Below are 72089 nucleotides of genomic sequence, written 5' to 3'. Positions count from 1 at the left end.
CAGTCTGCCGTCTGCTAGCAGGAGAGCAGGTTCCTGTGCCTGGCGGGTCAATGTTCTGCTAAAAACTGCCGGTGGCTCCTCCATCCAGGGTTCTCCTGGGGCTTTGCTACCAGGAAGATGCCCTCATGGCCTCCCTCTCTGCCCCGCCTCCTTCAGCGGGCCCACGCCTGAAGGAGAGTGAAGCACGGCCCCTGAGAACCGGAGCCCTGGCCACCAGCTGACCGGCAGAAGGCTCCGGCACGGGGCGGCCGCCCACCCCTGGCACCGCCTGTGCCCACCAGGGGCTGGGGTCTGTGCCCTAACACCGCGGTCTCTGCAGGAGGCCCGGCGGGACACCAGCGAGCAGCTGAACCAGGACAAACTGTTTAGCTGTGTTTTAAAGACTAGTCTCTGGTCACACCCCACAGACTTCGTTCCTCCTCCCAAGCCTTCATTAACTATTGATCCAGCTCACGGGCAGGGGAACGGAAACCCATCTCTTCCGTGTAAAAGGAGGAAGAAAATCATAGCATTGCCGACTTGCGAAACAAGAAATGTTCAGAAGACGTAAATGACAAATCTATTTGGAAGTTCACCAGAACATGTGTGTGTCTATCTGCACAGGTGTGGGTCCTGGAAGGCAGTGCATCCTGGGAAGACTCATGAGCCAAAACACTGACCACTGCTGCTAAGGGCTCCTTTGAGCTGATACTGAGTTACTATCAGATGAGCCTCAGAAGACAGGGAGACTCGCCTGTCAGGTTAACTGGGATTATGTTCAGTCGATAATGGCCGATGTAGCAACTTCCCGCCCCGGTATTTAATGAAAGAAAACACGATTTTCCCAGGAGTTGACGTAACGTGTCCTATTATGTATTGACTAGATCAAATGGGGGAGTGGTGAGTAGGTGCCGATAGCCAAGGTGACACGCGGTACAATGACAGCAAGTGTCTTCAGAATTTAGGTAAATGGAAGGTGTTGATCCAAGCCACAAAGGGCAGATGGTATTCAGGTAAAGGGTCATTAGTATATCCCCTTAATGTAAGAAGCGGGCAGAGCTGAACCCCTGTGTTACCCACATCTCAGCATCTTCAGGGGTGAAAGGCTGCTCGTCTCCTGACCCGTGACGCCTGGAGAGCTGATTGCCCAGTGAGTTTCCCCATCAGCCAGAAGGGATTCCTCCTTTGGAGAACAGAATTCCTGTCCCTTGCAGGATCTATTCCACGGAGCACTGGCAGGGCTAACTCCCAGCAGCACAGGAGTGGCCCCTGGTCCAGGCTCAGACCGTCAGAGCGCCACGGCTCCCAGCTCCATGGCGGGTCCTGTGACCAGCCGTGGCACCAGTCAAGCCTGGCTGGCCAGGGGGTTCTCTAAGCTGTGGGCTCTCTTCTCGCTAAAATGCCCAACCTTTGACCAGGGTGGGAGTGGGCGTATTTTCTGTTAAAAGGAGAGGACGAGAACGAAGCCAAACAGAAGGAAACAGAGCCCAGAGACAACAAAGACAGACAAGCTGGGTCTCCAGTGACACGGCCTCAATGTCTGATTCAGCCAAATTCCTCGGCCAGTCCTGTCGCATTCCTACTTTCCTGGAAGGAGTTACATGGGATTTGGTCACTTGCAACCAAAGGGTCCTGGCAGAACGCCGTCCCTGGTAAGCCTTCGGTCTCTCACTCCAGCTTCCTTCACAAATCCGTGAGCTTCAGTGACCCAGTAGGTAATTCACCTGCTGTTTGAAATCACCCGCTCGCTTTACAGCAATAGCCCCCAAAAAACAAGCACACGTCTTTCTCAAGCAGAGCAGGGAAGAGCCTAGCCATAAATCCGTACGTAGCAAAAGGTGTTGGTGCTCACGGCAGTGTGTCAGGTTTATGTTCATAAGATACTGAAATTACTAGCAATTAAATCTTAATGGAACAAGCACTAGCTGTGAGTCGGGACCGATTTAAGTCGAGAACTTGTGCAAAACTGAATTTCAAGAGGGTGTGTTAGGAAACCAGTATTTGCTCTTTGGTGATGGGACACAACTGAACCAGAGACTCCAAATTTTTGGAACTGACAGGACGTGGTTGGCCGAGTTTGCCCCGCATCCTTGGAGCACAGTTTATTCCCAAAACTATGTCCCAGGGAGCACAGTGAGCAGCAGCAGTGAAAAGTCAGCCCAGACTGAAGACAGAAGACCACGCGCTCCAGCTTGTCTGTCGGCGCTGTCGCAGGAGGAAGGTCGCAGAGAAGGAGAGGCACGGGGGAGGGAAAGTGAAGCAAACCAGAGTGTGGGGGTGAGATGAGGAAGGCAGAGCTGCTAGGTTGGTCCTAAGCCTTCCCCCACTAAAGCTGGAGACTCCTCCAGAACTGCCAGCTAGTTGGGGTTCACCAGCCAAAGGGGACGGAGACATGGAAGGCTGCCAGCCCCGTACCTGGTTCAACAACTGATTTAAAACCAGGAAACCTCAGGCCGAGGCTGCAGGAGGGAATGACGCCTTGTGGATCGAGGTGCTGAGCGAGAGACAGGGACCAGCAGGAGCTTTATGAGGAGCCCGTGTAGGCGACCACATCACTGGTGCCAAACGGGGCTCCTGAACGACGCTAAGAGGTCCGCGGGGGGCTCGTTCCCACCTGGGGGAACGGACTTCTCCTTCGGAGAAAATGGAAGTGGGGAACCTCGGAGGGGCGGGCCGGAGGGTCTGAGGAAGTTCGTGAGTGCGCGGCGTGTCTTGCCGACACGGCTGTGCCCTGTGCGCCGAGCCTGGACTCGTAGGCCAGGGTCTGAGCAGGGAGATCGGTCTACGAGGCGGAGAGGGGACGCGTGCCCAAGTCATTTTTAACAGGCATCTTTTGAGTACGCACTTACTTTAGAAGAAATACATAGACTTCACGGGTTTGAAGAAATTGTAAGAGCAGCAACTAGGTTTTCCTAATAAATCATTCCTATTTCTAGGAAGAAAAAGATTTCCTTAACACACGGACGCACGTGTGCTCACATGCACGCATACAAAGGCGCTCGCACGCACACACACACACATACATTTCATCCTGTTTGTCTCTGAGCCTCTCTCTGCGTTTGCTTTCCTCTTCTTTTTATAAGAAGGTCCGGTTAGACATCCACAGTGGCTTTCGTCGGTCTTCTGGACCCCACTCTCCCTTGCACCCTCCGCATTGCTGTGCCCCGGCACCTGCTGCCCAGAGTCTGTCCCTCCTGCGTGTCCCGATGCTCTGGTCTAAACGTGGTAGCAGCTCAGGGCCTGATCAGCGCCCTGCAGCAGCATGGGGACAAGGTTCCCACTTCCTCAGGCCCAGGTTGTGCCCAGATGTCAGCCGCCCTGCGGCGCCGCTGAAGCGTGGACAGCTGCTGCAGGGACCAGGGTCGTGCTCTGCTCTGCTTGCTCACAGGGCGGGCATCCCTGACGCCACACTCCATGCTAGAGGTCCCGGATGGGGCAGAATCCTGCCCCTGAAATGAGACAGGTCCGCAGTTCCTGCTCTGTCCCTGACCTCCCTGAAAACGGAGCACCAGAAGCGGTCCTTCCTTCACCACCCTGAGTCCAAGTGTGCACACCTCGGATGTCATTGGACGCGTGTGTACTTGGTAGGCAGTGACCTGCAGCCCACCACTCGACCGCCATCCCCATGGCTGCGACACGCCCCCGTGAGTGTCCGGGGACCGCTCCACTTCTAAACATGTGGCACCTTCATGTACCCACAATGCTGCTCAGCCTGCCTCTGAACTTGATTCTTTTTGTTAGGTGATGAGTTCTTAGATTTAGTAAAAGCCCCCAAATTGATGGGAAGTACTCCTGTTGTCTGATAAAAGAGATCAAAAGAGTTCTAAAGAGGTCCTTTTCAACCAACCTGCTTCTGCCACTGTCCTTAAGAAACAAACCAACGTCTGTGGCCGGGACCCAGCCACAATTCCTGCCCAACTTCCTAGAAACCAAGTGCACACAGTTAAGTGGTGAGCCTGATCTGAGAGGTTTAGCTGTGGGGCCCCCCAAGCAGACACAGCGACCCCTTAGTTGACTACGACCGTGCCCCCTGTCGGGTGGAGGTCCTTGCACAGCTCCCTCCGCGTGGCCAGACGCCAGTCCCCCAGGCCCCGGCTGCCAGCCGCAGGGCCACCCAGCCTTAGCGCCGCCCCGCCTCTCCACTGAGCGGGCCCGGGCTCCTCCACTCCGCTTCCTCTGGTCCCGATACGTCAGCCCGAAGGCAAGCTACACAAAGTCAGAGTCCTGAGGAATGAGAAGCGGTGCCAGCGCCCACACAGCTTCAACGCCGGCTTCTCGGGAAGCGTTAAAGGCGCACGGGCAGAGGTATTCCCAGCCCTCCACCGGCCACACAGAAAGCTCTAAAATAAAGTTACAAATGTCTTCGGATGAGAGACCAAGTCCCGTACTGGTTTGAGACATTGTTTTTTTTGAAACTTTAAAAGCTTATCACATTAGCCAAAAAACACAGCCCCTCACTGAGCGCCCTCAGCGGGCAGGACTGAGGGCGTCTGCTGCTGCTCCATACTTCCCTGCACTTTGAGAGCTTTCCCTGAGAAGCATGAATTTTCCTTGTAAACAGGAAAAAAAAAAACGCAAACCTATCATAAATTCTAAAATATTAACGAAGCAAAGACTCACTCCAGCAGTGCTTGGGCGCTGATGAGCACCCAGGACATGAGTCCTAGGTAACAGCTGTTTTACTTGCTTACAAACTGGTAAAGTTCAGGGAAATAACGTTTCTCCCTAAATACCGCGCTTGCCGTAGAAATGCAGCAGCTGTCTCTAGGAAGCGTGTTTCTCGCGCCGTTTCAGTGCGTAATTGCTCCGTATCTAAAATGTTGACTGTGGTCAGAGTGCTGTGTTTAAAATGCATTCAGCTCACACCTCGCCCCTGAGGAAGGAGGCTGTTTGTCTCTGTCCTCTGAGGAAGCACGTGGCGTGGGGCGCAAAACCCGCGGAGTGGGAAAGGATGATGTGTAAATCACAGCAAAATGGATCCTGCTTCATCCCATCAAGTAAACAGACTGGACACTGGATACCTTGTTTGACACAGAAATTTAAAAAGGGTATGTAACTCACAAGGCACGCTGCCCGGGACACAGCTGTATCTTACAAGGCCATGCCTTTATAGGAAAAGTTGATCAAGGTTTCCAACAGTTAAAATCGTGTCTTTTCTAAGCCCTGGAGGCCTGCAGCTGGTAGAATGCTGCAGAGACAAGATCGCCGCCCTCCTAGCTGACGGTTCTCAGGGAGCTTTGGTCGGTTGGCACAAGGGAAATACTATTTCAGATCACCAGTGACATTCTGGTGACATCGCTGGCAACATTCTTCTATGTGGTGATCTTAGCGATTCTCACCCAATTCATGGAGTAAGTCAACGGACCCCATGAAGACATCCAGTCTGGAAATTTCATTGTGACAGTCGCAGGACGCTCCAATACGGTTTGCAATTATGCCTACGGAATATTAATGTCTGAATGAAGAGAACAAAACACACCAGAATTATGCCAATTTCCCAGTTTGAGGAAAATATTTCAGGTGCTGCAACAACCATCTCTCAGACCCGGGCCTCCAGGGGCAGCCGCTAAGGCAGTCTCCCTCCAGGACCCCGTCAGCCTGGGCTCCCAGACTCCCTGCTGGCCCCTGCGCCTGCCCGGAAGAGCCGCGTCCCCGCGGATGCCAGGACCTGAGCCCCAGGGCAGTCAGGGGCACAGGTGGAGGCCAGGGAGGCCAGGAATTGGGGATGAGAGAGGAGGAGGCCCCGGGGCGCTGGCCACATTTGGAGGACTGAGTCCAGGAGGCACTGGGCTTTGGAGAGGGCCTAGTGCTCACAGGAGAACTGTTTGGCTTTTGTCCCTTTCTTTTTTGTTTGCTTCTCCTTTAAATCTTTCATTTAAAAATAATCTTCCAGGGAACCAGCGGGTCAGATCTGAAACATGCCCTTTTCTGTAGGTTGGTAGGAATCTGCCTCAAAGAGACGGAATTTAAATGCATTCATTTCAAACCTGTGCTCTCTTTACAAAGGACAGTCAAGTGCCAATGCCTGAAATCCTCGGTATTTTTTGACGATTAACGGTGCGATGACAGGTGATAATGGCCAGTTAACACGTGGCTTGAATCCGCTAATACATGGTAACGTGGGTTCTGGGGTCCCGAGCCCGAGCAGGTTAGGCTCCCTCGGAAAGCAGTGGCATCAGAAGCAATTGTTTGAGACCATGTGCTCTGTACACAGTTCATACTTGTCACCACCGTGGCCAGTCACACTGACACACAGGCAAGGACTTCTCTTAAGGTCACCTCATTAGACAAAAGGCCACTGGAGCTTCCAGAGGGAGGGGGAGGGGGATGCAGCAAGCTCCCTGGGTGCGCCGTGGGGAGTAGCTATTTATCTGCAGGTAAAAACTTTTTTCAGTTTGGAAGGAAACTAAGAGGCCAGGGAGAATTATTTAAAAGAGCTCAGTGACACAAAATCACCCACAAGGGCAAAGTGGGCCAAGCCACCGGGCGTGAAAGCCGAACCCCAGTGAAGATGCACAACCTCCCTCCCGAATCAAGGACTTCCGGCACAGAAGGGCAGCACGTGCCACCTCCACAAGTTCAAATTCACGTGGCACCATTTCTCAAAACTGAGACCAAATCACTGGCCACGCTCCCACAGACAGCCTCTCCCCAGCCACGAGCGTGTCGCGGACACGAGGCTCACAGGACGGGACGAGCAGCGCTCCCTTCCCTGGAGAAGCCAGCAGCAGAGGGGCGTCCCTTCCACGCCCACCGAAGAACACGTCACGGCGGACCGATTTGATTGCGCTTCCCAGACAGAACTTCAAGAGCCGCCAATGCAGAGTGCAACACACATATTCCAGTAAAAGTCTAACAAGGCGTCTGACCGTAAGACCCGGTGGATGGCAGACAGATGCCCAGAAGTCACTGTGGGAGAGCTCCCTCCAGGGGGCTTTCAAAGAGGACAAGACAACCCTTCAAGGAGGCATACTGCAGGGGAACCTTTTTTTTTCTTTCACTAGCTTCCTTGATTTAACTGGACCACGGGAAGTTCTTGGGTGAAACAGGACAAGCGTCATGGAGACAAGTCCTTTCTCAAAGGACGGCATAATCACACCCACGGGTGTGTTCAAATTCTTCTCTGTTTTTGTCCCTTGCTGAGGTTCTTCTCAGAGGGCCACATGTCTCTGAGATTTGGAGACCCAGAGAGCCACCGGCCTTGCCCAAGGAAGGCAGAGAGGACGCTCACCGATGTCAAGGTCACAGCCCTCTCCTCCAGCAACGCAGGGACCCGGCTGTGCCTCCACCTGCTTCTCCGCGGCCAGCCCAACCGGAACATGAGCATCCAGGGACGCCCTCTCCCAGAAGACAAAAAAGAACGGTCGCCACAGCGCGACAATTCACACAGCAGGCACACAACGTGGTCTGAAGCCCCCAAGCCCCCGTGACACCCTACAGGATAAAATATATAAGTGTGTCATTTTCTACCATTTGTTCCTTTAGGCAGCCGTTCAAATATTTACAAGCCAGGAAACTCCAAAACCGTGTTTGTCTTGAATAGAAATATTAATTGCTTCCCTAGTTGCATTGTACTACTTTTGAGAAGGAAAAATGATTTGATTTAAAAAAAAAACCTTGCTACAAAATATATGCAGAATTTGTTTTCCAATGAACGCCTAATAAGGCTACCTCTTAAGTCGAGATATGTAAAAAATTGCCCTTTTCACAGCTGAAAAAATACAAATTAATCCTTAGAGGATTTAACATGTGCCTATTTATTACTTTCAAATCTGAACGTACCATGGCAATTAACATGGCTTCCATTAGCCTGTGAGAAAATCAGTCACTTCGCCTTTGAAACTAGAAATACATGCGAAGTTGACCCCAGTTTTAAATGCCTCCTACCTGGGTGTGTGCACAAGCCGGAACCTCTGACGTGCTGCTCGAGGTGTGATCTGATGCCCTTCGGAAGATCACACTTGCCACAGCGCCTCTGTAGTGATGGCACTGCTTCCAGAATCCACTTGAGTTCCAAAAGCTTCAAACTGCAGTGTCTTCAGGGTATGAAATAATGTTGTTTGTATGCGACTGCAAGTTGAGTTTATTATGAGAAATGAAAACATTTTAAAAATTAAAGAAACATTTTTCTTTGTGTTCACAGTTCATTGTGTTAGTTTAACCCCCACACTTAACCTCCTCAGTTCATTTTATAAACTCTCCTGTCGTTTGTTTCTGCATGCATGCAGACTTAACCCTTGGTTACCCAGCTCTTTTTTCGAGTCCCCCAGTAAATGCAGGCCTTTGAGAGCAAATGTACGTCTCTCCCGTCTCCCGGAAGTGTGCAGCTGGGAGGCTGCGGAACTACGCAGTTACGTTTGCAGAAATGTGAATCTTCCTCACTTCTTAATCCACCTTTCTAAGAAAGCCACTCATGTCTATCTTTAACCTTCCTTTATTTAACACACATGTATCAGTTTTCTCAACTGGAGTCCAAGCATCTGAAGCCATAACAACTTATAACCCACGCGAGACTGAAGTTGAAATCTGTGATATTTTATCCAATCACCTTTCTCCTTGTTGATTCCAAGCATTTTTCAAAATGAGTTCCCCATTTTTTTTATCTTGGACTCCAAATGTTACCACTAAGGAGGTCCTTTCATTTTCTTCTCATGGTCAGGGTGCTTGTTCTTTTATGTGCCGGGTAGTCGGGCAGGTTCTACTCACATGCTTGAGGCTGGGGTGTCTGTGTGGTGCGTTCATCAGCAAACGTCTATATAATTTCCGGGAACGGTCCCGTTTGTTTACAGTTTCGCGGCCGTGTTTGTTTAGGCTAAGAGAACACCCATGTGGAGTTCAGGCAGGCAGCCCTCTTTGCTCTGAGAATTACATCACCTCTTCTGTCCCATCTCAGCCCGGGAGCTCTTTTGACAGACAGCATGAACGAATCTGCATAAGGAAAAGTAAGTGACAGCTGGGGTCAGACTCTCTCTGTTTAATGACACTGCCAGCTACACATTTTGAATTGTTTAAATATGAGTCTACTGCTTCCACAATCATCATCTCACTGGTTCCACTTTTCATACCCAACAGCCAGGAAACTGACACGTAATTACACACTTGCTGATGGTATCGCCGGTGCCGATAATTAAAACTGCCACCCGAGGGTTGCGATTGCTGGTCTGCAGCTGGGATGTTGTCAGGAGGCAGCGACTCCAGCAGCTTTTAACGCCGGCTCCTTACAGGTGGACCTCTGGTCCCGGCGCCGGAGGAGCCGGCCGGCCTCCGCACATCATTTGCAACGTCTCACACAAATGAAGAAAATCTATTAGCAATGCCGATACGTGGAATACAAACACGACGACCCGAGGGTTAAACTGCCTGCTTGGGCGCGGGAGCTGGATCCATTAGGTAGTGTGCTTTTCGGCCCCCCTGTTGCGGTATTTACCAGAAAGACCACCAAACGGTCTCCCACCTCTGAGGAGAGCTTCGAGTTTTCACCCGTCAAGTTAAGGACACAAAGACAGCAGAGCCCAGCCAACTGCGGGGCTGGGTCTGAATAAAAAGATGGGGAGACTCTGGGAAAAAACAAAACAGAACTTTAAACCCTTCCAAGTTATTGACTAAAAGTAGGTTCGATTTCTTGGGAGGAAATGAGACTGAGGCAGAAAAAGACTGGGGGTGGGGACATTCAAACCTCCTGGGGGGCTAAGTGTCACCCCCTACTTCTGCCCAAGAGTGCGGTGCTGATGGCTTAACAGCTGGTGACTTCTGACACCCAGGTCCCTCCTCTGTCCACGCAAGGACACACAGAGAGGGCAGAAAGGTGAAGAGCTGCTAAATAATCAGAACAGAGCAGGCGGGGAATGGAAAAGAGACAGGAGCCATCATGAGGAGACACGAGCTGTGGGCTTATGAATGCGACACATTAAAATCTTAGAAAAAGGTAACTGGAAAAGTTAAAGCCGCCACAGACAAGTGATAATCCAAATTGTAATAGGTCCCGACAGCACGGCAGAGGCAGCTTTGCCTGGAATGAACTATATTTATTCAATTCAAAAATGAGCAATGTATTGACAGTATTAGGCCCAAACCTGATCATCACCTGGGTCTGTGTGTCTTTCCTGGACGCCTGCCGTTCAAATAACCTCCCAGCACATCTGCCCCACGAAAACAAAGATGGGACCGCGCGCTCCCCGCGCCGAGCTGAGCTCTGGAGGAACAGCCACACGGACGGCAGCATTAAACCTATCTGGTGCAGAGGCGGGTTCTCCTCACTCCCCCTGCTCGGCTGGCCTGCAGTCCTGGTTTGCTGGATTGAGGGGTCCCCAAGACTCAGGACACAGATGCTAAAATGGGAAGGTCCCAGGCCACCCAGGACAGGTCGGTCAGCGGCCACTCCACGCCTGTAATATTAAAGAGAAAGCTGGACTGGCTTTTCTCCTTTTTTTTTCTAATCTTTTAAAATCCTAACGCAGAATCACCAAACTACGTATTTTGGGCTAACAGAGCTATAGCCAGACACCTTTATTCCAGAAGTAACAGACACGGCCAAGTGATCCAGGCCTAAGTTTGGGGAATCTTTTGTTCTTTGATTTTTGAGAGGAAATTGTTGAAGCTATAGAAAAATTGCCTATATGAAAACAAATACAGAGGTATTCTTACTCAAAAAAAAAAAAAGCTCTTGTAATCTGTCGTAATTTAAGATACCTTAACATCAAAGCCACAGGATAAATGATGCGATGGAAAACAAACCTGCATGAACTGTGACGAGCAAACACGTTTTCAGGGAGTGTTTGCTCTTTGGGCTGGATGGACAGCCAGGGTTCAGCTCACACCCGGGGCAGGCTTACGGCTGCATCCGTGCAGGCTGACCCAGGCTGCTGCCCCCGTCCCCCATCGGGCCACAGAGGAGGACGCGCCCAGGGGCACTTCACAGCTTCTCTCCCAGGATCCGCCACTCCTCCCCGCGGCCTCCCCTCCGGAGTCCCAAGTCTGCCGGGGACACGGCTGGAAGGCAGAGGGTGCTTCGCCGGGGGCAAGGCTCAGCCTCTCCCTGCTCTGTGGTCACCAGCAGGCCTGGCGGCTCTTACCTATAAAAGGCTTTCCCAAAGCCTGACACGAGGATCAGTGCGATCTGCAAACGTGAAGTCCGCGGTCCTGCTCCTCAGCTGTATGGCCATCTGCCGCCGGTTTGGCGGTGTCAGAGGAAAAGTGGTGGAGCTGTTTCAGGCACACCGCCTCACAAGTCTGCGATGCTATCTTGATTCCCACTGACTCGGAAATCTCCTTAAGTTCTTACTAACTGGAGTTTCCTTAAAGGGAGGGCACAAGAAGACCCCCACTGGGCAACGCTCAGCCAAGAAGGTCGTCCCCATCTCCGCGTGTCGTTTACTTTCATCACACGCATATTTGTCGCTACAGTTGTGCTGTGTTGTCTCCCTGAGACCCAAAATGTATCAATGGCCCAAAGTTCAAATTATTAAAAAATTTTAATAATGAATCATTACGTTTTAATATCTACTAAATATAAAATTATCATGTTTTTGAAAGAAAGAGTCGTTTTCATATTAATCATTGTTTAAAGTTTCAGTAGGAAAACAGTACCCTAAATACTCCCACACAGCGCTGAGCAGACTCCGATTCCAGCACACATTACGAAGAGTGAGCCTGTGACACACGACGGCGTCCACCAAGCACCCAGAACACTCAGGGCTGTCAGGACTCAAGAGGAGGATTATCTGAAAGCTGACTTTTACTGGCCAGCCCACCTGCGCGCCGCTAGCATCCAGCGTCTTGGATAAAATGTTCTCGGTTAGTGGCACGAAGGCATCAGAGGAGGGAAAGAGACCAAAACCGCAGAAACAGCATTCACGGTCAGAGCTTTCCTTGCTGAAACCGGTCACGTCACACGTGGAGAAACTTGTAAATCTGGCCACTGGTTAGAGGTTGTGGTTGGGGAAGGAGAAGCAACAGGCGAACCTCCTCTGTGACGCCACCTTCGATGTCGCTGATACTAACAGCGGCTCTCCTCACCTGCAGCAGGTGAATGCCGCACAGCGGGGCAAAGCCCTGCACGTGCAGAGCTCAGACCAGGCCTGCATCCGTGTGGGGAGACGTGCAGAGCAACGCGCTGCCAGCAGGACGCCCCTACTCCCCCGAGGACTCCGAGAGGGGAGGTTTGACGTGCATCCAGGCATCACCTGGTGAGCGGTGATACAGACAGAGAAGGCGTGTGGGTCCGCGCTGCTGGGCAAACAGCAGCACGCATCTGAAGCCGGGTTTCTACACCTGCTCCACTCTCGCGGAACGGAGGACCTCTGGTCTTGATTCCGGCTTGAAGAAAAGAATAAAAATCGTGAATATTACCAAGCCTCAGAAGCGAGCGTTGTGCACGGACTCGGACAGCGGGGGCTTCCCCACGCTTTGGGACAGCGAGCTCCTCAGCCGAGTTTTGAAATGAAAGATGAAGTAGACACTTTTCTTTGTGACACTAAAATGGCACTGAAGACCACCATCTGCTCCTAAAGGCTCACTGAAGGGACCTCAGGAATCTGCTTAGTGTTCTGAACAGCTCAAGCCTATCACTTTAGGACTAAAATTCCACATTAGATACTAGAAAAAAAGGGTTGAAATTTCTCAATAAGACCCAACTGCAGGATAAACAGCTTATTCGTCTGAAGTTTGAGACTTTCCAAGCACTTAATGCTTTTTTCTTTTGTACTATGGGCTGAAGTAATTAATGACATATTTTAGGGGGCATATCTTAAAACCACATGTAAATATAGAAACAGTATGATAAAATATTTTTCAGATCCAAAAGCAACCAAATATTGGGTTTCACCACTATGTTTCCCAAACTGGAACATTCCATCTTCTAACAGGAAGACCTCAGAGGCATTGCGGGTTCGGCTCCAAACCACCACAGCAAAGCAAGTATTACAATAAAGCAAGTCCCACGCGATTTTTGGTTTCCCAGTGCATGTAAAAGTTATGTTTACACTACACTGTAGCCTAGTAAGTGTGCAAAAGCATTATGTCTAAAAAAAAGAATGGACACACTTTACTTTAGAATAATGCTGTTGGGAAAACGGCGTTGGTAGACATGCCTGACAGCGGGGCTGCTACAACCCTCAGTGTGAAAAAAACACAGGATCTGCAGAGAAGTGAAGCACAATAAAAGGATGCATGGCTGTGGCTGCGAGCGACCCAGGCTCAGGGACCAGCATCCAGGGGACCGGGAGTCCTCCGTGAGACAGAGGTACCTTGCAGCAACGGTCAGACCCACGCACCGCCCAGTGACCAGACCTGCCATCAGGGTCACGGGAGCTCCTGACGTCACTGGTCCACGTTACAAGAGGAGGCACTAACACAGCCTCATCCTCACCAGGAACAATGCACACAGCCCGCTCCCCACAACCGAAACTGCAGGTTAGGATTTTCTAATTCAGAATTTAAAAGGCTGAGAAGAAACTGTCTGAAAGTGGACCTACCAAAGGCTTAGCTATCTTTGTTACGTATTGGGTACCTTTGTTAATACCTCACTGATGTAGGCAGAGGAGGTGTCCTTCCGAAAAGGAAACATGATGTTTTAAATTAAACTGGGACACATCATGTTCATTAACCGAAATCCCAGCCCCTTTGCTTTAGACATGGAATTGGGACAATCCCGGGCCCTGGAAATCTGGGCCCTTCTGAGCCTTAAACAGTCAAACAGCGAAGACGGGCCCCAGTGCCGCATGTAAGTCACTCTGAGATGCAGCTCAGCAAAAGCCACACCTGTGACCGTGCATCTGTGAATTTAATGGGCCTTTTCGTTTTGAATCTGGCAGTCAGCCCGACCAAAGCTCTACAGGGGAAGGAGGTGCGACGTGCAAGGGCCGAGGTCGGAGTAAAGGCGTGAGCGCCGGGGCCTGACGCGCCGTGGAGCCGCTCTCTAGTACCGCATGTGAGCGCTCCCGTCCCCGAGCTCCACCGGGGACCCACGGCGCCCCAAGGCCGCCACCCACCACCCGCCCGGCTCAGCCATGGGACGTGTCAGCCCCAAGCAGGACCTCATGTGCCAAGACTTAAGGACAACACTAACAAAGAACAAGAGACACACCTGACACAGGACAGCAGGTGGCGGGAGAGGGGGAGGCGTGAGGCCCTTCCACCCCCGACCACCTGCGATCGACCACCTGCGATCGATCGAGAGCGAGTTGTGAATCCAGGGCTTTTGGGGGGGAGGGTGTGTGAAGGGCTGAGAAGTGACCACTGGCCCTGGGCTGTTAGAGGCTTTATTTTTCTTAAATTGTGAGTTGGGGGAGTCCCTGGCCAGGCTGAGGTGGGACCAGCCTGTGTGGCTCCCACCCCAGGCCCACTGGGGGGCCCTCCTGTCGGTGTTCTCACTTCTTTGCACCGCGCTACCCTGGTGCCACCCAGCCTCCCAGCCGGGTGGGGAGTTACCCAGAGGCAGGGACGGGAGAGCCGGGAACAGAAGGAGAAAGACCCATGGACCCGCCCAAATGCACACCTGTTCCCAGCAAGGGACGCAGGTGTGCGACGGCAGGGCTCGGGGCCGTGGGCCTGGGCCAGGCAAGGGCTCAGGCTGCGCAGAGGCAGCTGCAGGCCTGCAGGAGGAGCCGGCTGTGTGCCGCCAGGGACCCCACCGCCCAGGGCCTGCCGGGCCGCCCGGCTGAGGGCAGCAGCTCGGGGTCACTGGAGGAGGAAGGAACCTTCCTTCGAGAGCTGCTGCCCCCCGGGACCCCAGTCCTCTCCGGGGGCCCCAGGCCCGGCCAGCGGGGAGAGAGCAGCTGCCCCACTAGAGGCCCCGCAGCAGACTTCTCCCCAGATGTCCCGCCCCAGCCGCGTTTCAACGCCGTCCAAAACAGCCTCCATGTGAAACCAGAGGTTCCAGAACAGCAGGGCTAGTTCCTCGGAAGTAACTTGTTTTCATCACACTGAGCACAGTGACCGCAGCGGCCAGCGCGAGGCGGCGGGCGAGGCAGTCCATCCCGCTGACCGACGGGGGACCAGGCAGAAGCTGCGGACGTGGCGCGTCACAGGGGTGGGCTCTCTTCACTGGCCTCCCTTCCCCTTCTTCCCCTCGGGTTAACTCTGTCAAAGAGCCTCTTTGAAAATTCAGGGTAAACCTGCGGTCCCGGCCAGCCTGAGCGTGTTCGCGGCACGGCGGCCCCCTGTGGACGACGCGCCTCGCGCACCTGCAAACGGCTCGGGATGGCGGGTCCTGGCCTGACGGTCCGCCTGCCTCTGTTCACCGTCGTCCCAACTTTGCAGAAGGAGAGAGGGAGTCACAGGGCAAAGGCAGGCGGCTCTCAGGGAGGAGTTCAGAAGGGTAAGAACTTCGGACGAGAGAACGAGACCCCCCTCTCCCCGTCCAAGATCTGGGCTTGTTCCCGAAGCAACTGCAACTCTATCCAAGTAGATTAACTGAGTTTCTAAAACAGGAGGCACAGAGACAGAGAAACACAAGCGGGGTTCCTGAGGAGGTGCTCGGAGTGAACCGGGCGGGGCGTGGGGAGAGGGTGCTGTGTTCCTGAGAAACGGCCGGCTCAGCAGGGGTTAGTCGGCCTTTCCGGCCAGGGTTAAACAGAGATCAGGGTTAGAGCAGTCAACGTTTTTCCCCTCCATCGAAAACTGTTTTTAGAAAATCACATGAACAGACAGGCCCTCCATCCCCAAATCCCAGGGCCCCTGCAGGTCTGGGCTTGGGCTGGAGATGAGGGCTGGGCTGGCTCCCCTCAACCTAAGGAAGTCCCCATCTACAGACTCCACGTCCCCCCACTGCCTGTGCCCCAGCCCCAACCCACTGGGAGAAGGCCACCCGCCCCTTCCCGGGTCTCAGGGCCCAGGATCCAGGCCGGGTTGGGGGCTGCTTTGGTGACATGCATCCTTCCCTGAGACCTTCAAGGCAAAGTAGGACTTCCATCCTTTGTGCTTTCTGTAAATTTTTCATCTTCTATCTCCCCCCACTTTTTATGCTGAAAAATTTCAAATATAAAAAACAAAAATGAAAGGATGCTACAATAAACGCCTGCGACTGATACCAGATTTGCCAGCTTTTAATGGTTTGTCACACTTGTTAAATCATTGACAGGCGGTCGCTCCATCCTGAAAACCTTCAGTGTGTCACCTACAAATAAGGAGGCTTAAAAAAAAAAAAGGCATGACTTTGACTGATGTGCACAAATTGGAGCTGAAGTGCTCTGTTCGATGGGGGGCTGGCGAGTGGGGGCCCTGACTTGTGCCTGTCGGTGCCAGGGCCAGCCCGACGTCCTCACCACGCTGGCCGTGCTCACCTTCACGCAGGCCTCAGCCAGCGCCCAGCCCCAGGACTCACGCTCCCACAGCGATGACAACACAGGGACCAAGTGTCCACAGAATTCTGTACTTAGAGCATCCTGTACCAACTTCAGCACCAAATAAACCACAAGTGCAGGTCGATGAGGCTCTGACTGCACCCATGAGCGTTTCTCTTGAGTTATTTCCGTCGTAATTAACACCTTTAGGAACAATAACACATGGACTTGAAGACGTGACACTGAACAGTGTTGTGTGTGAAGAAGAAAACAGGAAAACTAAGACAGGCTGACCACGGGGGACACTTAGACTCAAGGAAAGAGGAAGGACAGCTTCCCCAGACTCAGTGGCACTTGTTTTGCACACTCACCAGGCAGCAGGAGCTGGTGAGCCTGCTCCTCACACACTTCTCCCCAAAAGGGGGTCTTTGTTAGAAGAAACAAGTGAAGGTCCCTCTTGTAAAGACCACTCACAGCCCCAAACACCTGAGTTTCCCCTCCTAGTCCTCTCCGGCTAGCCCACGGCCCCACCAGGACACGGACCAATCGATGAACAGAGAGCTGTGTCCTGAGGTCTCAGACTTCCCCAGCCTCCTCCCACTCCCTGGGCCCAGCTCCCAGCCACCCCCACAGCCTCCGTCCACGGAAAACCTCCTTGGGGACAGTTCTGGTGCTCACTTATACTATGGTGTAAACAGCCTAAATCTCCCCAGATGGATTTACATTTTGGAGGATATCAAAACTTTAAGCTAAAGCAGCATGTCCCTAAACCCACGGGAGTAATCAGACTTTCCTTCGTTTCACCTGCAGGCATAATCAGCCCGAACGCTCCCAAATACCCCCTGAAGTAGTGACACACAGAAGACAGACAGAGGGGGCAACATGACCCCGGTGGGGACAGAAGGAGAAAGGCGTGGGGGGGCCTTCTGCTCTGCCCCAGGGCCCCCTCTGAGCCTCCATCGCCCCCCAGTCTTCCTGCCGGTGGCCTGGCGGCCTCCATTCCCGCAGATCGGCTGCTGACATGGCGAGTCGACACGGCGAGTCCCTGCAGCTGAAAGATGCCATTTCAAATGCAAAAAGGCAGTCACTTCTGCTGTATTGATTGCCAGCTGCCAGAGTCCGCTTCCCTCAGCCAAACACTGAGTGACTCCAGTCACAGGCAGTCACAGCCCAGTGGACAAAGGTGACAGGGCATCCAGCTGCACACAGGATGCCTGACTGGACGGCAGCAAGTGCCCGGCGTAGAAGAGGAGCGGGCGATCACGGCCACATCCTGGCACCGCTACTGCCACCTCACTCCCACAGTCGCCGGAGCCCGGCTCCCTGTGGACCCCTCCCACCCTGGGCTGGGCAAAGCAGAGCCCACTCTGGGGGCTCAGGCACAAAACCCAACCAGGGGACCTCCACCCTGACCTGGTGCGGGCTCAGGGGAGACAAGGCAAACTGCTCCTGCAGCCCGTCCGCCAAGCTGCTCTGAGAGGAAGGCCGGCCGGGCTGCCAGCACAGTGGGCCTGCGGGGCCACTCACAGGGCCAGACCCCACAGCTGCCCCGGAGCCAGCAGCTGATGGATGGATGGGGATGGTCCCCCTCCTCCCCAAACCTCCCTGGGTCTTGCCACTCACAAAAACCAGTCCCAAATATTCCCCAGAGAAGCCTGGTTCAGCGCAGACCCACCCACCCCCACCTGCAATGATTCTCTGACCCTCTCCCTGGCCCTTAGCTGCCCAGGTGCACCACACTTACTCAAGGCCCAGCAACAGAAATACATATTAGTTTCCTTAAAGAAAGTGAGAGGCTGACTATACAGACAATGGCCAGACTGAGGATGACAGTGGACTCTGACCCACAAGCTCAGCACTGCCAGCCCAGGAAGTCAAACCACAGCCCCTGCCATAATCAGCCCAGAGAGGTCAGGACGGGCCAGGAACAGCCAGCTTCCCTCATTTTGCAGGGCCAACTACAGAAAGCCAAATCCACTCTCTAAACACATCGCACCGGATGCTCAGCTTCCAGCGAGCTGCCTCCAGCTTCCCTGGGTCAATGGCCTCCAAACAGGGCACAGCTGGACCCTTCCCCTTTTTCCACCATGAAGCATTCCCGCCCCTCTGCCTGCCTTTGAGTCTCTGCCAAATGCAGGTGATGGAGGCCAAGCCCCTCTGCTGGAGCAGCCTCTGAACCAGGAGCCTCCATGTGCTCTCCTTTGGGTGGTCTCCATTTACTTCCCAAAAGGACATGAAAGGACCTCAAATAACTCACTTTAACTACTCTCTATCTTAAGAGAATGAGAGGACAAACGACCAACTCGGAGAAAATATTTGCCAATTACGTATCTCATAATGAACTTATATCCAGAATACACCAAGAACTCTAAGAACTCAACAGGAAGCAAACAACCAACTCAATAAAAAATCGGCAGAAACAGACACCTCGCCAAAGACGATATCAAATGGCAATAAACACACAAACATATTCGACATCATTAGCCATCAGGGAAAGACAAATTAAAACTACTACACAGCTATTACAATGGCCACAGTAAAAGATCCTGGTAATGACAAGTGCTTGACGAGAACGTGGTCAGCTGCAGCTCTCATCCGTCGCTGGTGGGAACGCAAGATGGCAGTCACTTTGGAGACCAGGTTCATCATTGCTTATAAAGTTAAGTGTGCACTTACTATATGACCCAGCACCCCCCATCCTAGGTTTTCACCCAAGAAAAATGAAAAATTATGTTCACACAAAAAAACTATACCCTGATTAATTAGAGCAATGTTATTTATAGTTGCCAAAAACTGGAAATGACCCAACTGGAAAACAAACTGCAATCCATGCATATAATAAAAATAAGTCAGCTACTGATAAATGCAACAGCAAAGGATCCCCTCAGATGCCAGCAGAAGAAGCCAGACCCAAAGGCCACATCATGTAAGATTCCATGAGTATGACATTCTGGAAAGGGCGGACCTACAGGGACACAGAACAGAACAGTGGCTGCCAGGGGCTGGGACGGAGGAAGCACTTTACTACAAAGACATGGGACAAGGGGTTTGGGGGGTGATGGAAGGGGCCTGTGTCTCAACTGTGGTGGTGGCGTGACTCGCAGCATTTGTCAAAACTCAGAACTGTCCACCACGAGAAGCAATTTTACTTGTGTGTAAGTTTAAAAGGAAATAAGTGACATTTTAAGAAATATTCTCTATCAACATAGCTTTTCGGATGCTCATTTCCAGCAAGGTTTTGAAGGACAATCGTAGTACTCTGAAGTCGCACGTTGCATTTATTATGCTAAAACGCCGTTAGTGACGCAATGCTAACTGCAAAAATGGAATAAACAATAGGCACACGGCTTCCCGCTGGCATCCTCACCCCACCTTCGCCCCCCACCCCCAACCCAGCACACTTTAAAGTCTATTGATTTACTTAATTTAGAACATGCGCTGTTTTCTGATGACAACGGTAATACATACTCGCTATGAAGATCTTAAAAAGAGGAAGACACAAACAGCACCAACCGTTCCATAATTAACTATCCTAACCTGTCATTTTCTTTTTCAAAATACTAATTTTTTCTTGAATGAAGTCATTATTAGCATTAATGGAATATTAAAAACCAGCCAACACAAATAGAAGGTACCCATAAAATGAACGTTAATTTTAATAAATCAGTTTCACTGTATTTTAAAAGGTTAAATTTGAAAAAACTGAAACACAAGTAATGAGATATCTAATGACTTCCCCTAAACACATACTTGAGAGTAAGCTCCTCCATGAAAAGAAGGGACCTGCCCATGGTCAGCCAGGAAGGACGGGCCGCGTCTTCCTGTGGGCCCTCAGCGTGGAGGTGGGGGACGGCAGCACCCCCTCACCGCTGGGGGACTTGTGAAAACAGATGTGGGGCTGGTGCCTCCCCTCCCAGCGCTTCTGGTCCCGTAGGCCCGGGGCCGGGTTTGGAACCTGCTCTCTTGGTAAACTCTCAGATGTGGTGGTGCCGGCTAGTCGGGGGCCCCGCTTTGAGGGTCCTTGCTTTAAGGTGCCTTTCTTCACCTTCTAGCTGATGGCAGTTTTCAGTCTGAGAATAAGTACCAAGAAAACCAAGCCATGTTTTACATCCTCAGAAACCCTGGGCCGCCTCACCGTGGTAACACTGGATACCAAGAATTAAGTCTTAAGCAAAATGACGTAAGGGACTTTGGGTTTCGGGCGACCTCCAGGGTCTGCTCTTCTGGATGAGTGGTTGGGCCGCGTCCTGAGGTGATGAGAGTTTGTTCTCTGTCCTCTCAGCACTCCCGTCAAGGTGGGGAAGACACTCACAAATACCTTTTATCAAGTCTTTCAAATGTGTCTTCATCACATTCAAAATATTTGCAGCGGGTCCTCCAGATGAGTTCATCGCTGGGTCACCCAAACCAGGAAAAGAACCCACCGTCGGCCTCAGGAGCCCCCCCACCCAGCCTCCCAGTCACCGCCCTCTCCAGCCCTGCACGTGGAATACTGATGTCAGCGTACGCTGCCTTCTCAGGATGAACGTCTGCTGTTCAAATGAGCTAATATGTCTGCAAGATATGCTAATTTGCAAAGCCGGCTGTAATCACGCGTACGATCTCACGGTTTGGAGACTTCATCCAGAAAGCTCTTGAAACACAAATGGAGGGAGGACTTTTTCAAGCAAAGGCCGAGAAGCATCAGCATTAAAGAGGCACTGTATCTCGCCAGCGGCCCCTCTCAATACGACTGACAGCTCAATGGCTTTGCTGCTCTCTGCGCTCCGGTCCCCACTCCTGGCGGGGGTTCCTCTGGGTGCTTCAGGGCGCAGGCGTCACATCCGGAGCATCCGTTTTGCGTCTGTGCGTCAGGGCGAGGGCTGAGACCGGCATGTGGCATCTAAAGGGGACTCCCTACTTCAGCCTCATCCCAAGTGAAAATCAGCAAAACGCCATCGGCAAAGTATAGTCATCCCACATTTGCCCGAAATTCATGGCAATACACAGGACCATCAGAACTGTGTTTGAGTCCTTTACCTGCTAAAACCCATGTCACCTCGTAAGTGGTGAGCATCAAGTCCTCATAGAATGCCATTAAAACAGGCGTGTTTCCTGAAGAAGTTCAAGGAAAATATTCAATGACCCAAGGAGAAGAAAACCTACCCCAGCAATTATCATCTTACTGGAACGAATTCACTGAGCCAAGAGGCAATAAACATGTTCATTTCCACATTTACTTTTAAAGTATTTGGTCCCTGCATTCTTTTGCACACTCTGAACAATAAATGACGGATGGATGAATGGATGATGGATGGACGGAGGGAGGGATCAATGGATGAGTAGATGGTGAGTGGATGGAAGGAAGGAAGGAGGGGAGGAAGGAAGGAAGATGGACAGATGGAGATGAAGTAGAGCCGTCATTACACCTGGAAGCAGATCGGCCTCGCCTGCCTGATAGTTGAATAACCTTGGTCAGTCTGGCTCACTGAGATTCTGTTTCCCCAGTTTTAACCCAAAAAAATTCAATAATGACTGCCCACTGACCTTTTGAGGTTATTGTGGGAACCATGTTAAGTGATAAAAAGGAAGGGGTTATTAAGATACACATTAATCCACTGGCTTAATGTCCTTTCTTATTTTATTTTATTTAAACTTTGATGTGAACTAGACTCTGTCCAACTCTCCCAAAGGTTCACTGGCGCACTTAACCCAAGCCGCTACAGAAGTGTTAGAACTCCGTGTGCGCACGTGAGAGTGTCAGCATGCGAGTCTGTGTGCGTGGGAGTGCGTGTGTGCACGTGTGCGCGTGTGCACACACGCAGGCCCGCGTGCTTTTCCCCAGCCAAGCTGCTATCATGATCAAGAAAAAACTCTGAAACCAAAACAAAAATGCTCATACACTTCTGCAGCTGTGTCAGGAATTTAAATAAAATATGTTTACATTCAGAGAAGACTTGAAAATGCCTGTAGACTCTCAAACAGAGGACCGAGGGAGGCGTTTTCTGAATCCTCATTCTAACAGCCGCTTGTCAGACTCGCCCAGACAGCTCTCGGGTGCCTTTACTAGATACCAAATCGCACAAACACCCTGTGTTTTCTTCCCCCAGTTCTCGGGAGGACTGGCGCGTCACCCAAGTGTCCGCAGTGCTGTTCCCTCCCCACCTGCAGGGGGGCAACCCATGAGACCACCTGCGCCTACGGCCTCCTAAACCCAGATAAAGACCCAAATAACCCACTCACAATTCTGCCCAGCGCAGGGAAGCCCTCAACCAACCTTCATTCCAGATGGGCAAGCCGGGGCGGGCAGTTTGAGTGCAAGTCCAGCTTCTTCAAACTGCGTCCACTTACGTACTGGCTCCCCACTGCTGTGGTCATAAATTACACAAACAAAGTGGCCTGAAACAACACAAATGTATTATTTTATAGTTCCATAGGTCGGAGGTCGCACCCGGGTCTCGCTGAGCTAAAATCAAGATGTCAGCAGGGCCGTGTTCCTTCCAGGGGCTCTGGGGGAGAACCCATTTCCTAGCCCTTTTCCAGCTTCTGGAAGCCACCTTCATGGCTTGGCTCATGGCCCCTTCTGTCTTCAAGGCCGACAGCAGTGGGTGGAGTCCTTCTCATGATGACCAACTCTTCTGACTCCCTCTTCCACTTTCGGAGACCCTGTGATTGCAGGGGGTCCACCTAGATAATCTAAGATAATCTCCCTATTTTAAGGTCAACTAATTAGCAACCTTAATTCCATCTGCAACTTTAATTCCCCTCCACGGTGTGACACAGTGTATTCCCAGGTTCCACCTTTAGGGGCCATGACCCTGCCTACTAGAATTTACCCACCTCCTTCAGCTCCTTCTCCTCCCATAACTCTTCCTCAAGTAAGAGCTATTCTCAGGGGGAAAGTCTGACACATAAGAAACACATAATAGAGCAGGTTTGATTACCTCTTCTCAGAGTATCTGTTCTTCACAGAGACACAGCACTAACATTTATGATGGACACCAGGAACCAAGTGTTAAGCAAAAGGAATGAATCCCTAACTGTAGGGTCAAGGGTGGTAGAGTCCTAAAAAAGTAAGTGGGCCTTTAAGGGTGAGTGTTGTGAATTCAGAGCCTGCACCAACTTCCCCGACCACTGATTCACTCACTCATTCAACCAACACGACCCACGGCACACTCTCTGCATGCTGTAGGGTGAGAGGGTCAGGGAAGATGATGATTGTCCATTCATGCTGCGGCCGGTGGGGAGACGTGAGCGTGGACTGGGGGCTCTCAGAGGCCAGAGGCGCCTCTGCTCCTCCTCCTAACACTCCCGTGGCCCAGCAGCTGTCACCACCTCACAACAGGCACTGACCACACACCACCCGAGTTTCACTGCTGACCTATCCTACTCCTCCCACCCCGGCCCCACCCACAGGCGCGGTCCTGGGTGGCCTCTGCGTTAAGGCAGTCATAAAGATGCACACAGTGGCAAACTTTTTATTGACTTAGGCCCTGATAAGGCCAAATGTAGCCAAGCAGGGCAAGAAATGGCCACAGAGACATCTCAGCACAGAGCACCTCAGGGCTCAATGTTCAGAACCAGCACTTGCTTCAGAATCAGACCCCAGTAGGAGGACGACCTCCAGCAAGGTTCCTGGGGCACACAATGGAGATAATAACACCCAGCTAGGAGGGTTCTGTGCAGATTAAATTGAATGATCACAGATGTAAAGCAATCATCACCTAGTAGGCATCCATTAAATGTTAGCTTTCTCTGCCTCCAGCAGTTACTCACAAATTATCAACATCGGCTGAGTCCTGAAATACCAGGGAGTCACTCAAAACAAATCATAAACACTGTGCTCGTGCTGGCTGTAACCTCTTTCCGATTTTAGCAGAATCATAGAAGAACCACTCAGGGACATATGGATCAAACCAGAGCAGCAGCTGAACTGGGAGCCATTCCATCACACCCACAGCCAGCTGGACTTCACTCCACTTTTCCAAAGTTGCTCCAGTATGAAGTGAGTCGTCAGCCTTTCTTTTCTAAAACCCACCATCAAAAGCAAAACCAACGGAAACTAAGCTCCAGCTTCACAGAAGTAGTAAATGATGGCAACCTCAAATAGCACGCGACGGGTAACAGCGCACAGGACCACGTCCAGGATGGACGGCTCAGCTTCTCCCTGCGGAGCCGGAACAGCGGGCAGACAGCACGAAAAAGGAGAGGGTCCTGCAAACCCTGCGGGGAAGCCGGACAGGAAGACAGACACAGCGGAAGAGGGGCCTTCCGTGGAAACGCTCTCAGCTTTTGAATTCCAACCTGGAGGAGTTCAGGAGAGAAGGGGAAAGGACAATCAGGTCTATTTACCAGAGATGAGCCAACACTAATCAAACAACAAAATGTAATTTAAAAAAATATGTGAGTTTACTGGGATGCAGTCCAAGGTCCTGTCAAAGTGAGGAACGGGGGGAAATGTGGAAAAACCTGCTCCCCGGGGAGGGACAATGCAGGACGGATGACGAGCCGGACTGACTAGTTCACTGGCTCACGCAGCCTCCGGGCTGCGGCTCAGACTGTCCTTGAGTAACGAGCCGGGCCCGACAGGACTGTCCCTCCCGGAAGATGAGCCGTGCTCTTCAATGAACGTCTAACAGAGACACGACCCAAGTGGAAACGGAACAGTTGGGGGTACAAAGGCTGACAAAGGACATGCTTTCAAAGAATTGCTCCAATAAACAGGGAAAACCATCTTCCACGCAAAAGCTTCTTTATCTTCTCAGATAAATTTAAGAGAAAATGGAATATGGAAGAGCTTAGAGACGGACTGTAAGAGATAAAACACAGAACATCACAGAACAGAGATGACAATAAAGAATAACAGAAGGGGTGCGATTTAAGAAAACAAAACTGTTCCAGAAGCAGAACCTCGATTAAAGCAGCAGCAACGTGGACAGTGCTGGGAGCTCAGGCACTGGGCGAGCCGAGGCAGACGTCACAGACCCAAGCGGGAGACGCAGGGAGACAGGAGAAGGCGGTGCGGGTGGAAGAAAGACTTCAGGCCCCAGGTTAGATTCAGTCGGTTCTGACGGACATGTGGGCGGTTCATTCATTCTTCTGTGTGGACACTCACCTGTTCATTCTAAAATCTTTGAATAGTTGAGTTCAGATGCGGTCCCAGGACCCTGGCCGTAGCAGTGAGGAAGCCACCAGCCCCTAAAGCTTAGCTTAACAGAGGAGACAGAGGCGGGGACGAAGGGAGGAAGAGAGCCAAGTTCAGACCCTGGTAACTGCTGTGAACAAGACCGATCCGAGTAAAGGGAAAGAGAGGGGCTGGGACGAGGGGTCCCCAAAGGGAGAGCACGTGGAGCAGACAAAAAACCATTCCAAGATACCATGGAAAGAAACTGTCTTACACTAAGGAAAGGCCTGATCCCCAGTCCAGGGGGGGAGTAACACAGAACTGTAAACACCAAGATACACCCAGAGGAAGTGACTGAATTTCAAGTATTAATTTAAAAATTTAAAAATAAAACAATAAAATAAAAACCCTAAGGACAGGAACCAGAGCAAGGAAATCAACTCACAAAGGTTCATCCCTGGCTGGCCCGAGACTGGGTGCACGCAGTTCTGAGCCAGGAGCCCACAGGCGCATCAGGCTGCGCCGACTCCGGACCCTCACACAGACACGGGGGCTCGGACGCCCCTCCGAGAGCAGAGTGCCCAAGCCCCCGCTCGGAGCTCCCGGCTCACTGGGATGGCGTCGCTGGTTCTCACAAAACAGAGAGCTCTGATGACTCCAAGGCCAGGGGAGGGTGGTTCCTAAAGAAAAACCACACTTTGAGAAACACTGTTATCCAAAATTTGGGGGGAAGAAGTATGACTCAAAGGTCTCACATGCAGCCAGTTTGTTTGTCCTTCCTGAACAGAAAACTCACCCTCTGTTAGAGCGCATGGAGCCCTTCGTGGACAGAGCACGGCTGGACGCCATCTAGGAAGGCCGCAGGGAAAACGGGCGCTGGCGCTGAGCCCTGCGTGTGTTTAAACATGGAATCAAGCTAGAGCGACTGCAAGAATTATGGGGATAAAGCAGAAAGTAAACCCAACTTTATTTTAATCGACAATATTAAAATCACAACGTAACTAACAATAATCCAGAGATGGGAGGAAACAGAATATAAAGCCGTGTATTTCCCCATCCATCATGCTTTGGGACAAATCAGGACCCTTTGAAGTTGATCAATCAAGAAACAGAAGCGTAAGCAATTCTTTAAAGTTATAAACGTGCCCGCTAAAAGAAATAAAATGCAACCGAATCTTCCCAGATGCGAGGCAGACTTTCTCCCCTCCCCAGCTCTCTCTCGGTGTCCCTCTTACACACACGCAGATTATGTGAGCAAAAGAAAGAACACAGAGGAAGCATGAAAAAAATGGAAACAATAACATAAAATCATGCATAACACCTTCTAAAAATACATCTGTCACAGCAGATGTAAACTGGATAAATTCACCTCTTAAAAAGTGTTTCATATTAAATTAAAAAGCAAATATATGCTGTAAGAAACACCTTTAAAAAGCTACCCAGAAAAGTCCAAAGTAAAAGTATGCCCATAAAAAGAATCTTAGAGATGAGTAAACACATTTCAAGGCAAGAAGCCGGAACGCCTTCAGCTCGTGCTGAACGCTCACCACCTCGAGAGGCTCTGGGCAACGCCAGGCGGTCCTCATCACACTCCCCCTCACTTCCTTCCAAGTGCTACTGACACCCGTGAGTGGCCGAAATCTTGTTTATTTGTGATTTCTTATATTACCTACAAAAGTAACCTTGGCCAGGGCAGATGTTTTTCCTGCCTCAACCCTGTTGCCTAGAACAGCATGCGGGTGACACGGGAGGAAGTACTTTTTGCAAAAATGAATAAAGAAGAGATATGATTTCAATGCCCATTTGACAATGATCTGACGCAAGAAAATCTATTCATCTTTGATCAGTAGGTCAAAGAAAAGAGTGTGATAAACAGATTCATGAAGAAAGTTCGTAACACTGAAAGTTCTTTTTTGATTAAAAAAAACTGAATAGATAAGATTCCTCCTTGAATTATACACACTTGCACACACACCCCCCCAAGTCAAAGGCAACATAATACTCAGTGGTGACATTTTGAGGCCAACGTCAGTCATTCAGCATAAGAAATAACTAACATGTTCTTAAGTCTTCATACTTTTCTAGAGGAGGACGGAAATACACAGGATAAAACTGTTAAAGTGATCATCAGATAACAGCTACAGAATGAGGAAAAAAACGAAATAATCAAACACCAGGCAAGAAATGAGAAACAAAAAGTCACAGGAAATTATAATGATACATTTTTACTTACTTATTACTACTTAGTAGACTGTTTATTATAAATTATAAAAATAAAAACACTGAAAACTGACCAGTAAGAAACAACACATGAAATCGTTGCGGACGTAGCCAAAGCAGTTATTTGGAGGAAAAAAGAGACTTGAATGCAAATGAAAAGAAAATTGAAGAAGAATCAAAATCTCCAACTCAAGAAGAAGTTGAATAAAACAAGAAAATAAACCAAACACAGGGGGGAGGAACAGTATCACAAAGACAAGACAAATTAGTGACATAGAAAGTGTAGCGTATCTTAGGGAAAAATCAAGGTACCAAAAAAAAAAAAAAAAAACCTACCAGAAATAATAAAATATTACTACCTTTGTTGGGCATGAAATTGCTATTCTAAAATCAATAACTTCTCTTTATGTAAATAAATACACAAAAATGCCTACTGGAAGGGGATTTCTCGTTCACAATAGCAAGAAACCAGATGAGAGTCTCAGGTGCAAACTTAAGACGCCTGCAGAGCCACAGCGGAAACACGTTTCACTCAGTGAAGGGACATGAGAGGCCTGAGTTAGCAGCAGGACACAGCTCCATAGTGAAAAGACATCAATTCTCCTAAAATTAATGGATTGTAAAAATCAGGATTTGGGGGGGAAATGGACAACATTATTCCAGTACGGTCATATGGAAAGTGAGACAGCAAACACTGTCAAGGGAAGAGTAATTCTGCAGTTGGCCCCCTACATCGCCCCCCACATCTGCAGGCGGCGCGCCCGCAGATCCAGGCTGGCTGGCTGCACAACCTCCTGAGTCTCAATGTCACAATTAAACGGTCGATCTTCAGAAAATGTGTAGGCAGTAAAAGTAAACCGTGCTGATTTGTGTTACTGGTAAAGGAAGGGACGTGTTCTTTGCTGTTTTTCTTTACTCGGAGCACAGTGAATGGACAGTGTCCGGGTCTAGGCATCAGGTGTTAGAGGCACCTGAGTGTCCAGAAGGATGGAAGCGTGGAAGTCCCAACAGAAGGAACGATGAAGAATCTGAGACTCCGTCTTCCAGGAAGATAAAGTTACAAACATTTTTAGTTATTCAAAGAGGATCATCCCATGAAAGAGATCAGCTATTTGCTTGTTTCTGAGGCCATGTATTAAACCAATATTGAGAGGTTACGTAAAAATAGATTATGACTTGATACACAGGAGAAATTCATGGAAATTAACTTAAGGAAGCTATTTTTCAAACTGTAACTTTGATGCATGCTTAGTGTAGAAAAATTGCAAATTGCAAAATAATAAAAAGAGGTAAATTAAAATTTTTTTTAAAAGAGAAGAGTAATTGCATTAACAAAGCATATGCTAAAGCTACGTGATTTAAAGCAGTTTGATATATACACAATGTGCTAAAATTCACAGAACTGGAGAACTAAAAGAAACTAAATGGAACTGAAAAGAAAAGCTAAAAAGAAACTAAGGGGACTAAAAGGACATTTAATTTTCCTGAATGATAATTTGCAGAAGTAACTTTTTTTAAAAAATACAGTATGATACAGAAATAAGAATCATTCAGTAAATACAGGCAACAGAATAGATAGAGTCTCTAAAAATTGAAAGCACATATAGAAATGTTCACGTTCTAACACTTGCATACAAACAGTGGGGAAGGATGGACACTTCGACAAACGTGTCAGGACAAGTGACAGCAATTTGAGGACAGGGAGGACTGAATCACTGCTTTACCCCTTTACATCAAAATTAACTTTGTTTGGACCAAATGCATAACTCTTGTGTGGCTGCCCCTTATTGAGGTATAACTGATACACAAAAAAACTGGACATATTTAATGTACACAATTTGATGTATCTGGACATACACACGCACCTATGAAACCATCACCAAGACAAGAGTGGAAAGGTGCCTGTCGGGGCCTGGGAGGAGGGTGGAAATGAGACTCTCAGTGGGTATAAAGTTTCAGTTATGCCAGAGGAGCATGTTCTAGAGATTTACAAATACTTCACTTTTTCCATGAAAGCATCATAGTTCTAAAAGGAGCCTGGTTTTCCTGATAAACTGGAAATGGCTAAATGGTTGTGACTGTGCCTCCCAAAGGCCAGAGACAATGAAAGCCTGAAAACACTGCCTAAATAAAATTTGTAAAATTCATTACGGCAAAACGTCCATATACTAAATCGGTAAAGAAAGGAAAGCCTGGGGGAAGTGCGGACAGCGCCTGCGACAGGTGAAGGGGAGTTTCCCAGCGCGTAAGAAGAGCGGCCGCGTCGCGTTCTTTTGTCTAAATTCAATCGACCCAAAAAGGAAGATGTCCAAAAACATGAACAGGCTGTTGAAGCAGAAATAAAGAAAAGAGAGGAACCAACCGTAAGTAAAAAAAGAAAAAAACGCAGAGCTTAGCAAAAAGTACCATTTTCACTTACAGATTTGCAAAGGTTTACCAGCCTGTTCACAGTCCAGTTCTGACAACAGTGTGGAAAAGCAGCATTCATGCCTGCTGGGTGATGGCTTGACTTGGTGCTCCTTTGAGAAGAGTTACGTGGCAAGAGTCCCCAAAATTTCAAGTGCACATGAACGCTTTGACCCAACGCACTCACTTCATTGTCTGAAAATTATCTCTCTCTCTCACACACACACACACACACACACGTATTCATTCCAGATAAGATACAGAGAAAGCTTTCTCTTTGCAAAGCCCTGGTCTTCACTCTCCATGTGAGTTATTTTAATTCTCTCAACAACTACATGCCGTGGGTTTCCTTTATTCCAGTTTTACAGATGACGGGACCACCGTGTCGAGGGCAGGCCGCGCGGCTGGTGAGAGGCCACGCTGGGATCTGAACTGGGTCCTTTTTACATCAAGCGTGCTCTGGAGCAGGGCCCTTTGTCTCGCCTTCCTCTGTGGGTCATGAGGAAAACTGCAAACTACTGCAGCATCTGTAGCCCAGAGCAAGTTAAGTAAGTTCGCGTGTGGAGGACCGCGCAGGATTCATATGCATCAGGCTGAACGTGTGTGTAGAAATAAAAACAAACATCTATATATCCAGGATGCATCATGCAGCAAGAAGCGAGGCACAGGCTGTAGAATAAAGCGCGACTCCTCTGCGTACGTGCCCCGCAGACGCCTGTGACGGCACAGAAGCAAATCCGATTTGCACCACCTCGGGGGAGAGGAACCCGGACACGTGGGAAACGGGCTGGTGGCAGCGGCGGTGGGGTGGGGTGGGGTGGGGGGACTTCTAATTTAGCATATTTTGTACTCTTCGCTTCCTTGAATAATGAGCATGCTTTTCTTTTATAGTTTTTTTTTAAAAAACTAATTTTGAAATAAAGAATAAACATTTCCTGGATACTTCCCCAGGATATGAGTCTGTTCCAAGAGGTACACACCCAAACCAGGAGGACTGGCAACTTTCTGACAATAGGATTTCTAGAAAGAGAGGAAAAAAATGACTTCAAGATGTGATGTTTCCTCATAAACAAGGGGCAGCCCGCACCGGGCTCCTGGTTTGCAGCTAGCCTGTCCCCCGGCGTTTGTTCTGAGCCTGATAAAGAAAGGCGGACGGGATGCCCTGCTGCTCCCCGGGCTCAGCGGGGAGCGCAGGTCCTATTTTACAGGGTGTCATGCCAGGTTCCCCCACCCCCGTCACGCGTTTTCAACAAGAACGTGCCCCCAGCCCCAGCCAAGGAGGAAGAGGCAGGGTCACAGGGCACAAGCATCTCAGCTCTCCCCGCTTGGGACACTCCCCACCGCCCGCAAGAAACTCCACAGCTGAAGACAGGCCTGCGTATCTCCTTTAAATGAGGGGAAAAGGTGCAAAATTTATAAGGTACAATTCCATGTACTCAGCCACGGCCCCCCCGAAACTGAGGAAGATTTTCAGAAGAATGACACTGGAGCTTGTTGGAGGGGAAAGGGCAATGCTGGGTAAACCATCCAACCCAACTGGCTGCAGCATTTTCACAGAAGAAATTGGAATTTCATCACACAGGGCTCGCGAGAACATGAGCTCTGTTTCAACCCCGCGGTCCAAACACAAACACCAGCCACGCGGTCATTTGCCTGTTTGGGAATTTCCATCGCGGATAATTGAAGAACAAGCCGCACTTCAGTTCGGGAAGATATACAGCTCCTTATCGGAGGAAGGTAGATGTTCTTCTTAACAGTGTACAGACACGGAGATTAAATTTCAGAGAGAGATTTATTTTGTGCTATTGTCCTGTTATTCACCAGAGAATTGTGCAATGCAAGTAATCTGATCAGAATAATGCATAGGGACATATTTCAGAAAACCAATAATTGCGGCAACACTGAGCTCTCCAGGTGCCAAAATAAAGTCCAGAATCACCCCCTCACTCTCTTCCCCCAATTCCTGAATCACAGCTTCACGCGACGGAGCGATGTTTCCATTACGGCACAAGCTGGCGGAAATCACTATTGGACTTTTAGAGATTTATTGTAATTTGAGATCTATGGCCCTTCTCTAGACCCAAAATCAAAATGATATTTTACAGACAAGCCCTCGCAAGATTTTACAGCTCTTTTTTAATTTAAGAATTCTTTGTCCTTGGTTAGGTACCACAAGTTGCTTTTTTTTATTATTATTATGTTATGAAGCAGTTAAGTCAAACAATAGAAAAATTACTAAAACTGGCTGTATTTAAATTCTGTTCACTTCTTTAACCTTTTGACTTACCTACATAAAAGGTAATCTTTCAAGAACAAGCCCCAAACAGAATCATTGCTTCTTTGCTTTCCTCGGGTCCTTATGGAATAAACAGAAACTGTAACAAGATCCCTTTAACCATTTTTTATTCTGCTCATATTTGCCATGATTTTATAACAGCCGGCGGTTTGCCTCCCTCACGTCATCACAATCAGTGCATCCTGGCATTAAAAACCATTTAGGGCCCGAGTCTTAAACGCACCCCCCACGCAGCAGTATAATGAACATCACGCACCGTTTCTGTCTACTGTCGCCAGCTTTACTGGCTGCACCAAGAAGCAGAGGAGCCAGGTCCTCGTATTTAAGCAGAGAGCAACCCGCTTACCCACGTGGAAAGTGGCATCGGATGAGACTGCAAAGGCGGCAGGAAGGGAAATGCACGAGCCCTCGACGGCCGCCGCCCCATGTTCTCGTGAAGTGGCCATGCACCGCACACCCCGCCAGAGGCCCCTCCTGGGAGTATTTTCCTTACAAACATGGACTGGTGTCTAAATTGTCCAGAACAAATGTGTTGAGTTGCTGGAAAATGGCATTGCGAAGAGCACAGCGATCTAACAAGCGGCTTTAGAAGCCTCATCACCGGGGAGGTTGCAGGCAATCCTGGGAAGTCCGTGCAGCGCCCTGTGGACGGAGTCCAGGTGTGCGCGGCTTCCCAGGGCACCTGCTGCCCCCTCTTCCTCTCTGACGGTCCAGCAGGTGGGGCAGGGCGGCCTCCCCTGGGCACAGTGCCTCTGCTTGTGAGACTAAACAGGGAAGGTCGGCTCAGCCACACAGGATCTCCTCCCAGGATCCCCCGGCATGAGACAGGGTGGAGTCGCCCCGTTCAACCACAGTCTCCCAGCGCAAAGCTAGAAACTGCTCCGAGGAAACTGAACGCCCATAAGACCCTAAGACTTTTGTCGTCAGCCACCAAGCAGAATGTACATCCCAGAGATGACTGGGTGTGGAATCTAGGGTGGGCTAGAATTTGAACTAGATCAGAGGCTATTTCAATGAGCTGTTATGGTTCCTAAGCTGTTTTTCTATGCCTCCCCCACTTGTAAACAGTTAACAGAGAAGGAAAGAACTCCATCTCAGAAATCAGTGTGAGTCTTTAGTTTATCTGTGAAAACAGGAAATGGGTGGTTTTTAGAGAAATGAATGCCCCCTGATTCACACATTGTTAAGAATATGTATTTAGCCCATCTTGGTAATAAATAAGCCTTATATTTATTTATATGTTGTTTTTCACACTTTCATTACCCCATGTGTTTTATGTTCTTTTACAGTCATTTCATTATTTCTGCTTCTTAACAGTGTGAACCAGGCAGATATTATAATCATCACTTTAGATGAGAAAACTGAACCTATGCAAAAATATTGATTTATTTTGCTTAAAATTAGAAATGAAGCAAAGATGTCTATTATCACTATGTTTTTTTAACATTGCTCTGACAGATTTTCCCAATGCAGTGACATGTGAAATATTTAAAAAATGAACTTATTATAAATGACAAAATCACTATTGGCAAGAAATACATCACCTACATAGAAACCCTTAGAATAATTGGAGTTTTAAGGAAAAGTAGCCAGAAACAAGTTAAATATAGAAAAATTAATTCCTAAGTTATGAGAAAACAGAATGGAAGAAAATTACTTTCCTAATAGCAAACAAAAATATAAAATACAAGGGCAAATCTGAACAAGAACTGTACAGAACTTGCAGCAGGAAAACCACAAATATTTCCTGAGAGACATTAAAACATTTTCTAGAACTGTATCTTGGTCATTGATGGGAAGACGGATACAGTAAAGATGAATCTTTTTCCAAATTAATTTAAAAGAGGAACACAAATGCAATCACAGCCCCAATGGATATGGTAAAAGTACCTGGCAGAATCATTCTAAATTTATATCAAAGATAAATAATAAAGAAGAGCTAAGAAATTATCGGAGGAGGAGAAGAGTGACGTGGGGAAACTCTCCCTCCCAAAAAGGGTCATTTAACCAACGACTTTTTCATTTAAAAGGGAAAATTACAAACTGTGGGAAAGGGACATTTAATTAAAAGGTTTAGGAAAAATGCCCATGCGTGTAATAAAACAGACATGTTACAGGCACACCTCATGTGATACAACAAAGTAAATCCCAGAGGGAGGAAAAATGGCCTCGTACAAAAATTTAAACACAAATATGCAAACATCTTAAAGTAAGACTATTTTCATATATATTTAGGCTGTGAATTCCATGAGGCGAGAATCACGTCTGTTTTTCTGAATGAATGAATGAGAAAATCCCGAAACAGTGACGGGGGAACAAGCACAAAGACAATATGGATTGCTGTGATGATTTAAAACATTTTTTAAAATAAGAGGTAAAGAAATCTGGAAAAAGACTGTAAATACTATGATCAAAGATTAAATCTTAATATTGAGAGATTTTATTAGAAAATAATAAAAAGCATTTGAGAAAAACAGAGAACATTTCAAATTGTGGTTTGGAAGAGTCAGGAGAGACACCCACTGTGACCGTCCTGCAGCTCTGAGGACCCTCTGTGGCTGGTGACATACATTTACACCAGCCTTCGTCTGGGCTGGACTCTCTCCAGCAGCTCAGACACGGAAGTATCGATCTCAACACACTTTCAATACTTTGACATCCTCATTATCTAGGGATGGCGCTGCCTTACCCAGATCCCTTTATAGAGACACACTTCAGTCACTGTTTGCTGAGCTGAGGTTTAGTAAAATCTTTACCAAAAAAGGTAGAATTTCACACTAACTTGGCTCACAAAAATAAAATGGAATAGGTTTGTTTTTCCCGAAGAATTGATTAATTCATCTGATATATAAATAAAACATTACTGTGCAAGAAAGATTAAAAATCTATTCGATCGTGAATTTTTGTGGTTTCAGCACCAGAAAAAACTCTTCTATTTCAAAAGCTTCCAAACATACATGCACACACACACACACGCACATTGTGAAGGAAACCAAACACCCAACCTAACTTCTCAAAACCTTGACATTCAGTTCATGGGTGCTCATTACCTTGGTCATCAAGCATCAAGAAGAAAGGTGAAGCCACTCAGGAGTTAATGGAAAATTAATGACGTCGGGGAGACAGGAAACAACACCAAATTAAACTGACTAAATTAACAGGGAAAATCTAGAAAAAATAAAAATACACAAAGAAATAGATTAAAAGGCAAAAACAATTATTTTCCTTTAAAAAGATAAAATAATGTAATGGCACAAAGTAGAAGGGCAAATATGTCTTAGAATTTTGTTCTGTATTTCTGATTCACTAACAGAATAAATGCTCTTTCTTTAAAAACTAGAAAACAAGATTCTGATTAGCACGGCCGACTGAAAGACGTGTCATCCCCTCACTGCTCTCCAAGCCCTGCTGAAGTCACCGACGGGAAGTTTTTTTTGATTTTTTGTTTTTGTTTTTATCCATTACAGCACCAGGAGAAAAGCAGCCCACCAACAGATCGAAAACAGGGAGGGGATTCTATTGAACACAGAGCACATGGGAAGTGATCAGTGGTAAACCCCAGTAAGCTGAAGTGCCAGCGATTCCGAGCGGACGAGAAAGAGGGCCTTCGTGAAAGTAAGTTTCCCAGGAGAACCCCATAATAGCCCCAAGATCAGACGAGTAAAAAGATCAGGTCATGGACAGTTCAGCCCAGAAATTACCTGAAGGCTGGTCTCCAAATTACCCCGATAAGCCCCGCCTCCCAGTGCTCACTTCCTTGTGTGGGCCCCTCCCTCATCCAATCTGGGTGAAGAGGATGGGGGTTGGGGGCACCACACAAGGTCTGAGTCTAGCCTTCGAGAGGACTGGTCGGTTCCGTTTCCCCCTTTTGAAATGTGCCCCTTTAGAATGTTCTGAGCTGCCCTTGTGAGAAGCCCAGCTCCACTGCTGAAGAGACCACCTAGAGAGACACACGTGAGCAAAGGCCACGTGACCCACAGGTAAGCTGCTCCCACCCCCTACAGGAAAGCCCAGGTGCCTGAGTCCCAGTGCCCCATCCCCCGCACGGACACTAGAGCCAGGGCCTCTCAGATCAGAATCTGCGTCACTGCCAAGGGGACCCAGGTACACAGCACAGCCATCAGTACCATTTGGCTTACAGTTCCATCTAGGAAGTGAGTAATTAGGAACCATCATACACTGGGGGAAGCAGCATGAAAGGCCAGTTCCCATCACGGAGGGGGAAGGGAAGAAGAAAAGTCAAATGAATGAGCTCAGAGGAGTATGAAAGGACCTACTGATTAATTTAAGACAGGATCTAATAAATTTATGAACATTAAAAATATGATTTCCAGGGTGAAAAACTCAATTAAAAAGAATAATTAGACAAAGCTGAATATCAAATTAGGAATGTGGAAGACTGGAAGAGTCTCCCAAAACTCAACCCAGAAGGACAGAGCTGAGAAGTACGGGAACATCTGAATGAGAACAAGGACTGACTGCGAAGCCCCAAAACCTAACAGCGTCTTCAAGGGAAACAAAGATACAGGAGGGGAGGAAGAAACAAAGCGTCAGTGGAGTGATGCTCCCTGTGTTGAAAAATGTCTGGAGTTTTTGGTTTGTTTTCTTCTGTTTTGTCTTATTGAAAGGGCTTATCAAGCACTAAACAAGAAGAATGAAGAGTGACACCTTCCTGGATTCACCCTGAAAGTGTCTGCAGAGAGAAGAGAAGATTATCCACAGGAATCAAAGCATCAAGTTGGCATCAGCCGTCTTATTTGCAAAAACAGGTCCTACAAGGAAACAGAGCAATGTTACAAGGACAAGGAATGAGAGTTTCATACCTAGAATTTCATACCTAGTCTGACTATCAGTCACGTAGAAGGCAAAATACGGATACTTACAGACCATCAGTGACCGGGAGATTTAGCCAACTTTTTACAAGACTGACTTAAACATTTACACTGGCAAATTTGAAAAGTGAATCTAATAAAGAAGAAGATAGTGGGTATAAGAAATAATGGTGAGAAAAATAACCAAAAAGTTATAACTTTAGAATAGAATTATTTTTATAATATAGCCATAGATGATGTGATTTTGAAAAAGTAAAATCATAATGCTAATAACAATAATATGAACTGAAAATTCTGAATTACATCAACAAAGTATGGGAGATGGAGAATCTGAGATCATAAAGGGTGTCTACTCATATTTGAGGAAGCTGAAATGTAATATTAGACCAAAAAGTCAAGACAAAGAATATTTAAGACAAAGAATGGTATCTTACATAAAATCTCTGTCCTTTTGGTTAATAGTATAAAATCCCATATACTGAACAACATAACATCAGAATATATAAAAAAAAGAATACACATACATATAACACAGAATATATAAAACAGTATATATATAAAAGACTATATGAAATATAGAAAACAAAAATGGGAAAAACAGAAAAAACTAGCTTGTTCAGAGACACAGAGTGAGATTTTAAGATACCTCTTAAAAATTACAAAGTGAAAAATGAATAAAGAGACAGAAGATTAAAATATCAACTTAAAAGCTTGATGAACAGGGTACAAAGAGAGCTTTGCCCACAACAAATGGAGAATCCATGGGTCTTTCAAACACTTGTGGAATATTTATTTTAAGATTTTGCCCTAGTTTTAGTGCTTAAAGAAAATTCAATGGATTCCACAAAAGTAGAAATCACAAGGTTGACATTCTCTGAATCCAAAACAATAAAACTAGAAGCCAATAACCAAAGAATTGCCCCAAAACATCACTACTCAAAAATGCGGACCAGAACCTCTGAATAACTTGTGCATGCAAAGGAAAATAAAAATCGAAATTAAAAACACTTAATAATGAGGGCGCTTCATGTCGAGACCCGTGAGCACAGGCAAAGCAGTCCTCAGAGGAGAATGCAGAGCTTTAACAGGTTTTCAGGAAAGAAGAAAGACTACAAGTAAACTAGCTATGCATTCAAGACATTGGAAAAATAACTAAAAAACCTCAAGTAAATATGAGGAAATAATTATGACAAAAAACAAGAGACACCATTCCTGTGCCACATACTTCCAACTAAAAATAATGAAAATTGTAATATTCCTTAAATGCATGAAAACTTGTTAATATGGTAAGGCATACAGTTGGCCAACAGGCACATGAAAAGATGCCCAACACTGTTAACCAGGGAAATACAAATCAAAACCACAGTGAGATATCACTTCACACCTGTCACAAATAACAAATGTTGGTGAAAATGTGGAGAAAAGAGAACCCTTGTGCACGGTTTGTAAGAATGTAAATCGATGCAGCCATTGTGCAAAATAGTTGGAAATCTCTCAAAAGACTCAAAATAGAACTACCATATGATCCAGCAATCCCACTCCTGGCTATATATCCAAAGAAAATGAAAACACTAATTCAAAAAGATACATGCACCCGAATGTTCATGGCAGCACTATTTACAATAGCCAAGATGTGGAAGCAACCTAAATGCCTATCAACAGATGGATGAATAAAGGATATATGGTATATATTTATATGTACATGATGGAATATTACTCAGCCATGAAAAAGGATGGACTTTTGCCATTTGCAACAACATAGATGGACTTGGAGGGTATTATGTATCGTGAAGTCAGACAGAGAAAGGCAAATACTGTATGATATCACTTACATGTGGAATCTAAAAAACAAACTAGTAAATATAACAAAAAAGAAACAGAATCACAGGTATCGAGAACAAACTAGTGGTTAGCAGTTGGAAAAGAGAAGGGGGAGGGGCAAAATAAGGGTAGAGGATTAGGAGGCACAAACTGTTAAGTACAAAATAAGTAGGCGGCAAGGATGTATTGTGCAGCACAGGGAATGCAGCCAATATTTTTGTAATAGCTATACATGGAGTATAACCTTTAAAATTGTGAATCACTACATTGTACACCCAAAACTTTTATAATATTGTAAATCAACTATACGCCAATTTTTTTAATTTAAAAATTTTTCAAACCTTAGTACACAAAAAATAAAATATTTATTTTGAAATAATTGTAGAGTCACATGCAATTGAAAGAAATAAAGCAAAGAGATTCCTTGTATCCTTAAAAAAAAAAGAAAAGAAAGAAAGAAACTTGGCAATATTGTAAGGAAATAACAGTCCAAAATACCAGTCCAAAATCTAAGGAAAGTGAGAACTCAGAAAGATAAGCCAAGCCCGGGAGGCAAAGGACCTCAGAATCATAAAACCACACAACTGCATTCATGGTGTCAATTGTCAATGTACTATAATGTGTAACTTTGGACCAGTACATTTTAAATGTTGATAAGATGGACAGTTTTTTTCTTTACAAAATTCTGAATGTCCACAAGTGACTAAAGAAATGTAGAAAACCAGAATAGACCAATACCTACAAAAGAAATAAAAAAAGTAACCAAACACATGCATCCCATATCCCACCGGCTGGGCCCAGACTCCCAGGCACAGAGATTTCCTGTGCTGTTTAAACTGCCCCTTGGACAAAGGAGATGGCTGTCCAATGTATATATTTTTATTAATTCCTCTTGGTATCATGTGTTCTTTTCTACATTTTTAAGTGGTAATATAACACATTTGTTACCATTTTTTGGTGACAGAGCTAAATAATGGTACGATTTTCCTCTGTTTTATTTAGCTGTATCCCATAGATTCTGATACACTGAGTTTTCCTTTGATCGGTTTTAGAAATTCTGCAATTTTGTTTATTCCCCCTTTGACCCAAGAGTTGTTAATAGAAGGTTTTGTTTTTCCAGGTGGAAGAAACTTTGTTTCTTATTTTCTTAATTCCTAGTTTTATTGCATTTAGTCAGTGAGGGTAGTTTGTATTACTTACATTTTTTGGAATTTACTGAGGTTTTCTTTATGGCCTAATATACGGTCATTTTTCATGAATGTGTACTTGAAAAGAGGTACAAAATTTGAAACATATTCACAAAGTCTGCCTTATCCTCTGCATTGTTTGGCCTTCTACGTGATGAGTGGGTAAGTGAGTCCTAGCCAGATTTTCTGTCCTCTTGTTCTGTCAGGGACCTGCCCTCCTGTACATGCCTGTCTATTTCTCTTGTTCCAGTGAACCTGTTCATTTCTTCCTTCCTCTCCTGTGGTTTCAGTCACACAAGTTTCACTAATGAGTAATCTAATGCAGATACTAGTAATTTTTATATCTTCATCATAATGTGTGGCCTTTAGCTTTATAAAATATCCTTTTTTCGTCATTTAAGGTTTATGGGCCTGAATCCCACCCTGTCTTTTGTCAAATTGCAGCACCTGCTTTGTTTCTATTGGTATTTGCATCTTTACCAGCCCTTCATTTATATTTCTCCATTACTGTGTATTAGGCATATCGCTGGGATTCAGCTTTGAGTTGTCTTCTGCTTTGTGGGCCAATCAGACACCATTGTTTCAATGAATGAGTTAAACCTTTCTACATTTACTGGTATGACAATATTTTATTTGGTTCTTTCATATTGTTTCAAATACTATATACACATTTTATATGTCTGCACGTAGGTGTATGTATACAATGTATGCTATAATTCACACACATGCACACACAAGCCTTTCGCTATGGGGTCTTTTTCTCTACTGTTCTGGTATTATTTACCAGAACTGGTATTCGGAAGGCTTATATTTTTCTTCTAGTGTTTCTCTTATCACTAATACCTTTGTAGGACAACCTGTCTCTTTCTTTAATCAGCCAATCTCAATAGAGCCGGACATAAATAAGAAAAACCGAATATCAGATTGTGCAAGAGAATTAGACTTTAAGTCATCTATTTTCAGATTTAAAAAAAAGACATCTCTTTTTTTCTTTTTTTTTACAAAGCATATTCAGTTTACAACGTTGTGTCAATTTCTGGCGTACAGCATAACGTTTCAGTCATACATATACATGCATATATTCGTTTCCATGTTCTTTTTCATCATTGGTTACTACAGGATATTGAATACAGTTCCCTGTGCTCTACAGAAGAGACACTGTTTATCCATTTTATAAATAGTTAGGATCTGCAAATCTCGAGCTCTTAATTTATCCCTTCCCACATCCTTTGGCTTTCTTGCATAAAATGTTTCTGTTGAGAAGACTGATGCTGGTCTAATTTTCTTTCTCTTACAAATTATTTTGACAGCTTGCCTGGATCCTCAGAGAGTGTTTTCCTTATTTCTCAAAGTCCAGTACCTTTCCTAGGACACATCTGGAGCTTCTCCATTCTGGGTCAACTTGCTCACATAGGCAGTGCGCCCTTTTCAGTGCGTAGATTAAAGTCTCCCTTTAACTCAGGAAACTGGGAATGGCTCAAAACATGGCCCCCGTGTAGTCCCTGCCCTGCCTCCAGCTCAGGCCTGGGGGCGGAAGGTTGCTCAGGCCAGTTCTGGGTTTCCGACGGCGCTGCAGACCCCACTCTCAGGACAGTGCTCCCTGTTCACTTTGGGCTTGGCTGTTGCAGCAGTCACTGGGGAGGCTCCCTGGGGCCGTCGCTCCGCGCTGCCTGAGCCTCTCTCCCCTGGACCCCGCTGTGCCTGCCCCGCTCGACTTGTCTTCTGACTCCAGCATTCTCCCGCGGAGGGCAGCTCTTTCCCTTTGAACCTGTTCGCTGGTCACTTGCGAGTCCCAAGGACGAGGCTGTCGAAGCACCTTCGCAGCTCCAACACCCACCTGTACAACCATTCCTGCTCGCACCGGCAGCTCAGTCTGAGAACATCACTGTCTGGCCTCTCGTGGCCACATTTGCATATTCAAAGTGAGATGCTTGGTTTGGGGGATATTTGTAGTTTCCAAAAATAATAGATGCAGGGCCTCAGCCCCCCCACCCCCACCCCCACCCCCGACCCCTGCGCCAGCCAACACACAACCAATCCCTCGCTGCCGTGGCTGAGGGCAGCCTGGCAGCACCCGACCACATTCTGGGCTCAGCAGGAGTTTCCTGGTCATCCAGTTTTTGGAGTCTGCAGTTCAGTACCCTGCACTACCCTGTTTTGTTTATCTGGGATGCAGAGAGCATCTTGGGGAGATTCAAACCCACACATAACTCCAATGCCACACAGTCTAATCGATCTTTAAATGTTGATGGAATGAATTAACGATCAAAAAAGTTTTTAATAATTCCATAATTTACTTAAGAAAATACAGAACACTTACAGATGACAGCAACCATACTGAGTCTTTCCATCCAGAACTTAGTGTGTCTTATTTGTTTAAATCTTATTTTTATCTTTCTTGGCAAAATTTTGTGGTTTTCTTCTTTTGGTTCTATATTATTCTTCTTCGTATTTTTTCCTAGGTACTTTTTATTCTAGGTGGCTTTTGTGGACAGGAACACTAATCATATTTTCCACTAATGGGCCAGCTGCTTATAGATGATATGTAAGATTATCGTTGATTTTTATGTATTTATTTAGGAACAACACATTTTTATATTTTCTTGGCTAGACAAAAGGTTTTTATCACACATAGAAAGATCAAACATGTTTATCTGTTGAAATGAAGTATCAGTGGGGACTTTAGAGAATATGATTTTAGTGACCAATTTTCAAATCAGGAGACCTTTTTTATTTTATGGTTTATGTTCATAATCTTCAGATAAATCACAGCTGATTTAATCAGTAGAAATATGAGAGGATTTGATCCACTGGTCTGAAATATCTTTGAAAATGACATAATTCTTTGTAATAACAGGTTATTCTTTGAGCAAGATCTTGTCAATGGCCCCTTTGGAGATGTTCGGAGAAACTGTATCTGTTTATAATCTGGTATTCGAATCTGAACAGACGTTTGCCTACTAGAAAAAGAAATTCTTTGGAAAACTCACTCTGCATAGTTTTGATTATAAAAATTCTGTGAATCAAACAATGAAAACACACTTGGACATCTGAGCAGCCACCATCTGCTCAAACAGAAAAGTCCCAGAGAAGACGCATGTGCCTCTCTCTCAAATTCTCCCTGAGAACAGTCCTGGGAGCCGGGCTGCCGCCAGGCCCGTCACCCAGGGAGTGCGGGAGCCCCGAGAAGGGCCCGTTCCCAGGCAAAGCTAATTCTACAGTGGAAGGAAGAAGCAAAATGAGGTGTTTCCAAGAGTAAAGAGCAAAGGACAGGAGAGGAGACGAGGCAAGACAATGATGGGTCCCAGCCATGCGCCCGCAGTCAGCAGTGAGGACCAGCCCTCGCCCGCAGTCAGCAGTGAGGACCAGTCTGGCAGGAACACCCCGGTCAGCAGGCCCCACTCTGTCTCGGTGGGGACGCGCCGCAGTGTGAATTAGGTCATACAGACAACACCTCCAGCGACAGACAGTCGCCAGTAAGTCGCCTGCAGGATCTGGCTCTCAGGGATCATCTTGCCTCCACAAGCAATGAGAAATGTCTCTGCTGGAACATGTGTGCCTCCTCTTAGGTTAAAGCCACAGTCACCTAACCCGGAACCCCAGACCCTCACTAACCCTCCTTAACCGTGCGATGGGCAGTGTGTTTTCTCAGCCATACGATGAACAGTTTGGACGAGATGAGCTTTCATGGCTCCTTTCAGCTCTGACTCCCACGACGGAAGTGCCCATGTTCCAATTCATTCACCCAACAATGACACACTTCCATGAGAGCGCCAGCAACCTCCAAGGCAGGGAGCAAACCCAGGGAAGAAGAGTAAACAGACAAGGTGGCGGGGGCTGCAGTTGGGCACAAGGGTTTTCTTGGGGAGATGGAAATGTTCGAAAATTAGACGGTGGTTGCCTAACTCTCCAAATGCACTAACAAATAACTGGACTGGACACTTTAATGAGTAAATTTTATAGCATGGGAAGTTCGTCTCAAGAAATCCATTTAAAAAGGAAAAAGAAAAAAACAGAGCAGCTGGGCCTTGTTCTACAGTGCTTACAGAAGGATAAGCAAGAAGGCGTGGGGGGTTGGGTGTGGCAGCAGAGGACGCCCCTGGGGATGCTGCTGGACCCGTCCCGACCTGAGAAGTACCAGCAGGTCCCCTGAGTCGGTGATGACTCGGAATGCCTCAAACGTTTCTCTTCCTTGAGCCGCACTCTCGCCCTCTGTGTCAAGGCCTGTGCGGACACCGCTGGTGAAATCAAAGCTGACTCCTGTCGCTGGGGCAGGTCTCTGCCCGGGCTGGCAGCCACCCAGCCAACCAACCACGTCGACAGGCAATCTCTCTCCACTGCGTCCTTTCCACGTCCCCCAGGAAAACCACGCCAGGAAGGTAACCCTCCGTGGGGAGGACGACGCAAGAATCAGAAGATGGCTACTCATTACTGCGCTTGCAATTATTTCAAATTTTGATTTTCATAATAACTCTTCATGGTGCTGTTGACCAGAGGGAAATTTTATTCCCAAACGTGCCCATGTCAAATTTGCCATTATCTTTCAGGAAAAAAAAAAGTCAAATGGAAAGGCTTTTAAAAAGAGATAAAGTTTACTCATTGGAAATTAGAAATGAATATTTATTGTCAGATCTCTGTCTAGATTAAAACCTTTTATTTAACACCAGTTGAAAGTGTAAATTATTCACATGTTTACATTTCAGTGACGTCTGTTCTCTCATGATTCCGTTTTCTAGAGTGTATTAGTGGTACGATAATGAAATGCCTCATCAGCTTGGAGGATTAAGCAAACAACTAACTGCAACTTTTTCAACACTGAATAAAAAGTAGAGTGGTCCCCAACAACTTGTTTTGTCAGTTTAATGCAATATCCAGCTAACTTCCCAAAACATAGCAATTAAAGAGAGGGCTTCCAACAGCAATGGAAGCGCCTCCCAGCCTCCCACAGACATGCAACGGGACCAGGACAGCAAAATGCTGCTCTCACACAAATCATGGTTTCTGGCAAGATTCAGCGCTGCCAGAAGGGAGGAGAACTAGAAAAAAGAGAGCGCGTGGTCCCCTCCACTTCTCCGGCCAGAAGGGATGAGCTCTTGCTGGGTGAATGGCATTATAGACTTGCTCCCTGCATCCTTCCCCTTAGATTATTGCTTAAGGAAATTTTATCATAATCAAAATAATCCTTCATCTGTTTATAGTGCTTTAAGTTTACAAAATACTTGCACATATGTTATCCCACCCAAGTGATGTGCTTTTTCTGGAATATGAAAATCTTTCTATGCCTGGAGATAAATGAACACGCATATTGAAAATCAAGAATTTTATAAAACACACCACAAATTATCAGGAACATTGTAAATCAACTCTACTTCAATTAAAAAAAAATCCCATACGGAAAAAGTTAAATGAAAAAAAAAAGAATTTTATCAAACAAATCTGTTTTCCAGAACTTCCCTTGAGAAGGTTTTACAGGTCCTTCAGCAGCTCCTTGCTGCCCATACCTGCAAGTGTCAATAACCTACGGCACCTACGCCCCTCGTTGTCTAAGCCTCTGCGTCCACGGAGATGACAGTGCGTTTTTTGCTGCTATGTCAAGCATAGCTGCTGGCCTCGAAGAAGTCAGGGAAAGGCTTTCTTTGGAATTAAGTCATAACACCTATCTTCAAAGTGTTTACCATCTAGTCGGGAAAACAAAACGCTCATAAAATGGAAACTAACCAAACGCTAAGCAATGACCAGAGAGGCCTTCTTCCCAAGGAGAAACCCTCAGGGCCCGGGCAGCGGAAGAGACCTCGCTGCCTGCCTGGAGTGCTGTTCAGAGAAAGGAAGGAGGGAGGCGCCCACGCCGCGGGTCCTGGGGAGCCGTGGGGTGGGGGACTCAGGGCGAGAAGGCCCCAAGCCTCTGCAGGTGGGCGCGCACAACCTCCTCTACGTGGACCGTACATTTTGAGCAACAGGGGTCCCCAAGGATAAAGGTGCCATGCAGATGGGGCCAGATTATGAAGAGCCATGAGTTACAGGCTGGAGTCTCTATTTGATCTTGTAATTAATCAGGAATCCAAAGAAGCAGCAGCAGCAGCCTTAACCCTTTTCAGCGAGGTCTCAGCACGCCCCACCTGACAGGGGTGTGAGCTGGACGGAAGAGGAGGGAGTGCGGGAGAGGAAGCCGCTGTGACAACCGTCTAATAATTTCAGCGGCAGGTGATTGAGACCTAAACACGGCTGGCGGCAGCAAGGGGATGGCAGCGAGAGACAGGTGTGCACGTGACACGCGGAGCCACCAGCCCGGCTGACGGGTGGATCCCGACGCGGGTGACTTGAACATCACGGTGGCACGGCTGACGGCGCCGGGGGCTGGCTTGTCTGGAAGGAGGTGAGGCCGGTGAGACATGCTGCGTCTGAAGTGACAGCCTGACATCGGAGGGAACGAGCAGCAGCGCCGGCGCGCCGAGCCGGCTCAGGAGGAGTCGGGACGGGCGGGGCCATCGCTGTCGTCACCTGCACAGAAGTGACAACTGAAACCAGGGAGCAAAGGAGCACTCCCCCACGGAGGGTGAGGGCGGGGGGCCCACGCCGGGGCCCGGTTCAGGTGAGCGGCCGCAGGGACAAACAAGAGGCCCTGAGAAGCTGGGCCAAGAGCCCCAGGGCCGAGGGGCTCCCAGACGTCAGTCGTTTGGAAAAACGCCCTCTCCAGCTTGCCTTCACCCCTTTATTCCATCTGGGGTGCAGACGCTGGTATCCATTCTAACCTCCCAAACTGACCTTCTGAACTGTTTAGTTGAATATGACACAACGTGTGGAATAAAATTTACCAGATTAAGATACTCTGCCATCATCCCCTGGGTCATTAACACGTGGCTTTTCATCTAATAAGAGATGCAGGTATTCAGGGTCTTTCCTTTGACAACCACCCACCACCCCGTGAAATAAACTGAACAAACCCGCTCTGTCCTAGAGCATCTCTTTAATACACAGCACATTCTCTCAACTTGAAAAAAAAAAGTCACCCTTCTGAATAAAGCATTCTATGAAAACTGGTGCGACAGAGGCTGGTCCAAAATGGGTACCCGGGACACCCCCACGGGCCAGTATCGGCAGGTGTGTGCGATCACATGGGGCCTGCGGGGTCCCACAGGAGCCCGGCGCCCGGCCCAGTCTGGGCTCTGCTTCCTGGGCTCCCCTCAGTCCCCCTGGGTCGTTTCTCCCTTTCCTGACATGGTCCAGATCATGCTGCCCCTGGGGATCCAGGCAAGATCCTCCCCACAGCTGAGCTCAGCCTGTCCCCACAGATAGGAGCATGTCTGCCCCTGCTCAGACCCCTCTGCTCCACTCCTGGAATTCTCTCTAGCCCGGGAAGCACAGGCAGGCAGGTATGAGTCCCGTTGACTGAGTATTTACCCTGCACACCCCCTTTCATGTCTCCCTGCTGACGGCACGCTCCCCACCAGCTCCCTCACCTGCAACTTTGGGAAGAATCGGCAGGCAGTGCCCACAGCCCTGCTCAGAGGCCCCAGCCACTGGGCTCCCGGAGCCACTCCTGAGTCCGCTGTCCACACACAAAGCAGGACGCTCTAGCAAATCTGCTGTTTTTGTGGTCACTTTGCATCTTTGCCATATTGCCCCAAGTGGCCTCCAGTTTCTTGGCTTACAAAGATGCTGTCGCATGCTTAACATCCCAGAACTCACTCATGTCAGAACTGGGAGGAGGGACCATGCCTTTTTTTTTTTTTTTTTTTTTTTTTTTTGCATTAAGCCCATTTTATAAAGGAGACAAAGCTAGACCAAAGACACAGTACTAGTTATCAGCATCGGGGTGCCACCCCCTGCTCCGGGGCCCTGCCCCCTGCACTGTTCTCTCTCTTGCCTGGGGTGGCCAGGATGTGTTATCTGAGAATTGTTGTGAGGCAATTTGGAAATTCTTATGAGGAAGTCAAGAAGGCAGAACCTCCTGGTGGTGTGTAATTCACAGAGAAGGAAATCGTTATTTTTGGACAAGAACATTCTCTAAAGATATAACTAGGTCCATAGGGAACGGCCTTCCATTTCCTCACACTGACCCTTTAAGTGCATATCGGGGGCGCCTGCAATGGGTGGCTTGGGAAAAGGAGCCTGGGTCCCTTTCCCTGGACCTCTTCCCTCTTCCCAGCGCTGTCATGACCCCGTCTTCTCCCAGGTCACCTCGTCCCTGGACAGACCCTCCCCTCGCTGTCTTCCTCTCAGAAGAAGGCACTCTTGCTTGTTACCCACTATTCCAGGATCATTACAAATAGAGCCTCTTTGCCTCTCGTGGATAACAAAATAAAAGGTTACCATTTATAGGGCAGGCCACCACGAGTTAAATATGTATTCAATTTACCAACCCAGAAACTCACAGGAGATACTTTTTCCTTCTTCAGATGGGCAGCCCACCCCCGCCCCACTTCTCCCAGCAAGTCTGAGGGACCTAGTGGGGACCTGCACCCAGCCGCATGGGCAGTCACATGACCAGCGGGCTCTACTCATTCAAGGCAATAAACGCCCTTTTTAATGACTCTAGGTCGAGATGACTTACCAGCAAAAGAGAATCGTCATAACAGAAAATGCCTTTGTTATCCATAGCTCTTACTCTCCACTGCATTTTGTGCTGACACAGATTCGCAATTTTATCCCATGACTTTCGTGAGCCTACCTTTCTAAGCCAGACTTGAATTTTTGTTCTTAATTTTGCAGACTCTCCATTTCAAATTGTGTCCTATACTTTCTCTGGGCCCACTTTCAATACCAGCAGAGTCTGCTTAACAAATGGGTTTGTCCATTCACTTAACGAATCTGTACCATGCCCCAACGGAACTCTTTTGGTAATCCTGGCAACACAATAATAAATGAGGTGGACAGGGTTCCTTTTCTTCTACAAAGTAAGTCTAAAAGGAGAATTTGACATAAATAAATGGTTAAATTATAAACGTGATCAGCGCTGCAAGAAAAACACAGGACGCTGTGTGATGGGGAGCTTCACCTCCTTTTTGGTGGGGAGGAGGGTCAGAAAAGACGGGGTAGAAAATAGCCTGAAACAAAGGGTGAGTGAGCAGGGCAGGAAAGTTAAGGGGGGGGCTCCCAGCACAGAGACCAGGAGATGGAACCATGCCAGGACGTCAGGGGTATTTTGAGAGGGGAGGAGTGCGGCCCAGGCGGTCATCAGGAGAGCACACGTGGGCAGAGACAGTCACCAGGCTCTGGGGGGGGCCTGGGCAGGCAGTGCTGGTGGCCGGGCGAGAGCGACGGCAGAGGGGCCGGCAAAATACAGACAACTGGAAACACGCTGGGGGTGGAAGTTTCAACCTGCTGGCGGGGCAGCAGGAGGGGGCTAGTGTGATTCCTGGGAGGAGGAGGAAGATGAGGGATTCGGGAGAAACTGAGTTGACTGGGGAAGGTCATGAGTCCTGACATCTTCAGCTTGAGATCCCTGAGGTGTCGCCAGGCAAGGCAGGAGGGATGCTGACACATGAGTCTGCTTCACGGACAGAATGCGAACTGGGGGCCAATGGCTTGTAGACAATGGAAGCCCCAGGCTCCGGATGAGGTCCCTTGGGAGCATTTGTAGAGCGAAGAGAAGAAATGAGCCTGAGCACCTTCAATGATCTAGTAAGGAAAGATCCCGGGACGAGGCGTTGGGGTCCACTGTCCGTCCAAGGGAGGTAGCAAAAGAGACCGAGAGCTCCCCGCAAGGGACAGCTGTGAAGGGGCGCAGGGACGAATCAGGCTGTGACAGAACCCACGACTGGCAGCAAACAGGGCAAGAAGACAGCACTGCTGGGCGAGGACGCAGGGTTCAGGGAGGGCGAGTCTGTTCTGTTTTAACCCATGGATGTGTGCACAGGAGAGGGAGGCTTTTAAATGGGAGGAAATAGAGTCGTGATGAGAAGGACCTAGTAGAGAGGAGAGAGCTGAAGAAACAGGAAAGACGAGCTAATGATGTGCTTTTACTGAGGAAACAGAAAAGATTCAACCCAGAGCCTTGGGTGGGAGGGACGCTAATCTACGCCCTCCTTGTGGGGTCAAGAATACGTCATGGCCACAGAGAACGTCTTTACAGAGTCACTGTCACTTGTTCTCAACTCTTTGGCTACTCTAAAAATTCAGAGTAATTTCACCACCTACTGAGGCTGTTCTAGTGGCTACATTGTTATCTGCATCACACTCTGTAAGGAGCTTTTAAATACAGGATCTCATTTGATACAATAACTCAAGGAAAACACGCTATACTTCCGGCACCGGCACCTGGCACCGGCTCTGGCTCTGGTCCTGCCCCGATCCCAGCCCACTGGCTCCTCCTCGCCTGCCACGGGGCAAAGGTCAAGTCAAAGAGAGAAAGCAAGCAGTCCTCGGCTTCTGCACACTCTGAAAACTGATGTTTCTCCCACCCACTTCCTCCCGCTGTGACATATCTTCATAAGCACATGTGAATAAATAAATAAAGCGCAGTGATTAGGACAGAGGTTGTATCAGTTAAACACCAGGGAAGTTCTGTTACCAAAGGGACCATCAGTCAGGGCGGCTGGGCCATCAGCTCAGGGCTCTGGGAGGGCACGAGGGACTGCAGCTTTGCTGGAAGCGTCTGCGGATGCAAAAAACCAGTCCAAGGATCTGTCACTGGCATCGCAGTGACACTAAACAAAAGTTATTATTTTTTTCCGTTTGGTCTACACTTTAGAAAACCGTTTATACAACATTTTTCTAGCTCCAAATGCAGTTTGCGTATTTAATGTTAATCTGTATCACAGTATAAATAGTATTTCAGTCAGTAAACAATGCATAAAGATGTATATATTGTGTTCTATGTCTGCATACATTTTATTTTAATGAACATGTTTCTTCCAAAAAAAAAAAAACACAGCACTTGCGGTGGTTAGTGTGTTTTTCAGTATTTCTGAGCAAATATTTACTCTTTTGATTCTGACTATTCAGCTGAGCTGTAAACTCTCTGGAACTTCTTTAAAAAGACATTTGGGTTTGGGGGTTTTTTTGTTGGGTTTTTTTGTTTGTTTGTTTTTTGTCATTTCAGATGTTTCCTTTGTAGGTTTGTAGGTGAGGTAGGTGTTTTGGGCTATTTTTAATCAACTGATAGGACTTAGGGTAAAAATCCATTAGAGGCAGTACCCAAACTGATAGATGGTTATGTTCCTGTGGTTTTTCGTTAAATAGAGACAGCGACTTTGTAAGGAATAAAATGAACTCCTCCACTGTGCAAGGCAGTTCTCCCCTTGTCACACCAGCCCTCCTCTCCTCCTCCTGGAAATAAACCCGTTTACTTTGCACAATAACTAAACCAATGCTCTGCCCTCCCTCGTGTACTCACTTTTTAATTTAGAAGACTCTTGAAAAACACGAAGCAGAAGAATTTTGGCATGCTCTTCAGAACACACATAAATAAATCTTTTTCAGCAAATCTCCAAGGGTTTCAGGCAAAACTTTGTGAATGCCAGAGCAGAAAGCTAAAAACAATTTCGGGTTTGTTTGTCGAGCCAAAAAAGTGGACATCATGTCCAAAGTACAATTTGAAGCATTATTTTTTTGTATTAAAGGATCCAGTAACATGCATTTCCAACTCAAGAATTTGTCTGCAGAGTTTCCCAGGCATGTACTGCTTCTCCAAGTTTTTAACTCTTAACGGAGAAATCCAAACAGAACAAGCTCCAGTGAATACCCGTGCTTCCCCGGCAGCCCCTTTGGCTACTAAAGAAGCGAACCGTGTGTCTTGAGGGCACAGCACTCCCGTTTTTCTCTGAGATGATTTAAAACCACGAAAACAAATGCTGTGAGCACAGTTTTCTTTCCCCTAAACCTTCATGTCCTGTTCCGTCCCACGAAAAGGAATGAGGACCATGACGTAGGACAGCACACTGCACGGAATACAAGTTCAACAACACATGTTGAACCAAAAAATAGAAAAAGCCAGAAAGCACACGTTGTTTCTGCAGTTGTTTTTCATTGCTTCACTGAGGTATGACTGACATCCAAAAATCTGTAGGCATTTAATGTTTACAACTTGATGTCTTTGGAGATGATACTATGTTGTATGCTTGAAGATGTGTGGAAAGGGTAAATCTTATGTTGTGTGCTTGCCTTTTATGATTAATCTATTTTTCTTGTTTATAAGAAAAACGCAAACACGTTGTAAAAAGAATTTTTAAATGTGGAAAGAAACAAAGAGGAAATAGACATCGTGAGTATTGTCCAGCCCATAAGAAACACCTTTCTTTCTCTGTTCTCTGTGGACGACCTGACCTCCCCTCCGGCTCCCACACTTTCTAACCAGCGTCACCACTGCCTCTCACGAAGCCTGACCTTCCTGCTCGGAGGGGAGATTCTCTGCTGGGTTCATCTCCACCTCCCTCACTGCCAAGTCCGTGGCACCAAGCACAATGGACATACCTGGAAGGCACTCAGCAGATGTCTTCGAGTCAATAATCCCATTGTTTGAATGCTGCACATGCCTTGGCTGACACTGTAGGGAGGAAGGTACGAACATGCCCAACAAGTGCTTTTAAGCCTCTCTTCAGTGCTCCTGGAAGAATGGAGGCATTCACACAGATACTTTAAAGCCTAAACACCATGAGAGGTCTCCGTCGTGGATTTACAGTAAGGCATGTCGTCCACATTTGTCCACCCGGGTCTTTATTTGAACATCTGGTTTTCTGCCGTGAGGCTCCCCGTGGCTGGATGGAAGCCACTCTGAAACCTGGAAGCAATGCCTGATGTTCTCTAATTACCTTTATTCCCTCAAAAAGAAATAAAATTGACTGTCAGAAAATGAGGCAATGACTCATTTTGCGGATTGCTCTGATAATTTATTTTAGCCCAATTTCATCAGTTCCAGTGAACTTACATCAAAGAAAGTTTTGATAATTTAAGGAGTTTTGATCATTTAAGCTGACTGGTTTCATTTCAGATTCATTACTGATAGATCGAAACTTCAGCACAACTGGTAGGGCCTGGGGGCCGTGTGGCCCTGAGCTGCCACCCCGCGCTCCATGCCCCGTCCTGCTCTGCGCTCCGGCCATGCCAGCGCAGAGTCAGCGCGTTCAGCGTGCATCCTCTCCCCCGCCGGAGAGGACGGGCCACACTGCTTCTGTGTCTGCACACTCCCTCACCAGCCACTGCCTGGCTTAACCTACACTGACTGGAGATCTCAGCTCAAGGGCCACTGGCTCTAACAAACCATTCTTTACACCCACAGAAGCTCAGGCTCCTCTGCTGCACATTCCTGCAGAGTCGACCATCTCTGCTATCTAACTGCACTTGTCTTTTAGCTTATCATCTCTTTGCATTTATCACTGAGGTTATTTGGCCAAAATCCACTGAGACCAAAAGTCTCATGGGAGCACAGTCACCTCTGTTTCCCCATCAAGGAGAGACTCAAATGTTAAATTAATATATGATGAATAAATAAATGAATGGACACTCAATATATCCCATAACCTACTCTGTCTACTAGAAACCTCACTTCCTCACTCATTACAATAAATTTCCTACCTTCTTTTCTCTCTTCAAGCTTCTGACATTTTTCCCTCCACTGTCTCCCTCCCCTGATGACCTTACCACATGCCTCAAGGGGCCAAACCCACAGTCTGTCACCCTCCCATCACCAACGCTATAATCCAATAAACATCTGCTCCCACCTGTTCCTCAAAACAGATGGAACAAACAGGAAAAAATACAGCAAAACAGCAGACCTAAATCCAACCATATGACAATTACAGTAAAAGCAAATGGACTAAAAACTCCAACTAAAAAGCAGCTACTCTAAGACTGGGGATGAGAAAGCACCAAGAGTCAACTATATTATGTCTAGAAGAGATTTGCTGTGACTGTAAAGACGTAAGTAGCTGAAAGTGAAAACAAACATAAACTATACATTAGTAAACATGAAAACGATGGACTACATCAGACAAAATATCCCCTATGATACGTTCCTTTGTAACGTCAGCAAATAGACTTTAAGAAAGGCAATGTTACCAGAGATTAGGAGGACATTTCATAAGAAACCATGGCTATACGTAACAATATGGAGGAATCTCAAAATAATTATGCTAGGAGAGAACAGACAAAACAGAATAAGCACCTATTACTTCATATACATAAAATTTTAGGAAATGAATACTAAGCTACAGTAACAGAAAGCAGACCAGGGGTTGTCTGAGGTGGGGCGGGGTGTGTGAGGGTGGGAGTAGCAAGGGCGGAGAAGGGGTTACCGAGGGGCACCATGAAACTCTTGGGATGGATGTGTCTGTTACCTTGATTATGATGGACAGTGGTTTCACAGATATATATATATACACACACACACACATATATATATATGTCAAAAGATTTTGAATTTCAATATACACAGTTTGATGTATGTCAGTTACACTTCCATAAAGGTTTTAATCAGTCACTATTTCTACATTTTAGCAGCAACAATTGGAAATGGAAACTTATATAATTCCACTTACAATAGCCTCAAAAACATGTAATATTTAGGAGTAAGCTTAACAAAAGACATGAGGAACCTCTATACTTAAAACTACAAAATTTTGCTGTGAGAAATTTTTTAAAAGACCCAAATAATTAGAAAAACATATCATGTTCAGGGATTAGAAGAATTAGTATCATTAAGACATACATTCTCTGCAAACTCAGTTACAGATTCAATGCAACCCTATCCGTGTTCCCCCAGGCTTTTTTATAGGAATGGACAAGCTGATTCTGGAATTTATATGGAAATGCAAAGGGCCTGGAAAAGTCAAACAAGGCTGAAAAAGCACAACCAAGCGAAGGACTTCCATATCTGAACTCCAGACTTACTGTGAAGCTTCGAGTACCCAGACAGTGTGGAGCTGGCACAGGAGCACACAGACTGCAGCAACAGAATAGAGAAATAGACCAACACTGGTTTGATCAACAGATTTTTTTCTGACAAAGACACGAAACAATTCAAAAGGAAAATTAAATTCAGCAAATGGTACTGGAACAAGTGACATCCACATGGAAAAACTTTAATTTTGAACCCCCTACTTCTGCACGCCATACCAGAAAAAATTCAAGATGGATCATAAGTCTACATACCTTTACAGACCGTAAGTCTATGAAGCTTTTAGAAGAAAATATAGGAGAATGTTGTTGTTGCAACCTACAGGTGGAGATTTACAAAGGTAAAATGTTCCCTTTCTTTCAGTCTTAACATGTAGAATTTAGGACCATATGGAACCCGGACATATGACCTAACCTGGTCTCCCAGGGAAATCAGCGGAGAGAAGGACGCTGGAGCCTGGGAGCAAGCTCTTTGGAATTCAGAAAACACTGGGCTGTCCTTATTGACGGATGGTAAGTGGATTAGATGCTCCCCAATTAAACAAGCTGAACGCCCACCCTCAGGCTTCGAGCCAGGCAAGACTTGTTGAGAAATCCACTTTTCCAATTTGGCTTTAACAAGAAAAGAAATTTATAAATGGAGATGTCAAAACAATTGTAAAGAAAAATGTCAAATGGAAATTTAGATAATTCTGTTCCTTTAGTGGGAGTTCTGAAGCTACAGATAACATGGCCAAAGCAAAGAGGGATGGAGCCAAAACGGACTTCACCAAGATGCGTCATTACTGCAATTTCCAGAACCACCACTCATCCCAGAAAGCTCGTCACGGACAAGAGAGCTGTGCACACAGCGGGGCCCTTGGGGCTGACACGGCCCTCGCCCAGCAGTACATGCTGTGGTCTGAACTGTCAGCATGTCTGCACATCCCAGGACAGGTGACACGTGCTGTGATCAAAGACACCAGAAGAAAGAAAAGAGCACGCAGACAAGGCAATGGGCCCTCCCAGAAGTCCTGATGGCGATCATGCACTAATGAGAGAGCCCGTGTGCCTGGCTGGGAGTGACACACCAAGAACATCCTTCCCGAGAAGAGGGCTGAAATGATGAGATTACAGCGCCAGCAGTTGAAGGGAGTACAAATTGGGAGCTTCTTATTTTTAAGTGTGTCAAACATAAGTTACTAATCAGCAAGACCACGGGGATCCTCACCCACCACTGGAGACTGCCTCCCCGACACTGCCGCCATCCACGTCGGGTCCACGGTGGTTATGCTGTTGCGTCTTAGCCAGTTACTGCCGATAAGAAGTTCAACACCAAGTATACCTTGGTTTTTTTTGTTTGTTTTTCGTTTTTTTACCAGATGCATAAGCTGTAGGTCTACCTGGCAGCAACTTTAATGTCTGGGAGCCACAAAGATTTGATGATTGAAAATTATCCTCAAATGTGCAAACAGAAGATAAATGAGGTTAAATCTAAACTTGCCCAAAACTCTCCTACGTGTTAACCTGCGCCGGTTTCTCAGCGTGGCTCAGGCGGCTTGTGTATGAACTGCACCCCTGAGACCCGAAGGCAGGGCTGGACCTGGGACGCCTGGGGTCCCTCAACTGCTTCCTCACTGAGCAGCCATTGTGCCAGGAGCCAGGAGGGGACACAGACAGAACAAGGAGACTTTGTTCCCATCTCCAAGAATCCTACCACCCAACTGGGGGGAACAGATGGTAATAACTATAACAAAGCAGAAAAAGAAAGCTAATACAATAGAGACACAAAATACTAAAGAAATACAGAAAGCTGAGAGAGATTAATTCCATCTGGACCACAGGGGACAGTGGCATGAAAGAGGTGGCATGTGAGCTGACGATTATTGGGAAGGAAGTAACGGGGACCCTAACCAGGATGAAAGCAGTAAATGGAACAGGAGGAATGGATCCATGACATTCTAGAAAGACAGGACAGGCAGGCCTTGACGAAGAAGTGGAGAGACCACACTGCCCGGCTCCCAGGCCTTACGCAAATTCTTTTCAGCTGAGGGTCTTAACTCCTTAAAATGCACAACACTGAAGATCAGCTTACAACAGACAAGCTGAATTGAACCTTAACTCAAAGGGATGTGATCTGCTGCTTTATTTCAGTAATAGTTGGAAATATAGAATTATAGAGTAATTATATGACTAATAAGTGTAATGATTGCATATATACGTATGCAGTGTAATTACAAATATGCGTATAGGTAAATAACCGGCAAAGAATCTAAGAATAGGAAACTCATGCAGGTAAACTACTTTCCCATAATTCTTTAGATGGGAAGTATTTACCAGTCTGGAATATCTGAGACTGGAAAACAGAGGACAAAAGGGAAACGTGATGGTAACTCCCAGGGATTCAGTGATAAGCCATCTCCCAGATGATGATGGTAAAAACAATCTTCAAATTATTTGATGGTGAAATATGTGCCTTGTTCTAATTGCTCAGTGCTTCTCATTCTAGAAAAAGAGATCCCAATGAAACAAAGATAAAATAAATAAATGTAAAATCTGTTGCAGTGAAAAAACCAAAAACAATCCAAAAACAAAACCCTGTAGTTGCTGCAGCGCTGTGAAGGGACCCTAAAGCAAGCTGGAGGCAGGGCAGAGGGTGGGACGACACGGCTGTCGACTCCCACCAGATCTCATCTCCAGAACCTCGCTGCAACCAGCGCCACAGTCCGAGACAGACACAAACCGAAAGCACCTCGGAAGGTGACCCGGAGGGTTAAAGAGAAGCTCCTTATCTTCGTATTTGTTTCCTCTTTACATGAACAAACAGTTGGCGTGGAGAAGACCAACTAAATTTGATCGGTGGCCTCACAGAGTAGAACCAGGGCAAATGAGAAGAAATAAAAGCAAAGACCCTTCTGTTGGGTACAAAAGAGAAATTTCTAAGCATCCAAGGCTTCCTTTCGAGAGAGCAGGAGTTTGCCAGTGGAGGTGTTCCCGTGAAGGCTGGACACAGCACGTGGTGTTTCTCAAGCACTGCCCTTAGGGTCTTCACAAATATTTATGTATTTAATTTTTATAAAGCCATGTGAGGTGGGGACCCCTACCGCCCCATTTTACAGATGAGAAAAGTCAAGCACATAAACATCATGCAACTTTCCTAAAGGCACCAGCTAGGAAGCCCCGTGGGCTGCCCGGCTTCAGCGGCCACATTCATATTCACCCCACTGCTATGAGGCACTGAGCAGAAATGTCACTGCAGAGTCAAATCATGGATGAGTGATTGACATAAATCAAACTGAAGATGGCATGAGTCCACAGAAGATTCACCAGACGGTCATGTTATTAAGAAGCATCATGGACCTTTTGGACTCTAAAGACCAAAGCAATCAGGTGCTTTGAAGATAATGATGATCAATTTAAGTAATTCTGGGCGTCTCTGAGCAAGTCACTTTTTATTTTATAAAAATCTTAGAATTTTCAGTCCTCTTGTTATTTGGCGTGATTTTTTTAAAAAGGATCTGAGAGAGCTCTATCTCTGATTTCAGTCAACAAGAAAACATTAGTAACAAGTATTTAGAAAAACAAGCATTACCATCAGAAAACAGAAACATCCTATACAGGAGAATTCAGTGCCTTCAACTGTCTCAAAACAGCTTATTAAGGGGTTTAAAATGTTCCTTTCATCTCACATAAAATTAAGAAATTACTGTGTCACAGACAGACCAATTTCTCTATACTTTGGAAATCCCTCCAATGGTTACACTTGAATATTAAGTTCAGGTATATTCTCGTTTCAAAAAGAGAGGAGAAAAAAACTGCAGCTCCCTGGCAACAACCTGGGGGAAGTCTCTGGCACTAAGAAGCTTCTTAACACATTTCTGAACAAGCTTTCAGTAGCACCCTGAGAGCCGTGGATCCCACTCTCCTGGTTCCATGACCCAGATACGGGCCAACTCCATCAGAAACAGCCGCTGGCAGTTCTGCTTGGTGGCGACACCAGCACAGCACCGGGCACAGAGCAGGCGCGGATTTCTGTGAAAGGCGACAGCTGCCTTCTTACCAAGCTCTGCCCTGCCTCAACTGCCTCAGGCTCGTGCTGAGCGCTTTGCACACAGCGCTTTATTTTATCCTCGCAGCCTGAAGGACTGAGAAACCAAGCTTAGCACTTACCTCGCCGCCTTGCACTAAATTATTGCTTAAAAAGTAGCGACCCTTCTTATCGCCCATTACACCAACGAGCACACAATTAGTAAGAATCAAACCTGGGAACTGGTCCCAGGACTATTTGGCAACAAACACATTAATGAAGTGAATGAATGAGTGAGCAGAAGGCAGGAAGGAAGACAATACAACCAGAGTTTCATCCGTTTAATAAAAAGACAAGGGACAAAGAGAAATGCCAAGAGAATAAAGGTTAATTATAACATCTGGGGGTGCGGTACACAGGTTTCAGCAGCTGCTCTGTGCCAAGCCCTGCACCTGGACCTGAGGAATACCCAGAAGAAGAAAAAAGGATGTGATTCCTTCCCTCTGTGGGATCTAGTTGAATTGAAAACATATTATATATGGGAGTTCAAGATCTGCAGATACTAACTAGTATATGTAAAATACATAAACAATACATTCATACTGTGTAGCACAGGGAACTATATTCAATATCTTGTAGTAACTTATGGTGAAAAAGAATATGAAAATGAATATATGTATGTTCACGTATGACTGAAGCATTATGCTGTACACCAGAAACTGGCACATTATAAACCAACTATACTTCAATAAAAATATATACAACAAAAAAAGAAAATACATTACACACACACACACACACACACACACACACACACACACACACACAGAGAAATCAGGTGTCTTACTTTCTGACAAAGAGAGTTCCAAAGCTACTCCACATCTAAGCTGAGACCACCACCAGAAGTGATGGTCCCCACTGCTGGAAGCACTGCAGAAGCCAAGGACCCTGGTGGCGACTCTGGAAGGAAGAACTTGAACCACTTACATAATAACTGCATGCATGTTTCCTGCAGGAAAGTGCTTGGCACAGGCTCTTTTCCCCACTCAAGGGAGGTTCCTGAGTGAATTACACAGCTTTGTGTTTGGAACTGAATAATGACCCCAAAATCTCCACTCCACTTACCTGAGATTCCACCATTAGTTAGTCACTTCTTTGAAACCTGAGAGATTTGAGAATCTTTACTATCCATTAAAGTAAATAACACTGGGGGTAAAAATGCTTTATTTTAAAGGGTGTAAGTGTTTTAAGGGAATTAATTGGTTAAATCTCCATTTGAACAACTGGTTGAGACGACGATGCCAAGGAGAAAGAGATCCGAACAGGCAACGCTGGGACAAACCAGAGAAACCCAAGGGGCTCCCGTCTTAAGCAGGGCTGGCCCGGGGGCACCAGAGCCCATTCATTCTACGAGACATCACATTTCAACCTTCGCTTTATATATCATAACAATCACTGGTCACTGGCCAAGCAATAAAGCTTCGAGTTTAGCACTCAGCCACGACTGTAAGTGGACAGTCGGGAATCACCGAAGGCTCCGTCCTCGAAAGGAGCCCCTCTTCAGAACCTTTCTGAGTGACAATGCCACTGATTTTACTGGGCGTTCTTCAAAGCAGAAGGTGCAGCCCAGTCCTCCTTTGTCCAATCCTTCCTGCTAATATTCCCAAACTCAAAAATGCCTTAGTACCCTGTTCTAGAACATCCATGAAGCTCCAAGCTGAGCCCAAGGATTTCACTGCAAGCAGGAAGAAAACCTGCCTTCCCATGGCCCCTCATTCAAGCAAATAAAGCCAGTCGGCTATGTTCACGCTGCCGGAAGCAGCGGAGCCCAGACTTTTTCCTTCCCCCCTCCCCAGCACCTCCCAGGCCGTGTGGAGCGCTGGTTAACAGCACAGAGCCCAGGTCTGGCCAGCACCGCCTCCGAGGAGCTGTCACGGAGGGTGCAGAGCAGCAGGCTGTGAAGCAGACACGAAGGGTGGAGCCCAGGCCCATCGCCTGGAGCACAAGGTCCACTTTCTGCACAGCAGCACCTGCCTTTTCAAGAAGGCAGGTTTCTGTTGGAGGTCAGACCTTTGAGTGTTCATTAGATAACACAATAAATTAGACGTGATCTGCTAATTACCCAAATCAGTAGGCGTCCCAGCCAGCAAGCAGGAGTTCACAACCGCTAGTGGAGTCCCCTAACGGGCAGAACTGTCAGCCACAACTAGCCGCCCCGTGCGGTCAGGGGTCCAAGAGACCCAGAGGGCCAGCAGTTATAAGAGGAAGTCTGTGGTGGGGGATGGGGAGAGGGGCACAGAGAGATTTTGTTTTCGGATAAGAGAGGCCGGTAGTTGCCGGGAGAGCCCCACCCCAGTGCTTCCCATCTTGGAAGCAGGAGTGATTCCAGAACCTCGGACAGCCGCCCGACAGCCACACAGGTCACTGAGGGAGGAGGACACTGAGAGCAGAGGGCAGAGAGAAAGAAGGGAAGACTAGGGTTTCTTGGTGGCATTTTGGGGGCTAATCCAGCAAATGTGGGGCCCCTACTGCAACACCCCATAGCTGTGAGGTAAATAATACCTTTCTTGCTTGAATCACTCAGTTATCTCGAGCTGTTAGCCTTTCTCATACACCATCCCGGCTCAGCGCTTGAGCGCGCACTTACAGTCAGAAACCGGTGAAACCTTGCTGGCCCACGTTAGCCACCTGTGCAACCCCCAGGACAGGGCAATAACCAAAGACAGAAGCACAGCTCCCTTCAGAAGGAGTGCAAAGCTCCGCTCGCCCAGTCCCAGTGCTCCCTGCGCCGTGCGGAAACCCAGGGAGCGAGACCTAGATCGTTCAGCCTGAAGTTTTCAAGCCCTCTGTGTTTCTCTCTTAAAATTCCAAAACCGTATAAAAATCTGTCCTATTATAAGACATACTTGTGCCTCTGAGAAAATGCTAGGCAATGTATCATCTGCAGTTTCAGAGTGGTTGCTACTTTCCCATGATTCTGCAGATTTTCAAGAATTAGTATTCGTAGTAGAGCACCATTATTACTAACAACATCTCCTTAACATTACACAGCACTTACTATCTCTAGCACTCTCATATATATTCCATTTTTAAATGTCTATAAACCATAAAAAGTTTCTATTTCTTTGATTGAGTGCAGGACAGAGCATGTGAAAACTTAGGAAAACCAAAATAAAATCATTTATATTCTTTACAGGCAAATACAAGATAAGACAACAGGCTAAGAAAGAGGGAAGCAAGGAAAAATGGGAATAGAGCTAGATATGAGCACAAGACAGTATTTTAAAAACTAAGAATTCAATTGTTCAATTTAACTGTGCATTAGAAGCTGTAAAAATCACATGGAATGTGCATAAAACCTGATAAATAACATGGGAGGAAAATTGGAAAAGCTCCACAGGAAATGGAGGGAAAGGATGAGAGAAAACTACAGGTATAAAGGCAGAGAACAAAGAGCTGACATTCACAACTGAAACTCCAGAAGAGACACATCTAAGCGACACCGTGATTGGCCATATCCTGGAACATAAAGCAAGCCTCAACGAAGCTACAAGAACTGAAATCATTCCGAGTACACCCTCTGACTGTAGAAAAAAATAACCTAGAAATAAATAACAAAACTATAATCAGAAAGTCCTCAAGTTTTTGGAAATTCAGCAGTGCACTTCTAAATAGCCAGTGGATCAAAGAACAAACTATAATGGAAGTTATAAAATAGTTTGTATTAAAGGATAACAAAAATGCAGTAAAACACAATTTATGGGATGCAACTAAAGGCATGCTTAGGAAATCAATAGCCTCCAATGCTTGTATAAGTAAATGAAAGGGCTTAAAATCAAAGACTGAATTATTCGTTTTAGAAAGTTAGTATAAGAAGAGTAAATGAAATCCAAGTAAAATAAAAGAAATTAAGAAAAGTACTTTAAAATGTAAATCACATGGACACATCAATCAAGACAGAGGAGGAGGAGGATGTGGAACTCACCTCACCCCACAAACACTTCAAAAATACATCTACAGGTGGAATGAGTCTCACTGAAAGCTAACTGGAAACTGGCAGAAAGACTCCTGAACAACCAGGGCTGTAAGAAAGACACATGCATGATCTGGTAGGAAGGGAAGAAGTGACCAGGTTGGGGCCTGTGCCCCTGGGAGGGCATTGGAAGAAAAGGGAGATTACACAGGCAGGGAACTGCCCTGGGAGTGAGTGACAAGAGCCACGGATTGTGCGCCCCAGTCCTGGTGTCCTACTTGGGAGACGAGCCCCCTCGGCTGGTTGGGGGACCGCTGGGACTAACAGGAGGGCTGAGGGAAGCCAGACTCCACTGGTGAGGTGCAAGCCCCCAGGGCAGGGTAGAGAGAGTGGAGACAGGCTTCCTGTGGCCACCTCGGCACATGCCCCAGCCTACTGAAAGGGAGAAAGTACTTGCAAATGTTAATATGGACGAGGGGTTAACAGCCAAGATATATAAACAGCACATACGACTCAGTATCATAAAAGCAAGCAACCCCGTCCAAAGACATGGGCACAAGACCCAACTAGATATTTTTCTGAGGAAGACGTAGAGACAGCTAACAGAGGCACACAAAAAGATGCTCAACGGTGCTTATTATTAGAGAAATGCAAACAAAATCACAATGAGATATCACCCTGCCCCTGTCAGAACGGCTATCGTCTAAATAAAAGTCTACAAATAACAAATGTTGGCAAGGATGTGGAGAAAAGGGAAAGTAAACTGGTGCAGCCACTGTGGAAAATAGCATGGAGGGCCCTCAAAAACTAGAACTAGAACTGCCACGTGACCCAGCAATCCCACTCCTGAGCCTGTATCCCCAAAAATGAAAACATTAATTCAAAATGACACATGCACCACAATGTTCATAGCAGTTTTGTCTACAATAGCCAAGCTATGGAAGCAACCCAAGTGTCTATCAGCAAGTGATGGATAAAGAACATGTGGTGTATACATATAATGACATATTATTCAGCCGTAAAAAAAAAAAAAAAATGAATGAAATTCTGTTATTTGCAGCAACATGGATGGACCTAGAGAGAATTACGCTTAGTGAAATAAGTCAGAGAAAGACAGAAACTGTATATCACATACATGGAGAATCTGAAAAGTAAAACAAATGAATGTGTATTTCAAAACAGAACTGGACTCACAGTTACCAGTAGGGAAAAACAAACTGATGGTGACCAGTGGGGGGGGGGGGGGGGAGGGGGCAGGACAGCAGTGTAGGGCAAGGGGAGCAGACTACTGTGTACAAAGCAGGTGAGCAGAGAGACGCGCTGCACAGCACGGGGAACTACAGTCATTATTTTCTAATAAGTTTAATGGAGTATAATCTATAAAATACTGAATCACTATGCTGTACACCTGAAACTAATATAATCTTGTCAATCCACTATACTTCAATAAAACAAAGTGTAAAACAAATGGACAGGAGAGAAAAATTAAAACCAAAATGGTTCTTTTAAAATGTAAGTACACTGACAACTCTTTTAAAGGACTGCTCTAAAATAAAAAATGAGAGAGAATACAGATTATCAAAATGAAGAATTAAAGACAGAACATCCCCACACAGTCTACAGATGTTAAAAAGAAAATGAGAGGATATTATAAATAATTTTATGCAGAGCAATTTGGAAATTACAGAATAGGAAAATTCCCTAAAAACACAATTTAGGGGCCCTGCCGGGGGCTAGACTGGGCGTCAGAGGAGGGTGTGCACGGAGGGCAGCCTGGAGTGTAGGCAGGGTACGGGGAGCGTCCAGGCGGGGCAGGGCATGGTGACAGGGATGGGAGATGCATGACATCCTACCGACTGGGAAAATGAAGAAACACACCAAGGGTAACAAAAGCCAAGGTTCCCACGGGGTTGTAGAAGAGCACCACAAACAGGGAAACGGAGAGAAACAAGAACACTGGGACGCTGGGCTGGAATGGGATGTATCCGCGTGAACTAGCGGCTTTCCACAGATACTAGATATATGGATGATAAACGATGGATGGATGGACGGATTAAAATAATATAAATGTGAATGAATGCATCTACATGTACTTGTGTGTGTGTGTGTGTGTGTGTGTATACATGCACACACATGCACATGCATCTTCAATACACTGAAAAAAGAAACTTATCACCTTGCTCTGCTTGAGGGTCTGGGGGCAGCAGCGCTCCAACAGCAGTAAGCACATCCAGCCACAGACCTTAGCTTCTAAATACCGCTGTCCGCTAAAAGCAGCAAGAAGTCCCTGGAGAAAGGGCTTGTTCAGGGCCTTGAGCAGGTGAGGCGTAGAGGAGCCTGAACCACTATGCCAGAAAGCAAGAAAGGGGGGCACGCCCACGGACACCCAAGCCCGCCTAAGTGAGGTCTCACTGGGCAGACTGGGTACCATCCGAGCACCGAGGTGAATAATGATAAAGCCAGATTGTGGTCCATTGAGAGCAGTGGAAAAACATGAGTCTTTCAGAAACTAATTAAGGAATTCGTGTAAAACTTGATGAGGAACAAGATACATACAAAGTACCTCCCCACAAAAACGCTTATTCATTACAAAGGGGAAGTTAGTAAGTTTACAGCCGAGAAACCTGGCAGACGCCACCTTCATCAAGTAGTCAAAGTAAACGTCATCAATCACGAAACAAACTGGAGTTAAGTGTCACTGACCAGAGACCACGAGAGCGCAGCAGCTTCCCTGCGAAGGACAGAACCTCAGGCCAATCAAAGGGAAACAGACTGACCCAGACGGGGGACACTCCACAAAACGAAGGCCTTGTAATCTTCAAAAGTATCAGAGTCACACAATCCAGGAGAGACCCGGGACTGTTCAAGACCAAAGCTGATGGAAGAGACAACTGAGTGCAGCCTGGGACTCTGGAGGGCTCTGCTGAAGCAGCTGGCAGACCTTGAACAGGGTCGAGGACTGGCTGGGACGATGTATTATTGCTGAGACCTTGATTTGGAAGGTTATACAGAACGTCCTTGTGATAGAAACATACCCTAAAAATAGTCAGGGATGATAGAGGAATGTGTCAGAAACTTACTCTCAAACGGCTTAGAAAAAGCAAGTTCTTTGTCCTCTACTTCCAAGTTTTCTGTAAGTTTGTGATTATTTCAAAATTGTTCCATAAATAAATGTTATACATACATCCATACATACACAGATCATGTCATTTTCTTCTTTGTTTTGTTTATGTGGTGAAAACAAACACACACATAAAATAAAGAATGTGATTACTTCAAGAGATGCAGAAAAGTATTTGACAAAATTTAAGTGAATTCATAATTTTTTAAAAAACCCTCCCATCAGAGAGCCCGGCAGCTTCTGCCCTGAGACAGAGCTGGAGGGCACACTGTTCTCAGTCTCTCAACGGAAGGGGGACAGATCTCAAACCCACAAGCTGTCTGAACCCATCAGAGAGCAGGGGTCACAGAACAACCATGGGAGGCTAAAACCTAGCGTCACAGTGTCCCCAGGGAGGGAAGAGGAGCCGGCCTGATGTCCCCTCCTGGGCCACCACACCGTGGGGACAGACTGGTGAAAGTCTGTGCAGACTGGTGGAGGAGTTTGACACCCCTGGGGGGACTGCATGGTGTAGGGGTGTACACAGCTTCTCACAGGCTCTTTCTTTACACAAAAGGAACTCAACAAATTCTTATCGCCTACTGTGCGCAAACTTGGGGCAAGGGAACACTAGAAACACAATAGGACAAGAAACTCCTCCAGGATCTTGCTCTTATTTGTCCACTAGGAACAGTTTTAATTCATGGGGGAAGGGCACAAGCTGGCCTGATGACACTGACTCTACACTTAGGGAAAGAAGTGAAAAAAAAAAAAAAAAAACCACTCCTGGGGGAGGGGCAGGATCATACAGTGTGGCCACAGTTACAGCGGAGAGGAGCAGGGGAAATCAAGAAAGCCACATCCCCAAGACCCACAGGCATGGTGTACGTCTAAGATCAAGGCTTAATCAGGACAAGAGACTGCAAATGATGTGATTAATTCACACACAGTCATCTCAACAGATGCAGAAAAAGCACCTGAAAAAATATAACACATATTCCTGGTAAATATTCTCAGCAAACTAGGTATAGAAGAGAACTTCCTTAAACTAATAAAGAGCATCTGAGCATCTAAAAACGAAGAAACAAAGCAATCAATCTACAGCTAACATGGTGAAAAACTGAAATGCTTTCCTCTAAGAGAACAAGAAAAAAATGTTCTTTCTCACCACTCTTGCTCAACATTGTCTTGGAAGGCTTAGTGCAACAAGGCAAGAAAAAGAAATGAAAGGATCAGATGAAAGGGAAAAACTGTCTATATTCAGAGACAGCATGGCTATCTATGTAAAAAAAAAAGAGAAGATTCTACAAAAAAGCTCCTAGAAATATCAGATGAGTTCACAGCAACTTATTCAGTTGACAAACAAAAATCAATTATATTTCTACATGCATTAATGAATAACTGGAAATTTAAATTTTACAAGGTACCATTTATAATAGCAAATGAAATAGTTATAAATCTAACAAAATCTCAGTAGTTTCTGTATATTGAAAACTACAAAACTCTGATCAAAGAAATCAAAGAAGACCTAAGTCAATGGAAAGATATGCCATCTTCATGGATTGGAAGACTTCAAATGTAGTTCTTCCCAACTTAACCTATAAGTTCAATGCAATGTTGATCAAAATCCTAACAGGATTATCTGCACATAATTTTTTTAAAAAGGATATTCTTTCTCTATTGAATTGTCTTTGCATTTTGGCCCAAAATCAGTTGCCCACATTGGTGTGGCCTTATTTTCAGTCTCTTTTCCGTTTTGTTGGTCTGTGTCTCTATCCTTTTGCCAGTGCCACACTGTTTTAATTACAGTAAGTCTTGTTCTTCTTTTTCAAAATTGCTTTGGCTACTCTACTTACTTCGTATTTCTGCACTTAAAAAAATAGAATTAGATTGTCAATATTTACCTCAAAAGAATCCTGCTCTGAGAGACATTACTAGAAGAATGAGAAGGAAAGCCACGGACCAGGAGAAAGTATTTGTGAGTCACGCACATGATAAAGGACTTGTATTGAGAACTCTCAAAACTCAACAGTAAGAAAATAAACAGTTTAAAAATAAGCCAAAGATACGTATATTTAACCATAGAAAAAAAGGTTGGAAAATAAAAAAGCATGTAATAAGATGTTCAACATCATTAGTTAACAGGGAAATGCAAATTCAAACCACAGTGAGATATTAGAGTATCTAAAAACAAACTGATAATGACAAGTGTTGGCAGGAATGCAGAGCAAATGGAATTCTCATACACTGTTGGTAGGAATGTGAAATGGTATAGCCAGCTGGAAAACAGTTTGGCTGTTTCTTATAAAGTAAAATGTATACCTACCATATAACCTAAATGACCTCGCTTTTAAGTATCTGCTCAAGAGAACTGAAAATTTATGTTCACACAAAAACCTACACATGAATGTTTATAAGATGCTTTATACATATGAGCCAAAAACTGGGAACAGCCTTGCTGTGGCCTTCAGTCAGTGAATGTATAAACAAACTGTAATACATCTACCCAATATACTACTACTAAGCAATAAAAAGGAATGAATTATTGTTTCACGTAACACAGAGATGAAACTTAAATGCGTTTGACTAAAAAAAGAAGCTAGACCCAAAAGGCTATACATTGTATGATTCCATCTATTTGATTTTTTAAGGGAAAAACACTATAAGGGAGAAAATGATTAGTGGTTTCCAGGGGTTGGGGTGGGTGGGGGAGTTGTCTGTCAAAGGGGATCCAAGTGAAATTTCCAGGTGGTAACAACTGTGGCGGTGGACATACAACTCCATGCATTTGTCAAAACTCGCAGAAATATGGACTACAAAAAATGAATTTTAATATAGGTGATTTTATGAATAAAAATCAACTAGTATGTGGAAAAGATCCTAGAAAGTTCGAATGCAGACAACAGTGAAAAATGAATCTAACTGTAGTTACAATGGAATCAAACAACAGCACGGAAGGGGATGGGGAGGAAACAAGCTGGCCTAAGCAACTCTGGAAAACAATACTTTGATCAAATATTATAAGGCTAAAGCTTGAAAGAGCTAAACACAAATACTGCACTCTAGTCAATAAATTACCCCTCACAGGGCTCTGGTTACAATTTCTGAAATTACCTATATGAACACTGGTGTCGAACAATTAAGTAATAATAGATAATGAGACCCAGGTTGCTCACTGTCAGAGAAATCGTTACAAATAAGGTAAGGGCAAACACTAGAATGAGGGTGGTGGTGCTGTTGGAGTCAGACGTATCAATATGGACTTAAGGATTTTTTAATACACAGCTAAGCAGACACAAAATTAAATGGAAATGTGTACACACATCATTTAGTACACAAACGTCCATTTCCTAACTCTGTCTACTAAGGTGGTCGAGAAGCAGTGACACTCTAGAAGAAATGAGCACACCTAGCAACCAGATCTTGGCTTCTAAGCACCATTTTCCAATAAAAGGAACCAGGGATCCTTGAAGAAGTGGTTAATTCCATGGTTTGGGCAGGGAAAATCCAGGATGAACCTAAGCATTACATGATGCCAGAAATAAAGTACTCAAGGGAGGAGGGGGTGAGGGGACGGGCCATATTGAAAGGGCACAGGTGCCAACCCGAAAAAGCTCTCAAAGGATAAACTTGAACAACTTCAGCAACAAATGAAAAATGACAGTCTTGGATTATCCCTCAAAGAATAAAATAATTACCCATGAATCAAAAAGAAACCTACAACATGTGTCATACTTAATGGTGAAATAGTGAAATTTTTCCAACTATAATCATAAACGACGACGACACCATCAATAAATACTTCTATTCAATGTTGTGCTGAAAGTCCTAGTCACAGCGACGGCAATGAGAAATGTAAATGAGAGAACTGGAAAGGAAAAGATAAAAGTGTTATGACTTCACATCACTTGTTTTGTACTGAATTAATCCAAAAGGATCTATAAACAAACCATTTGCACTGACAGTGGATTGAGCAAGACCAAAAGAGACTGAGTCATATGATGTCACCGTTCTGGAGCTGAAACTGGCAGTTTCCCATATTTCAACCAACAACAGTCAAATGCATTTCAATATACTAAGAAAATAGAGAACAAAATTTTAAAAGATACTCTTTAAAATAGCATCAAAAATATAAAAACATTAAGGAGTAAGTCTAAAAAAAGATATATAAGATTTCTGCACTAAAAACCACAAAACTTTATTTAGAGAAATTTTAAAGACCTATATAAATGGGGCGCTATGATTTTGACTGTTCAGTGTTATAAAGTTATCATTTCTCCCTAAATTGATCCAAAGATTCAGTGCAATTCTAATCAAAATCATAACTCTTCTTGTGTGGAAACTGACAAACTGATTCAAATGTTACCTGGAAAGGCAGAAGGCCAAGGAAAGTCAAGACCATCTTGCAGAAGAAAAACAAAGTCGGCTGCTGTAGCCTCCCCAGCCATCAAGACTGCTTATAAAGCTACCTTACTGGCACACAGACAGACACGTAGACCAATGAGCCGGAAGAGACAGTGCAGAGACAGAGCCACACGTTTATGGCCACTGACTTCATGACAGAGATGACAGTAAGAGTGACAAGGGTCAGCTACCCAGAGGATGACCTGGTGCCACCTGTCTGTCTGTACGGAATAAACCAGACCTGGCCTGTGGCTCATACCTCACACCACACGCAAAAGAAAATCATTTCCAGTGGCTTCTGGATTTGAACGTGAGAGGTGAGACAATAAACCTTCTAGGAAACAGCACCGAGGAGGAACATCGTCATGATGTTACAGCAGCAAAGTGTTTCTTAAACAGACACAAAAAGCACTAAACACTAAGTAAAGGCTAATGGGCTGGACAACAGCAAATTAAAATGAAAACCTTAATCAGCAGAGAGACAACACCGAGCACTCATGAAAACACTGCAGCTCCCATCATACCTGATGACAAAAGGCTTGGTGACTTCCCCTTTAAGACTGGAGGGAAACAAGGGCGGCTGCCCCCACCACCTGTACTGTCGCACGGGGGGGGGGGGGGGGTCCCCCGGCCACTGAGCTAAGGTGGGGGAGGGAGAGAGGCCGCACACTGCAAAGGAGAAAGCAGGAAAGCCTAAGGTGATAAACAATTCGGTAAGGTCACAAGATACAAGGTCAATACACGAACATCAACTGTATCCATACACAGTAGCAAGGAACGCTTTAAAATACCATTCACAGCAGCACCACAAACGTGAAATATTTAGGTATAATTAAACAAAAGACATGCGAAGACCTGCTCGATGAAAGCTACATATTGCTGCCAAGAAATTAAAGAATACCAAATAAATGGTGAGATAGCTACCTTTTCATGAATTAGAAGTCTCATTATTATTAAAAATGCAATTCCTTCCAATTTAATCTACAAATTCAATGCAGTACCAGTCAAAATCCCAGGAGGTCTTTTTGGTATAAATTAACAAGCTGATTCTAAAATGTATATGAAAATGCAAAAGATCTAGGATGGTCAAAGTAAGTTTGGAAAAGAATAAAAATTAGAGGACTTAACATTATCTGATATCGAGACTTCTGGAAATTTACAGTGAAGGATCACGGGGGCTCTGGCATATGGACAGGCCCACAGTGCAGTGGACCAGAACAGAGAGAACAGAAATAGACACACATACTGGCCAACTTATTTCCAACAAAGAGGGAAAGATAATTCAACGGAGAAAAGAATCGTCTTTTCAACAAACAGAGCAAGAACAAGTGAACATGCACATGGGTGAAAATGACCCCTCGCTCTTACTCAACGCCATACACAGAGTTAGCTCAAGATGGATCACACCACAAAATCCGCCAAACCCTGGGGAACGGCAAAGGTTTATAGATAGGACACAAAGCCACAAACTGTAAAGTGAAATGCTAATAAATTAGATTTAACCAAAATTTAAAATTTCTGCTCTTCTAAAGACACTATTAACAAAATGAAAAGGCAAACCAAAGATTGAGAGGAAATATCTGCCAATTTTGATAAAGAATATATAAAGGATTCTTAACACTCAGTAATAAAAAGTCTTTCTTAGAAGCT

General features: G+C 46.2%; 3 long non-coding RNA genes across 3 annotated transcripts; all 3 read right to left on the bottom strand.

Moving 5' to 3' along the window:
- Positions 1-12890: 12890 nt before the first annotated feature.
- Positions 12891-40758, bottom strand: LOC116666915. Its single transcript, XR_004323718.1, has 3 exons — positions 40748-40758; positions 37221-37227; positions 12891-13024 (listed from the first exon to the last, which is right to left on the bottom strand). It is a non-coding gene; the product is annotated as an uncharacterized LOC116666915 (long non-coding RNA).
- LOC116666914 lies at positions 22201-26254 on the bottom strand. Its single transcript, XR_004323717.1, has 4 exons — positions 26159-26254; positions 25808-26042; positions 24340-24542; positions 22201-22637 (listed from the first exon to the last, which is right to left on the bottom strand). It is a non-coding gene; the product is annotated as an uncharacterized LOC116666914 (long non-coding RNA).
- A 3968-nt stretch (positions 40759-44726) lies between the features above and the next one.
- On the bottom strand, positions 44727-48160 carry LOC116666913. Its single transcript, XR_004323716.1, has 2 exons — positions 47582-48160; positions 44727-46622 (listed from the first exon to the last, which is right to left on the bottom strand). It is a non-coding gene; the product is annotated as an uncharacterized LOC116666913 (long non-coding RNA).
- Positions 48161-72089: the final 23929 nt, after the last annotated feature.

Source organism: Camelus ferus, chromosome 11 (genome assembly GCF_009834535.1).
Source record: "Camelus ferus isolate YT-003-E chromosome 11, BCGSAC_Cfer_1.0, whole genome shotgun sequence".
NCBI classification, from domain to species: domain Eukaryota; kingdom Metazoa; phylum Chordata; class Mammalia; order Artiodactyla; family Camelidae; genus Camelus; species Camelus ferus.
Note: the sequence above shows the minus strand (reverse complement) of the source record. Positions and strands in the feature narration are given on the sequence as shown.